At 42.4% G+C, this 60,948-nt stretch overlaps 2 long non-coding RNA genes across 2 annotated transcripts; one reads left to right on the plus strand and one right to left on the minus strand.

The window, feature by feature from the left end:
• Positions 1-1,391: 1,391 nt before the first annotated feature.
• Positions 1,392-58,579, minus strand: LOC131490290 (uncharacterized). Its single transcript, XR_009251023.1, has 3 exons — positions 58,366-58,579; positions 58,097-58,244; positions 1,392-1,987 (listed from the first exon to the last, which is right to left on the minus strand). It is a non-coding gene; the product is annotated as an uncharacterized LOC131490290 (long non-coding RNA).
• A 65-nt stretch (positions 58,580-58,644) lies between these two features.
• LOC131490291 (uncharacterized) lies at positions 58,645-60,130 on the plus strand. The gene is made up of 2 exons (XR_009251024.1): positions 58,645-59,197; positions 59,999-60,130. It is a non-coding gene; the product is annotated as an uncharacterized LOC131490291 (long non-coding RNA).
• Positions 60,131-60,948: the final 818 nt, after the last annotated feature.

Raw genomic sequence — 60,948 nt, forward strand, 5'->3', positions numbered from 1 at the left:
GACAGCTCAGAGCCTGGAGCCTGCTTCGGATTCTGTGTCTCCCTCTCTCTCTTTGCCCCTCCCCTGCTCACGCTCTGTCTCTCTCTCTCTCTCTCTCTCTCACACACACACACACACATAAATAAATAAACATTAAAGAAATTTAAAAAAAAAAAAAGAAAGAAAGAGATTATAATGTTCTATTTGGCACCAAGAAGCATCAGGCACGTCTACCCTGATAGGATGGAACAAAGACCATCTCCTCAGTCAGACCTCTGCACACAGCATCGTCCACAAAACCCTACAAAGAAGCTATTGTTCCTTTCCCCGTTTCACAAAAGAGGAACAGAAGGTAAGAAAGTCACTTGCCCAAGGTCACCCAATGGATAAGTGGCAGAGGGGGTACACATAATCACCATGTGATATAACAATACTGAACAGCGGCAGTAACAGCAATAACAGTTAGTGGTTATTGAGCACTTACCATGTGCCAGGCACAGTTACTAGGAGCTGTGTGTGGATTATTTCATTTAGTCCTCATACCAACTCTGTGAGGTAGATAGTCTTACTAAGCTTGTTTTACAAATGTGTAGATTGAGGGGAAAGAGTGTTAAGTGACTTGCTGAAGGTCATGTGGTTGGTAAGTTGACAGAGCCAGACTTGGAACTGGTGTTCCAAATTCAGCACTAGAACCTCTCCTACGTTGTATCTTTAAAAATGAAATAATTGGGGCACCTGGGTGGCTCATGGGCACCTGGGTGGCTTAGTCGGTTAAGCGTTCGAGTCTTGATTTTGGCTCAGGTCATGATCTCTTCATCATGAGATCGAGCCCCACATTGGGCTCTGCACTGAGCATGGAGTCTGCTTAAGATTCTCTCTCTCCCTCTGCCTCTACCCCTCCCCATCTCACGCTCTCTCAAAAAAAAAAAAAAAAAATTAAATATGCATAAAACCAGCCCAGTGCCTGGTATGCAAACAAATTAAATATGCATAAAACCAGCCCAGTGCCTGGTATGCAAACATGCATACACACACACACACACACACACACGCATATATTTTTGTCATTGTTATCACTAGTAAAATGATAGTCAATATTTAATATTCTTCTGCTTTTCCAGGCATCTCCACTCATCTGTGAGATGTGAATGTCCAACATGAATCTGAGTGGACGGGAGCCCATATTTTCTGATTCATTTGATCTTTGGTCACCTTAACTGCCTTCTGCACATGTCAACAGCAAGACCCCCTTCCTAACCCAGGTTTGATATCACCCTGAGTTTTCTTTTCCAGAAGCCCTTCTACTAAACTGATTCTGAAAATCACTTTTCTTTCTGCCACAGCTTTGCATTAATTTTTCATTGCTGTAAAACAAAACAAAACAAAAACAAAAACAAAAAAATTACACCAAATTTAGTAGCTTGAAACAACACATGTTTATTATCTCACAGTTTCTGGGTCCTGTGCTCAGGATCCCTCTAGGCTGCAGCCAAGCTGTTAGCAGAGCTGTGTCCCTTCTGGATCTCAGGGTCTTCTTCGGAGCTCAGGTGGTTGTGGGGGGATTTCAGGTCATCATGGAGACGGGACAGAGGGCTCCTGGTTTCTTCCTGGTTAGAGGCTCTCCCTGCGGTTCCCCGCTTTGCGGCTTTCTACACGGGAAGCCCATGTCCCAGCAGCTTGCTTCTTCAAGGCTGGCAGGAGCGCCTCTCACCCTGGTCTGCGAATGTGGAGTCTTAGAGAACGGAACATAATGGTGTACCATCACCTTTACCATATTCTACTGGTTAGAGGAAGGTCACAGGTGTCACCCACATTCCGGAGAAGAGAATTCTACAAGTCAGGTCATTAAGGATCACCTTAGGGTGTGTCCACCACAAGCTTCTTGCCTGCTTGCCTCAGTTCCCTTTTTATTCCCAAAGAGGATTATTTTGTCTTCATTTTCACCTCCACACAAAAATACTTTCTGTGTCTGTAAAATTCTAAGATCTGCTCTTTCTTTTTTCCTCACCTGTAAAAAGGTAGAGCCCAAGTCAAGATCTCTCCTTTTCTCTCCATTTCACCCAAAACCATAGTCTCTTCCTTTCCAAAACCTTTATTGGCATGTAACTTACATACCATAACATTAAAGTGTACCACCCAGTGTATATTTATAGACTTAATGAATCATCATCGTAATATCAATGTTAGAACATTTTTCATCACCCCAAAAGGAAACTTCCAATCACGACACCCCTTCCCCTCCTGTCTCAGCCCTGTGTAACAGCTAATCTATTTTCTGTCTCTATAGATTTTCCTGTTCTGGACATTTCATACAAATGGAATTATCCAATATGTGGTCTTCTAGGACTGGCTGCTTTCAGTGAGCATCAGTTTGTAAGTTTCTGAGGCTCATCTGTGTTGTAGCATAAACAGTATTATGATGGCCATATAGGATGTTTAGAGTGCTATAGACAAAACAGCGAGGAAATGAAGGATGTTTACTCCCAAAAGTAGGGTGAGGAATAAGTATCTTTATTCATTTTCCACCTCACAAGTTTTGATAGGCATTTACTCTACATAGGGCCCTGGAGGGAAGAAAAGGTACGTAAGATTCAGCCACTGTCCTTAAGGAACTTGGGCTGTAAAGACAAAAGGCATAGTTCTGATTTATTCCTAAGCATCAAGGAGGGGAAATGCACAGTGAAATTTCAACTCACTGGGACAAAACAGAAGCTAAAACTAGTCTCTCAAACATATGAATTGTTTTTTAAGGGGAAAAAAATGTTAACCAGTATTCCTTGCTTTTAGTTACATGGAGCTGAATGATTTTTAAAAATGGGCCAGGGGGTGTTCTGAGAGCAATCTCAGGTCAAGCACAAGGGAACAGACTGGCTCACGAGTCTATTAGGAGAACTCCGAGGGAGGGGCAGGACTGTGCCCCAGGCTGGTGTTCCCTGTCTTGACATCAGCCCCAGGGATCCCATTCTGCAGCCATGCGCTCATCAGCATATGCTCCAAGCCTGGAGGAATTTCCCTGCAATGTAACGATTTTTCATTTGCCCAAAGGTCAGCATGTGAATATCAAAAACACTTCTGATTTAGACAAGCTGAGGAATGATGAAACTAACCGGTTTCTATCAGCAGGAGCGAACCTCTACGTGGGAACTTTGGATATTTCACAAAAAGGCAAGTTCAAGCAAGAATCCTTAAAACTGAGAGGTGTCTATGGCATCAGCTGAAGAGAACAGTAAGATGGTGAAACACTTACCACCAATGTAATATTATTAGTGTTTCCAAACATTCCTCTGGGATAAGCAAGGCTGTTGCTCAAGATTTGCAGACAGGGCCCCACGACTTCAAACTCCAATCATGGAGCAAGGCCAGAGTCTCAGCGATGGGACCAGTCCCTCCCACGGCCAGCAGCCTGGGCCTCCCATCACCAGCTGCTGGCTACCTTGGAGCAGGGCTGTCTTCAGGAGCAGGCCTAGGGTGGCCGCAGGAAGATTCCTCACTCCTAAAGCCCTCTTCCACCTGGCTTGCTGATCTGAAATTCCACCCTTCAAAATTTATGTCTTTGCTCCAATGCAAATACTCCTGGGAGAAGAAACACATCTTTTATCAGCCATTTACACCTCAGTGCAAATGTGTTTATCAGAGCCTTTGCCAAAAAGTCTGTTTTAGAGGAGAGGAGGCAAAAGGAACTAAGAACAAAAAATGCCTGAGGATGAAGAGAAAGTAATCAAAAGTCGCAAGAAGACAGAAAAGGACCACAAGGTTGCACCAAAGGCAAATAAACCTAGGTTCTTCCTGGGAGGGCTTCCTGAGAGGATTGACAGCTTACCCAGACTTGTTGGGAACGAATGGGGGAAGAGTGGTACACAGGAATTGCTGAGACTCAACACTGAGCCTCAGTAGGGATTAGGGCCTGGCCCCTGACTTTTCTGTTGTGCTTGTCTTCTCTCAGAGGGACACTCTCACAAGGAGCAGCAATGCCCAAACAAAGGAGGAGGAAGCCAACACCTGTCTCACCCATCATGGATAGTGCTTTGTTCCGCTTTACTACACCACCAAGAGCCTCGAATCTGCTTAATTACACACAGACTTTTTGCACCAAAAGAAAGTGAGTAGTGTTTGTCTAAAAGAATGTGATCTTGCACCCTGTGGGGGTGGGGAGCCCTGCCCCAGCACTCACACTGAGCTACTGTCTCAGACCTGTCAACAAGGTGAGCCCCAAACCTGGCGAGATGATTGCTTGCTTATATAACACGATGATTTCACAACACTCACAAGAGATTAAAACTCAGAGCTGTCCAATTCCACTGGATGTCAGGGAACTCTGTGAGAAGTCGTTTCAGAATTAATTAACTGCATTCAGAAAAAATCCTCTTGGCTTCCTATAGCTGGTATTAGTCCAGAGAACCACAATCCTTAGCCAGGCCTCTCTGAAAAGCTCAAATTTCCCAAAGGTATAGTCAGTTTAGGTGACTGGTGACAAAGTCAAGCACAGTTGGACTGTGTGTGCATGTAGACCAAACCTGGGGTATTGATCAATAAAGGTGAATCAGGGGCACCTGGGTGGCTCAGACGGTTAAGCATCTCACTCTTGGTTTCTGCTCAGGTCGTGATCTCACGGTTCATGGGTTCAAGCCCTGCATCAGGCTCTGTGCTGACAGCACAGAGCCCACTTGGGATTCTCTCTCTCTCCCTCCCTCTGCTCCTCCTCCACCCGTACTCTGTCTCTCTCTCTCTCTCTCTCAAAATAAATTAAAAAGAAAACCATGGTGAGTCAAGGGGGACATTTACTATCAGCCCTAAATATGTATATATCCACACCTTAATCTTTTTTTAATTTTTTTTAATATTTATTTTTGAGAGAGACAGAGATAGAATGTGAGTGGGTTAGGGGCAGAGAGACAGGGAGACACAGAATCCGAAGCAGGCTCCAGGCTCCGAGCTGTCAGCACAGAGCCCGACGCGGGGCTCGAACTCACCAGCCGTGAGATCATGACCTGAGCTGAAGTCAGACACTTAACTGACTGAACCACCCAGTCGCCCCAACCACACCTTAATTTTTAAGATTTAGATGTTTAGATGGTTCTTTTCAAAAAAGATGTGAAGGGCTGTGCTCAGTGCATGGGGGTGAAGGATTTTATTTTACTTAAAAAAATTTATTCTCTTACTTTCATTTAATCAAAATTACAAAATGTTTTACAAACAATTTTTCACATAATTTTTGCTCTTTTGACATTGATTAATTAGATAAGCATTCTTTTTTTTTTTTAAGGGTTTAAATATAATTTATTGTCAAGTTAGCTAACATACAGAGTATACAGTGTACTCTTGGCTTCGGGAGTAGATTCCCATGATTCATCACTTACATACAACACCCAGACTCTTAAATACAGAGAACAAACTGAGGGTTGATGGGGAAGGAGGCAGGGGGGAAGGGAAAATGGGTGATGGGCATTGAGGAGGGCACTTATTGGGACGAGCACTGAGAGTGAAGGATTTACACAGGATGCTCCCCAAGTAATTTCACCCACCAAAAACACAAAGAACCTGCAAGAGGAAACTCCAGCTCTCTTTAATTTGCCTGGCATCTGATTCTCATTCTAGAGCCTGCAGCCTTCTGGACTTTGAGGAGGAAAATGCCTACCTTAAGAATTACGGTGTTAAAAGATCCTCCTTGTAAGTGAATATTTAATGAACTGCAACACCCATCACAAAACACTTCATATGGCTTTAGTTACTCCACGAGCCAAACTATGCCTCCAGCATACAAAATGAGACCTTGCTCATCTTTTCAAATGCCATGAGAAGCCTATATCAACAGTACTCCCTCCTTTTTTTCCCATGCTAGTGCCTTTTTTTTTTTTTTTACCGTATTTATTTATTTATTTGGTTAAAAAGATTGGAGAATTTAATTGTCTTTCTCTTCCTAGAGAAGATTGGTTCTGAAATGCTTTTTAGAGTGTGTTTTGTGGCATCTGAAAGTTCCCTACCTCCCACACTCAAGTTCTAAAGTTTGAAAGAATACATCATTGCTAGTTTGATGTATGGCCAAGACCGAGAACACAATGCAGGGAGTGTAGGCATATTTCACTCCACAGTGGACTCACAGTCTTTCCTTAGACATGGTTTTAGCATAAAGTAAATTGTATTTCCAGGATTCCTGCCAAACGCAACAATACAAATAACGATGACCAAAAACAGCAAAATGCGGGTGAACCAGAAGTGATGATATTTCATAAGGAAATCCCATAAATGTTCTTAATATGCTTTGGATTGATTTGAAGATTAATTAATTAAACCAGGTTGGCGAAGTCCCAACATATAAAACTGTACTAGAAGAGAATTCTATAGAAACTCAACAGGGATACAAATAGTGATTTAATACTTCTTAATGCAAATGATGAGATATATTTCAACAATCAATGGTTCTGAAAATGAAATTAGAATAGTCTGATTTTTTTTTTTTTTTTTTGGCACTGGCTAAGTACTTAATAGTGACTATTTTCCAGACTCTCTACGTTACTCCAGGTTTGGATTATAAGGATTTCTAGCAAATCATCAACACATCAGTATCAAATCACTCATAGAGCATCCATATAAATTTGCCTCCCTACTATTCTTCAACTGAGTTGGGAGTAGGGAAAAGAATGAAGATTTGTCCCAGGGACTTTTCTAGGCTCTTCCATGAATTTCCCAGGTTCTCTTCACAGCAACACTGTAAGATGGATAGCATTATCTCTATTTCACAGATAAAGAAATTTAAGTTCCGAAAAGTAAATTATTCAAGTTCAAACATACTATAGTTTTCAGAAGTGGAAAGGAAATAAATAAATAAAAGAGTATTTCTCTATGTGTTACTTTCCATTATTCAAGAAATTCAAGTGAATGTACTGGCTTATTTTAAAACTGCTTTAGACTTCAGACTCCCAAGCTGTGCTCCTCAGACAGCAGAACTACTCTGAGACTGAACCATGAGGCTCTCAGCATTACAGCTTTCCTGGTGCAGTGTTTCACCAAAATGAGGGACAAACGATTTTAAGCGGTACTATAATAAGATATTATATCACTGAATTAAAATTATTCTATTTCTCTTCTGTTTTCTCAGTTGAGGTAAAATTCACCTGACATAGACTATTTTAACCATTTTATTTTGTTGTTTTTAATATGAAATTTATTGTCAAATTGGTTTCCATACAACACCCAGTGCTGCTCCCAACAGGTGCCCTCCTCAATACCCATCACCCACCCTCCCCTCCCTCCTACCCCCCCCGCCCCACTCCCCATCAACCCTCAGTTTATTCTCAGTTTTTAAGAGTCTCTTATGGTTTGGCTCTCTCCCTCTCTTTTTTTTTCCCCCTTCCCCTCCCCCATGGTCTTCTGTTAAGTTTCTCAGGATCCACATAAGAGTGAAAACATATGGTATCTTTCTCTGTATGACTTATTTCACTTAGCATCACACGCTCCAGTTCCATCCACGTTGCTACAAAAGGCCAGATTTCATTCTTTCTCATTGCCTAGTAGTATTCCATTGTATATATAAACAACTTCTTTATCCATTCATCAGTTGATGGACATTTAGGCTCTTTCCATAATTTGGCTATTGTTGAAAGTGCTGCTATAAACATTGGGGTACAAGTGCCCCTATGCATCAGCACTCCTGTATCCCTTGGGTAAATTCCTAGCAGTGCTATTGCTGGGTCATAGGGTAGATCTATTTTTAATTTTTTGAGGAACCTCCACACTGTTTTCTAGAGCGGCTGCACCAGTTTGCATCCCCACCAACAATGCAAGAGGGTTCCCGTTTCTCCACATCCTCTCCAGCATCTATAGTCTCCTGATTTATTCATTTTAGCCACTCTGGCATGAGGTGGTATCTCAGTGTGGTTTTGATTTGTATTTCCCTGATGAGGAGTGACGAGCATCTTTTCATGTGCCTGTTGGCCATCTGGATGTCTTCTTTAGAGAAGTGTCTAATATTTTAACCATTTTAATATGTACAGTTTGGTGGCTTCTAGTACATTCGCAGTGCTGTGTAAACAGCATTTCTCTTTCAATATGTCAGACTGTGTCAAGGAGAAAGTCTCAGCTTGGTGCTGTTATGTCTCTAATAACTCTAATATTTGATAATCTCCCTTCCAGGGAAAAAGACAAAGCAAGCTCATACCCCTTAGTAAATAAGCATACAACTAGAATTTGATAACATAGATTTGGTGTTTCATTTGCATTTATTTTTTATTTACCCTGAATTTCTACCTATGTAGTAACAAAATTTCCTTATCAAAAAATATTTAAATAAAATGATGAGTTGATTTAAAGAAAACTTTTAGGTAAATAATAGCATCGGTGGCACATACCTATGGCCAAAAAAATCACAAAGGAGGTACATGAATGGCTGAAGTTCTAGAACCACCCTCTGGAGGTCAGATGGAAAGTGACAACAAGGAAGGAGGACCAGGTCATGGGCGTTTAGAAGGAGAAGGCTGAGCAGACTGAAATAATTCATCAAAATGTCACAGGAATGAGGGGCTAGGACTTGGGAAGGACTCTAATGGTCAATTCTAGAATGTGACTCTTCTTTCCTGGTGAAAGTCCACTGGCCCGGCTTGCCTTCCACCGGGGGTCCTAGAGGTATCTCCACTCTCCGAGTTACAGAAAAATACCCCTTCTCAGAGCAGGGGCACATCCACTTACAGACTGGGCAGAGAAGGAAGGGCAGCACACTCTCTCCATAAAGGCCAAGATGAAAAGAAGCTCAGAGGCGGGCCAAGGGAGCTGAAAGAGGAGGCCACTGCTTCACCGCTGCACGGTGCCGTGCAAGGAAATGTTCAGCCTCCCAGAACGCTGCAGAGGAAGGAGGGAGAGAGGAGAGGTGGGGCAGAGACTTGGAAGGTGATCCCTAAATGGAGCGCTTGTCCTTTTGGCCTCAGGCTTTCTGATGAAGGCTTGTGGTTGGAGCAGCGGTGTGGGAGGGCACATGTGTAAAGAGTTGTCTCCCCTCCCATAGATCTGCTCCCAGGGCCCATTTGTGCAGGGAACTGACGGCATGCCTCAGAAGTGAGGCTCTGCTGCTGGAAGAGCCTTCTCCACCTACAAATCTGTTTCTAATGATTCACCATTTGTAAATGGAACTCCCATCCCTGGCTCTTCATTAGTAAAGGGTTATCAAAAAGAAAAATGGAGCACCCATCTGGAGATAAAAATCCCTGATGCCTAACAGATTGTCAGGAAGATTTCCAGCTCACCAGATTTGAAGACAATGCATGTACGCGCGCACACACACACACACACACACAGTCCAGAGCTAGTCGTAGCTAGAATATTCTTTCTAGTTACCCAACATATATCAGACTATCTACTGCATGAAATGTAAAGTTCCTCCTTTTAAAATGCAAATTATACAAAATAAATAGCACGTGAAGCCATCAGTCCGGTACAAATTAGTCTAGGTGATGCCTTCTCCTAGCACCTTTGAGAGATCAGAGGAAAAATCAGATCTTGACCCATAGAAATTGCATTTCCCTCCAGTTACTCTCACCTTTCTATGTTTTCCTTCCTGCAAAATTTGTCTTAAGAGTTGTTCATTATCCCGTGTCCACCTCATCTCCTGAGCTCATTCCTACCTGGCTAAGTCACCAGTGATGTCACATGGTCAAATCCAAGGGCCACATTTCGGTCTTCCTCCTCGACTCTTGGCAGCATCTGACACGGTTAAATTCTCTAATTTGAAACATTTTCTTATCTCGGCTTCTGTAACACTAAACTCTTCTGATTCTCATCCAACCTCACAGGCCACTCCTTCTCAATCTCCTTCCCATCTGCTACTTTCTACAAGGAGGAGAGCCCCAGGGCCACACCTCGGCTCTTTTCTCCAACTGGGTGAGTGCCTCTAGTCCTGAGACACCAGACACCATGCCGAGGCTGACAGCTCCAAATTTCTATCTCAGATCCTGACCCTTCTCCTGAGTTCTGGACTCAATATCCACCTATTTACTTGATATCTCTAATTTTATGTCTGAGAGGCATTTCAAAGTTAACCCATCCTCAACAGCACTTTGATTTCCCCTCCCATATTTCTTCCTCTGTCTTCTCCTTCTCAATAATGGCACCAACATCCAATCAGTGGCTAAAATAAAACCACCATATCTTGCTAAGGCTATTGTCTTCTAGCTGGTCTTCCTACTTCTCTTCCTCTATTCAAAATTCTCCGATGGCTTTCCGCCTCAAAATCATCGTGTCAAAGTCCTGATCTTAGCCTGTGATTTGCCCACCCACCGACTTCTCCATGACCTCATCTCCTCCCACTTCCTCCCTGTCCACACCCCTCCCACCACAGTGCCTAAGAGCTGCCCTCCAGCATGCCCCTCACATGGTTTGTGAGTTCCACCCCACGGCCTCTACACTCACTGTTTTCTCTTCCTGGGGCACCCTTGCCTCAGATATCTGCGTGGCTTACTTCCTCACTTCTTTGCTCAAATGTCATCCCATCAAAGAAAACTCCCTGATTATCTTATCTAAAACTAGCCATCCAAGTCCCTCTTTATCCCTTCACAATGCTTTGCTTTTCTTCACTATCCCCACCTAAATAAATATGTGGTTTATTACTATCTGTTTCTCTCCACTAGAGTGTAAGATCTGGGAGAGCAGGGACTTGATCTATTTTGTGCACTACTCTGTCGCCAGAGCCTAGAAGAGCACCTGGCACATAGCTGGTGTTAAATCAATATTTGTTGAATTCTCTAATAAATCTTCATTTCTCTTTTCCCGGCCTCCTCGTGTTCAATCCATCTGAAAAGTCATCCTTTCATCTCAATCCCAAATACATCCAATTCTATCCTAGTTTAAACCACCATCATATCTCACTGGGGCTCCTGCTTCATGGCCTGAGAGGCATCCCTGTTTTTTCTCTAGAATCCATTCTCCAAACTGCAGCCAGTGATTTAAAAAAAAAACCAGAAACAAAAAACACACAAATCAGGCCCATTAATGTTAAAACCCCATTAATGTTCTTGGAATAAAGTATAAACCTTTAACCCATGGCAAAAGGCCACACATGACCTGGCACCATGACCCCTTCCTTGCTCACTAAGCCTCCATCACACTAATCATTGCCTCGAACACACCAAGTGTGTTCCTGCCTCAGGGATTTTGCACATGCTATGCCTTCTGTGCAGATAGCTCTTCCCTGGATAGCCACATGACTGGTGCCTTCTCTCTATCCAAGTCTCAAGTGTCACCTTCTCAAAGCAAGGCTCCACCCACTCTCTTTCAGTTTGCTATTGTGCTTTATTTTCTTCCTAGCACTCATAAACATATTGTTTATTCACTTGTATATTTTTATCTGCCTTCCCCAGCAAAATATTCTGCCCTGTCCAGCATTTATTCCCAGTATGCTATATACATCTCAGTATTATTATTATTATTGTTATTTGCACATAGGTAGTTATTCATCAACTATTTGTTAAACTGGATTAAATTTGGTAGCTCTAAGAATTTTTTCTTGGAGGGGCGCCTAGGTGGCTCAGTTGGTTAAGCATCCAACTTCAGCTCTGGTCATGATCTCACGGTCCTTGAGTTCAAGCCCCATGTCGGGCTCTGTGCTGACAGCTCAGAGTCTGGAGCCTGCCTCATATTCTGTCTCCCTCTCTCTCTCTGCAACGCCCCCCCCCCCCCATACACACACTCTGTCTTTCTCTGTCTCTCAAAAGTAAATAAGAACATTTTAAAAAATTTACGAATTTTTTCTTGGGGCATCTGGGTGGCTCAGTCAGTTACATCCAACTTTGGCTCAGGTCATGATCTCATGATTTGTGACTTTGAGCCCCTCATCAGGCTCTCTGCTGTCAGCACAGAGGTCTCTTCAGATCCTCTGTCTCATTCTCTCTCTCCCCGCCCCCTCTTCCTCTCAAAAATAAATAAACATTAAAATTTTTTTTAATTACCTGAAAAACTTTAAAGAAAAAAAATATTTTTTTTCTTAAACAGGGGCACCTGGGTGGCTCAGTCAGTTAAGCCTCCGACTCTTGATTTTGGCTCAGGTCATGGGTTTGTGAGTTCAAGTCCCACATTGGGCTCTGTGCTGACAGTGCAGAGCCTGGCTGGGATTCTCTCTCTCTCCCCCTTCGGCTTTTCCCTCACTCTCTCACTCTCAAAATAAATAAAAATGATTTTTTAAAGAAAATTTTTTTTAAAAGAATTTTTTCTTAAACAGGAATTTTTTTTAAGTATAATCGTTCTAAATCTTGAGATGAGTAAAGACATCATTATTTAGTCAAGCTAATAATATTAACAAACAACACTAAAACCTCAGGGGCTTAAATCAATCAAAGTAGATTTTGCATTCATTTCGCTGCTTAATAAAGGTGTTATGTGGGCAGCAATCTAGACAATTACTCCAGGCCCAGGTCTCTTCTATCTTGTGGCTACCATACTCTGCCTTCAAATCTTCTACTGGGTCTTCTTCATCTGACCAGCCAGCATGCAAAGAGAAAGAGCAAGCCAAGATCTCCTCAGGTGTTGGAGGCCAGGCCCGGGAATGGAAGACATCACTTTTACCCAAATTCCATTGACCAGAACTAATCAGACTGCTCTGACTTCACTGCGAGGAAGGCTAGGCCTGCCCAGGAAGACGATTCAGGATTGGCAAGCATCTACCCAGTCCCTGCTCCACATTTTTATGTTCTGCAGAGAGCACCATGACTTAGTTGTCTATCACATGAATGACTTTGGCTATCACCTTTTAGGCACTTGGGGTTCACAGGGCTGACAAATCATCATCCTCAGCAGACAAGGGAGACCAAAAGGTAGTGTGCTTCTTGGCCCTATCAGAGCAGAGGAACGTGAAACTCTGCCAAAACAAAGCTAACCCCTGCAGCATGTGACTTCACGTTTTTAGCATTCGTTCTTGGGAGGACCATATTTGGGGCTCAACGCCAGCCATCAAATCAGCCCAAACTTACAGTCTTCAACAGCTAACTTGAGTCTCTGAATTTCAAGGCCTAGTTTCTTGCTAAGACAAATAGATTTTGAGAGCCACAATTTTAAGGTAACTCATCTTTATGTAGTTTCTCCCTTTTAGCTTGTCTTAGACCTACCCTAACTATTTTTGTTTGGTTATACACAATATTTTATCATAGATCTTTAAGATAGATGACATTTTATCCAATATCATGGGAAACAGACTGCATGAATCAATTCTAAATAGCTCAGCCAGGGTGAGAACAAATTCCAACAGATAGCTACCCTTTGTAGCTTCGAAAGGAGTAATTTGAAAATATTCAAACTTTTTGTGAATTAAATCTCATAAGAGTAGATCTCAGTAAGGACATTTTTACTTTCTATGTTCCTTTCATTTAATATCATTCCCCTTGGGCTTAGTCTGTGATCTGCATGTCATAATTGTTTCATTTACGTATGGAAATTACAAGTCCATAAAGATAAGAAACGAAGGTATATTTAAGAACAATTGTCATATTTTGTGACTGAAATGAAAAGATTTAAACCTTAAACCCACTCCAAGAACAAGTAGGAGGGCATTACAGCAAAACATGTGAAATAAACGTGTTGAGTCTTCTATGTCTGAATTTGTTGATCTAATCACATTAAATACCAAATTGCATCCAGCTAGACCCATGTAGGAAGAGAAAACAAATAAAACAGACCAGTTGAGGAGAGATGAGGTATGTAAGTAAAACAAATATAGAACAACCTTAAAGCAATCTTCAATTCATTTGAAGCAATTGGATAAATACAGAGCATAATCAGAAATATTACATATAAAGGATAGGTCACTGTAGAATGGAGTGGTGGCGGGCAGTCTTTGGGATATTGAAGGAAAGACATCATGTGGAGGTGAGAAGAGGCTCTCCAGGGAGGGTAGAGCATAAGCAAAGACCTGAAGGTGGAGACATGTGGGTAAAAGAGAGACGAGGACATGAAGAAAAGCAGCTTGCTGAAGTAGGGCATGTGTAGTGGGTTGCTCTGTGGGAGAAAATGGAAAAATATGATTTATTGAGCAAGATTCATTGTTAACAAGCTAAGGAGTCCAGACTTGAAATAATCAGAAATAAGGCAATAGCGTAGGGTCTTAATCAGGGGGGAGATGATGAAAGCAATGATGAATCTGGCAACAGTCTGTGGGATAAATTGAAAGGGAAGAGACCAGTGAAGAGACGGCTGTAGTAATTTATATGGGACTTGATAGGGACTTGGCTCTGAGAGGTGGCACTGAAACTGAGACCTGGGTACAGATCCAAGAGACTCTGCAGAGGAAGGAAAGATGCTTTCAAATGACTGGATACAAGGAGTGATGGAGAGGGACGGAATGAAAAGCCGGAACCCAGGGCATGGCAGTGGCACCAGACAAGAGGAATTAATGAAGTATATGAAGCATCCTGCAGAATAAATTTTGCAATATTTATTACCGACTTAGTCATCGTGGAAATTTCTTTTTAATTTTTTATTCTAAGACACATGGTTAAAATTAAGGTTAATATTCTTGTTGGCTTAAGTTTCATAGAACTTTGAAATTCACCAAGTTGGGGGGATTTTGAGCATACGCATCAAAATAGTATAGAGTTGCCAGATCATGTTTTCATTTATAACAGAAGAGCAGAACAGCACTACATGTAATCAAAACATATTTTGCTAGGGGAGGCAATCAGGGCTTAAAATCACAATGGTTCTTGAATATGTGTAGCTGGTCTAAGATAGCTCACTGCTCTTTTAGATACCATGTACCCTTTTACCTGACATTTTCTGCTCTGTAGTTACTTCCATAGAAAGTAGAAAGAGGTGCAAACTGATGCCAAAATCCACAGAAAGAGACACTCCACCCAGAAGAAGGTAGACACCAGGAAAGATGTTAACAAACTTGGTGAAAAGCAAGGCATGCAAATATCAGAAAAAAGAAATGTCTGTATGTGAAATGAAGGTAAGCACGAAGATCTGCCAGGAGCAAATGGGAGGGAAAGGCAAAAGAACGAGCAAGCCCTCCCCAGCCGTGAGCGGAGGAGTTAGGAGACCGCTGTGGTAAACAGAAGTGAATTGGAGATACAAAAATTAGAAATGTATGCATTAACATGAAATAAAATAAAATATTTAGCAGAGGGATGTTAACCTTTACCATCAAAAGTAGAATCTTTTCTCAGATTCATGAACCTCCAGTTTACTAGAAAAGTGTTACCTTCCGTGTCTGAACAAAGGTGGCACGACTCACGGTGCTGTGGAGGGTGGGAGAGAGCCAGTGGAAAAACAGGTAAGTTCCTCACTAAAAGAATTATGTTCCCAAAGGCAAGACTTACAAGCAAGTAGTTCCAAACCAGCAATCCCACTTCTGGGTATATATCCAAAGGAGATAAAGACAGGACCTTGAGGAGTATCTGCCTTCCTATGGTCACTGCATCATTATTCACAACAGCCAAGACATGGAAACAACATAAGTGTCTGTCAAAGATGAATGCATAAAGAAGAAATGAGATGACTGATAGGTAGATGATAGGTAGATAGACAGACAGATAGAGATAAGAGTATCATTCAACCATGAGAAAGAAGGAAATCCTGCCATTTGCAACAACATGGATGGACCTTAAGGACATAAAGACAAGTGAAATAAATCAGACAGAAAAAGACAAATACTGTAACAGATCATTTATATGTGGAATCTAAAAACGCCAAACTCATAGAAACAGAAGTAGAGTGGTTTTTAACCAGAGGTGGAGTGGGGAGTGGGGGAAATGGAGAGGGTAGAAACTTCCAGTTATAAGATGAGTAAGTTCTGGGGCTTAGTTGGTTAAGTGTCCGACTTCGGCTCAGGTCATGATCTCACAGTTCATGAGTTCGAGCCCCGCGTCAGGCTCTGTGCTGATAGCTCAGAGCCTGGAGACTGCTTCGGATTCTGTGTCTCCCTCTCTGTCTGCCCCTTCCCTGTTTGTGCTCTGTCTCTCTTCGGTCTCTAAAAAAATAAATACACGTAAAAAAAAATTTTTTTTTTAAAGATGAGTAAGTTCTTAGGATCCATGGTGATTATAATTAATAGAACTGTATTTTATGCTTTAAAGTTGCTGAGAGAGTAAATCTCAAATGTTCCCACCACACCCAAAAAGAAAACACTGGTCCTGGGATGTGATGGAGGTGCTAGCCAACACTATGGTAGTAATCATTTTGCAACATATAAGTGTATCAGATCAATACACAGTACACCTTAAGCTTGCACAATATATATATTTTTAATTTGAAAGAGAGAGAGAACGAGCAGGGGAAAGAGCCAGAGGAAGAGAGACAGAGAGACAGAGAGAGAGAATCTTCAGCAGGCTCCACGCTCAGAGCAGAGCCCGCCCTGGGGCTCAATCCCACCACTCTGGGATCATGACCTGAGCTGAAATCAAGAGGCAGATGCTCAGCTGACTGAGCCACCCAGGCACCCCAACCTTAGGCAATATTATACGTCAGTTACATCTCAATAAGCCTAGTAAATAAACTGAATTAAATAGTTTCTAAAATTTGGTTGCTTAAAGGACATTATAGAAGGAAGAAGCTGGGAATTTCTTTGGAGTTATTGTACATGTCACGGATTTCTAACCGGGCTCTATTATCTAATCTCCCCTTCTTGCACAGTAACAGAACTTCCAAATGTTAGCAGGACACATGGTTGCCTAAAATAAAAACTATATTTCTTAGCATCCATTGCTACAGAGTCATATCCATCTGACTAAGTTTTGGTCAATGGATTAAAAGAGGAAATGGTATGCATAACTTCAGAATATGTCTTTAAAAGGAGGGAGTCCAGGGGCGCCTGGGTGGCTCAGTTGGTTAAACATCCAACTCTTGATTTCAATTCAGATCATGATCTCAGGGTTGTGAGATCGGGCCCCATGTCAGGCTCTGTGCTGAGTGTGGAGCCTGCTTGAGATTCTCTCTCTCTCTCTCTCTCTCTCTCTCTCTCTCTCTCACTTTCTTTCTCTCTCTCTCTCTCTCTCAAAAGAATGAGAAGAAGGAGAAAGAAGGAGAAGGGAGCTTGCCCTATTCTTCTGTCTTTTCTATTCCTGGTCACTGACATGTAAGTGTGATGGCTGAGATTAGAGAAGCCAACTCAGACCTCAGTGTGAAAGCCACATGTTGAGGATAGTGACACAAAAGTGTAGGAGCCTGGGTCTCTGATGATAACGGAGCCGCCATACCAGCCATAGATAATGTTTACTTAAAAGCAAGATAAACTTCTATCTTGGTACGTCCCTGATAATTACCTAATAAAAGTTATCTTTAGGATAACTAGAACTTATAAAGGCAGGACAGGCTGAATTCAAACCAAACTGGTATGAGGCTTCTAGCACTAGAAGCCGACCAGGTCTTTGCAAAGTAAATATTAGGGTACTTCTGATCAGTGTGAATAAACATGAGTTTTAGCTTGACATTGAGGGGAAAAAGAAGAAAATAAAGTAATGCAAGCACCTCGGTAGACAACTGACCCAGTGGGGCTTGGGGAAAGTGAAGCGAACATACATAGCACCTTCTGCTTTGCAACACACGAAACAGAAAAGGAGGATTCGGCCCTTGCGTTGAAAGTTGGAGGACTTTCCAAAGCAATTTTTAGGAGAAAGAAGGTCAGCAATGCACCGAGCGCTGCCCAGTAACAAGCATGGAAGAGGAGGGAACGCGTTGCCCAGAAGACACTGTATATGTGGCACAAAATCAACAGCAACCCTGGAAAATTCTTGCAGAAAGAAAGTACAGTCGGATTTTTCTAGGCAGGAATTTCATGGTTAAGTCATGACTATGTTGCTATGGGGCTTTACTATCAGCCAAAAATCTGTGAGATGAAACTAAAAATGTTAAGTGAAAGTGAAGAAACCACAAGATCAAGTTAGGCAGAAAAATGGCAGACCTCATTTTATCACACAAGGGGAGGCACAGTCTGGGGACCAAACAAAAGATTGCTCCTTAGAATTCACAAAGGAACCATCGTGGTCATGGCTTTGAGTGCTTTCACAGGAATCACTACATTAACAGTTGTTACAACACAATTTAGTTCCACATTCTGGAAGAAAACTTTAAAAATCCATCATGCAGTTACCCAACTCTAAAAAGGGAACTGTAACCAACCCACAAGCAGTACATTGGGCCGGGACGGAGCAGGGGGAGGGATGTTAAAAGGAGTCACATAAAGGGAAATTAATTGAGAAAGCTAGTTTATTGCTAAAACATTACTAGAAATCCAAAAAAAGTATTTGCCACGAATAAAAAAGATGTTTCTTAAAAAAAATTATATAATAACTGATTGTTAATAACAAACAAAAACCACCTCTATTTTAGGAGGAGTCTCTCTCTCTCTTTCTCTCTCTCTCTCTTTAATGTAAAGATTGACTCAGTAAGAGGAATAAGAAAACAGAGTTTGAAGGACAGGTGTAAACCAGAAATTGGGCAGCAGAAAGGTCTGCCAGGAAGCTTCAAACACAGGGGTAAGAGATGAGGGAAGTTCGGCTGGAAGCCTGCCCTTTTGATCATGGTGCAAAAGATTTGATTGAAGCTGAAAGTAAAAAGAGACTAAATGGAGTTTTTAGGGAAACTCTGTCTCCCAAATTCAGTTTGGAAGTATGCTAATGGGACATATTAAATGCCCAGAATGTTCTAGACAAGGTTGACAGAACAAAAGTCATCAGAGCCAGAGAGCAGCTACTCCAGAGTGCTGAAGGAACTGTTACCCAAAACGTGTAAGAAGCCGGCATCGATTCGTGACTGTCAGACTGCCAGCAAGAGTCTCGTCCACATGTGCACACGAAATGGTAGACTGACTTACAGTACAGGTGAACTAGTAGAAGATAAAATCAAGCAGAAACCCTATATATTTTTTAAATGTGGCAAAATGGGGGGGGGGGGTAGCAGGAATCTCACTAAATTAATCTATAATTTTAGAAGGGAAATATACGTAGGGGTGCCTGGGTTGCTCAGTCAGCTGTGCGTCAGACTCTTGATTTTGGCTCAGGTCAGGATCTCACAATACATGGGTTCAAGCCCCCCACTGGGCTCCACACTCACAACGTGGAGTCTGCTTGGGATTCTCTCTCTCCCTCTGCCCCTCCCCTGCTCTCTCTCTCCCTCTCTCTCTCAAAAATAAATAAACTTACAAAAAAAAAAAAAAAGGAAGACAGACATAACCAAAAAAGGGAATTGATGGACATAATTCATAATTTAGAGCCTCAAAATTCTTTACATGGATACCTGAAATATAATGGGGCTTGTTTTAAAAAACAAAAGAAAACAAAAGTCAGACCTCACTCGGTCCTTCCAAAATACAGTAAAACCTTGGATTGTAACTTGTTCTGCGAGTGTTCCACAAGACAAGCAAACATTTCTAATAAATTTTAACTTGATAAATGAGCAATGTCTTGCAATATGAGTAGTATGTGATGCGAATGTCACATGATCATAACTGAGCCAATGGTTCTTCAAATTTGCCTTGATATACAAGTGTTTTGGATTACAAGCATGTTTGGAACAAGTTATGCTCACAAACCAAGGTTTTACTGTAATGTCATTTTTCTTGATGGTTTCTCGAGGACCTGCGGGAAGATGTGATTTTCTTTCAGTCTCTCTCTTCTCCGTGAACCTTCTCCCTGAGACAGGCCTTTTCCCTCCTTCTCCACACCCCACTTCCCTCTGAGGGCTGCCCCTTTGCAGACCTTTCACCCTCTCGCCCTCCCCACAATCTGGGCCATTGTACACTCCCCACCTCACCCCCACCAGCCACCCACACGCCCCACAGAAGGCCAAAGCTATCTCAATGGCATTAGCATGAGAAAAGTCCCCCCCCCCCCCCCCCCCCCGTTCTTCCAATTCTGCTTCTAATTCTTTATACTCTTGGGAATACTCAATTCACACAGTCATAGGAGATAGAAAATGTGTCAGATAAAAAAATTCTATCTTTACACACATGGCAAAAATGATAACAACAGGTAACACCTTTATAGCATTTACTAATGCTTTATGTTGCTGAACTCCTTTCATCTCTCTATCATCCTCATCACCACCACCATCATCATCACCATTCCCTTTTTACATGTGAAGAAACTGAGGTCACACAACTTAATTAGCAAGACAGGTGTCTGAACCTTGCTCTTTAGTCTGGCTCCAGAACCCACATTCTTAACCACCACACCATACGGACTCACTCGCCTCTCTCCCCAGTAAGATTCTCTTGCTGAGTTTCCTGTCTCTGTGGACAGCACCCCTACATATGCACTAACCCCCTTGCCCTCAGTCCCATCCGCTAGGTGCCTGGGCCTGCATGAATCTCTGCAGCAGCCTCTCCCTGCCTGTGTGTCTGCACAAGCAGGTACATTCATGCTCACACACACACACACACACACACACCATATTTTCAGCACATGTAGCCAGAGTGGGGGGTGTCCAGCACTTTAGCTAACAAGATTAAACACACACATACACACACAGCAAAAACAAAAACAAAAACAAACAAAAACAAAAACAGCCCCCAAACCAAAAACAAGGAGCACATAGATCTACTTTTTAAATTATTAAAACAAAAATGTTGAATGTGTTGTGGGTGTTATGAAACTAGATCTCAACATTTCTGAATGCCTGAGGGTGAAATTAGGGACAAAAGGTATTGGAAATCTTCCAGAAACTTGCTTCCTGTGGCTCTAAAAGTGGAAGTAAGAATGTGTCTCCTGAGCAGGCTGTTCTTGGCTCTGGGAGGGAACAAGTTAATGACCTCAGAGTAGTGGCCACTCAGGGTCCACGTGGTAGTGGTTGCTGGAGCCTGTCCCAAGCCAGCCCTCTCAAGATCACTAGCACCCAAGAAACTGGCAGTGAAAATAGTGGATTTTAAAAGTAGAATGTTGGGAGTAGGCCAGTTCGGCGTGGGAGTTTGCACGTGTGTTAGGGGTGGGGGGGTCTCTGTTTGTGTCAGGGGAAGGGCGGGTCTGACAGGAGTTGAGCCTCTTTACCCTTCAAACAGTAACCATGTGCCGCAGCAGTGACCCAAAACAGAGACCCAGACACGGCTTGTGTTTTGGAATAAAACGAGCATCAATGAAGTGTTCTTGGAACTCAGCAAGGTGGTTCCTCCAGCCTGAAAGGTCACCTGCGTTCTGTGTCCAGCTTAAGATGAGAGATACAGACAAGACCCTGTAGATTACTGGCCACATAAGGGAGAGAGGGGAGCTTAGAGAAAGAGAGAGAGAGAGAGAGAGAGAGAGGACTTCCTGTTTATCTAGGCATGTGGAGAGTAGAGAAGGTCTTATCTTCAAAAAAAGATGAAATGTGATCTTATTGGTCCCTCTGTGTACATGAAATGGGTCCCAGCAATTATACTGGCTACTATGACAATTATTTCCCTCTTCTCCCCATTCCTTCTGTGTGACCATGGCTTGAGACTGGGGACTCCTTCGAACTTTCATGAGTCAACACTGTATATCACTGTGACCCTATTCTGCCATGACATCATTTCTTCATTAAAGGGAGCCGAGATGTTCATGGTCCAGTCAGGTCCTTAAATTTGCAGAATCACAAAAAACATTTTATCTATTCACTCTGTACAGTCTGGTGGTTGGGAAACCGATTCACACTAATTAAACCCACAAGAGGCTGATTTGTACACTTGGAGAACAACGTGGCAAATTACTCAGGAAGATAAAACTGACCCAAAAAGCAAGAACATACATTTAGACTGGACACTGTGTTTGAGATAAGTCCACCCCAGAAGCCAAACAACAAAGCAAAGAATATAAGATCAAAGCAAAGGTGTTTGTATTGTGTCACACGATAGTTATAGAAAGTCCTGGTAGACTGAGAAATTCGTCTTCCATCATAGCTATGCTTGAAAAACCAAGATGAGTATTTAGACTGAGATGATGTCCCTTTCCGTCGAGGGTGCCAGAATATCACTGATAAATTCTTATGGCCCAACCTTCATTTTCCCATTGTCAATGAGACTTACTCTCGTCCTATTTGTACTTGTCACTGTGCTTAGAATTGTTAAACTTACAGGTAATGTTTATCAATTATGTTTTAATGAGTAACTTAAATTGGGGCAAATAAGTCTAAGTAAGTATCATAGCATAGCACCTAGAGCTGAAAGGACACCAGCCATCATCTAGGTCTCTGGTTTTCCAATTGTGTCTCACGGATTCAAGGGGCTGCTGAATTGGACAGCTGGAGGTATGAGGAGTAGGGCAAAGAGACAGGTGGCAGCTGACCACCCCTTTGTAAGGAGTTCGGATTATTCCAAGTGCAGAAATCATTATATGTTTTAATATAAAGTGACAGGATGAAGTTTGTTTTTTATTTATTTTTTAAAATGTTTATTTATTTATTTTTGAGAGAGACAGAGCACAATCAGGGGAGGGACAGAGAAAGAGGGAGACACAGAATCTGAAGCAGGCTCCAGGCTCTGAGCTGTCAGCACAGAGCCCAACATGGGGCTCGAACCCATGAACTGTGAGATCATAACTTGAGCTGAAGTCGGATGACTAACCGACTGAGTCACCCAGGTGCCCCTGACGTTTGCTTTTTAAATAAGAAAGTGATTGGAGGAAGGCAAGAGTAGAAGTCAGGAGACCACCTGAGAAGGTAGAGCCTTTGTCCGGGGGAGAGCTGATGGTGTTGCGGATCAGGGTAATAGCAGTAGAGCCAGAGAGAAGAGGATGGATTTGAGATGTGGTTTAAAAGTAGAACAGATAGAGGGGTGCTTGCGTGGCTCAGTTAAGCACTGTCCAACTTCAGCTCAGGTCATGATCTCGCAGTTCACGAGTTCCAGCCCCACATGGGGCTCTGTGCTGACAGCTCAGAGCCTGGAGCCTGCTTCGGATTCTGTGTCTCCATCTCTCTCTGCTCCTCTGCTGCTTGTGCTCTGTCTCTCTCTGTCTCTCAAAAGTAAATAAACATTAAAAAAAAAAAAAAAAAAGAGGAGAATAGACAGAACTTGGCTAGTGAGGGAGCAGATGTTACCAAGGATTCACTCATTTATCTATCCCGTCCAGAAAGTTTATTGAGTGCTTACAATGGGTTAGGAATTGGGCTAGGTGCTCAGCTAGACAGCCAATGCCCTGCCCTTCCTGGAGTTCATATTCTAGCAAAGGGAGACAAACAATCCATGGGCACACAAATAGGTAAAATATTAACATGCTTGATAAATCAATTGTAGGGCTCACATTGTTTCCCTCCTCCCAGGGACTATTGTCCTGCACCACCTCTTGTCCAATCAACCAGCTGTCCAATCCCTTGAAAATCATTTCAAATATTTTGCCCAGTTTTTTAGCCTGTAAGATAAAAGGGTGAATCTACTCCCTGTTACTCCATCATGGCCAGAAGTGGAAGTTACTTTTTCTTGCATGAATTTGATATAAGCGATAAAGGAAAGGGAGGAGTCAAAACTCACCACCAGGTTCTGACTTTAATGGTTCAGTGGATGGTCATGAAGCAGAAACAGAAGGCTCTGGATTTATTTTTGCACTTCCTTTCTTCCAGTTTCCCTTCCTCCCTCCCTCCCTCCTTCCCTCCTTCTCTTCCTTCCTTCCTTCCTTCCTTCCTTCCTTCCTTCCTTCTTTCCTTATATCCTTCCTTCCTGGGTATGTCTGTTTAAAAATATGTTTTGTTTTGAAGATGCTTGAGAACAGAACAATAGCAGAAAAGATGGAAATCAAGAAGCTAGTTTGGGGCATGTTGAGTCTGCAATGCCTGTAAGACATGTGATACCAGAGTTCAAAGAGCAGAAATAGACCAGAGACGCCCTGTAGAAGCTGGGTACACAGAGATACAGTTCCCCGGGAAGAATCTGGTGGCAGGAGCAGATTTGTGGAGGGCCATCTGCACTCGGATTTTCTGATGCCATTTGAAATGTCTATGAGACATTCAAATAACAGTACCAATTAGTCAGTTCAGTATTGGCATCTGGAGCTCAGAAAACAGAGCTGGGCTGCAGTTATAAATGTGGGGCTCTTCAGCATATAGGTATCATTTAAATCATAAGGACAAGGTTACCCCAAAAAGGGGAGAGAAGAGAGGGAGAAGAGAAAAGGTGAAGAAAGAACAGAGCAGAAGAGAAAAGAGAAGATGAAAAGGCCCAAGAACAAGTCATGGGGAATACCGGTCATTAAAGGCAGCACAGCATAAGAGAAACCATCAGAGGATAACAGAAGGGACTGGCCATTGAAGAAGGAAACCAGACACTGGATTTTCAAAGGAGAAGAGTATTTCAAGAGGGAATATCAATTGGTTCAAATGCTGCTAAGAGTCAAGTAAGATAAGAATTTGGAAAGATCCATTGGATTAATTTGGAAGTCATTTGTGAGCTTATCAAGAGCAGTTTCAGTGGGATCATAGAGGGGAAGGTGGACCAGACTCCAATGAAGAATGAATGGGAGGTAAAGAGCAGGTAGCATATGCAAACAGCTCTTCCATGGAGAATGGGAAAGTGGGGTAATCCTGGAGGGACTGATGAGTTAGCAGAGGTTAGTTGTTTATTTTTAAGACACAGAGCATATTGGGATGATAAAACCAAGAGGTTAAGAATGCAGAGAGAGGGATTAACCAAAGAGCAAGGCTCCTGAAAAAGCTCCTGAAAAGTCCAGGATCCAGAGCTCACTTTCTTTTTATTATTATTATATGAGAGAGAGAGAGAGAGAGAGAGAGAGCACATGCGAGCACACACAGCAGGGCAGAGGGGTAGAGGGAGAAAGAGAGAGAGAAAACCTTAAACAGGCTCCACCCTCAGTGCAGAGCCCAACATGTGGCCACATGGGACTTGATCCCACGACCCTGGGATCATGACCTGAGCTGAAATCAAGAGGCAGACACTCAACCAACTGAGCCTCCCAGGCACCCCTAGAACTCACTTCCTAATGGTCCTTACCACAGTCTCTCCGTCAGCCTTTGCTAACAGATCACCACCCCCCCCCAACCAGTTGAGACCTCTCTAAATACAGGGATCACGTCCTCAATTCTTTTCTGAGCCCATGTGTGACATGGCATATAACAAGTGTTTGAAATATTTCTTCACTAAATTAATGTATACACAGTTGGAAGTGCATACACAAACGGATGAAGGAAGTTTATCTGGTAAAATCTGCCCTGAAAAGTGAAGCAAAGATATCTATGTATTTAATTACCTCAAGATCAGAAAATACTTTCTGTAGGGGCCCCTGGGTAGCTCAGTCAGTTAAGCATCCAACTTTAGCTCAGGTCATGATCTCGCAGTTTGTGAGTTCGAGCCCACATCCAGCTCTGTGCTGACAGCTCAGAGCCTGGAGCCTGCTTCGGATTCTGTGTCTCCCTCTCTCTCTGTCTCCCTCCACCTGCCCGCCCCCCCCCCCCCCCGCTTGTGCTCTGTCTCTCTCTTTTTCAAAAATAAATAAAGATTAAAAAAATTTTTAATTAAAAAAAATTAAAAAAAGAAGATACTTTCTGTAGATTCTGGTTAGTGTTCCCAGAGTGGAAAATAAGCACAATAAAAACAAAATTCTTATTAATTTTTTAGAGACATGCAATGTGGTTTTTTTTCCCCCAAATTAATCACAACTGATGAATAGCTACTTCCTGTGTAGATCCAAAGGCTTCTTTCAGCATTCTAGGGCAAAGAGTAATTGCCATATTTTACATCTGAAATCCAATCTCATTTATCAAAAAACACTTCAGTTTGGTAAGTGCTATATAATTATTTCCATTATTTCTATAACATCTCTATATGTTGACTTAGTATTATTATGTCATCAATTCTCAATCATTAGATTAGTGACAGAATCAAATTCTGGAGGACCCAAAACAGTGAATAATAAATAGAGTAGGGACAGCAAGTTTGTCATCCCAATTTGGGCTCATTTGGGCAAATAGCCCATGTCAACACACAGATGACAGAGTTTCAGCTCAGAAGCACTCTGTGTGGTGAGCGATCTGCTTAGGACGTTTTTCATTAATGAGACTGATTCACCAAGCGGATCAAGAACTGACGGAAAGGATAGAGCCCCCCATAAACAGAAGGTTATACAATTCAAAAACATAGCAAAGGCAAAATTGGACTCAGAATTTAGAACTAAGAACTAGAACTGAGAAATTGCCCAGTCCTTCTCCCTCATTTTACACATGAATATAAAATCCAGAGAGATTGCATAACTTGCTCTGAGTCACACGAAAAATTAGTGAAACGCCCTCCCAACGAATGACGACGTCTCACGTAACGAATGACGTCTTACATCACTCCCAGGCCAGTGTGCTACACCATCTTGCATCCCCAAGATGCAATTCTTCGGCATCTTTGCATTCTTCTGCAAAAGAAAGAAAGAAAGAAAGAAAGAAAGAAAGAAAGAAAGGGAAAGAAAGAAATAAAAAGAAAGAAAGAAAGAAAGAAAGAAAGAAAGAAAGAAAGAAAGAAAAAGAAAAATCTTCAAATTCTAACGGACAGTTAAAAATGTAAAGAATAAGTTGAAATCCAAGACACATAAGGCATTAAGAGAAAATTCAGATTGTTAAAGCTTATGATACACTACACACTTTCCCAGCTGTTAACTCACAAAATTCTTTCAAGTCTCTGTCAGGTTTTATTCCCTCTTACAAATGAGGACACAGAGGCTAAGTAATTTACCCCAGGTCAAAAGCAACTAGATGAGAATTTAGGTCTACAACGCTGGGTACACTTCTCTTTCCATTATATAACATTTCAAGCTAGGTCACATCTTCCAGCCCAGACAGATCATAACCTGAAGCAATAAAAGACTCAAAGATGTTATTGTGCAACTACTGTTGGCAATCTTGGTGGGGTGTGAGGTAGGGGGAGACATGAACAAAAGAGGCCAGAAAACTAGAAAATAGCTTTTGATTGTGAAATTTGAGAAAACCTAGATTCTGGGAACTACAATTCGGTCAAAGCAAATTCCTGATGTCAACCTGTCAACCTTTGGCAAAAATCGAGAATGAAATTACTAAATATATGGTTTGTGAACCACTTAGAAAAGAATGCTGTGATCACAGGGAGCCAACATGGATTCACTAAATCAGGATGCCAAAACATCAAACATATCCACTAGGAATTAAGGTTAAGTCTATTGGGATGTCACTGTGGTCAAAGTGAAAATATGCGATTAAGATAACAGGGCAGTTGGATATATTCACAATTGGTTAAAGTTGCCAGTGACCTGTCATATAACCCTGCCTGATATAATTCTATTAAAAATTTTAGCAATGTTTTTTTCAACTTTGAAAATCCTCAGATTTGTGGATAATTTGAAGTTTGAAGGCAGATGTCATATGATAAACACCAATAATCATTTTGACAGACTGAAATGGTCAACCCCTCCATTTCAGATTTAATAGGAAAAGTATAGCTATACATTGAAGTAAAAACAAATAGGGGCATCTGGGTGGCTCAGTCAGTTAAGTGTCCAACTTTGGCTCAGGTCACGATCTCATGGTTCATGGGTTCGAGCCCCACATCAAGCTCTGTGCTGACAGCTCAGAGCCTGGAACCTGCTTTGGATTCTGTGTCTCTGTCTCTCTCTGCCCCTCCTCAGCTCATACTCCATCTCTCTCTGTGTCTCTCAAAAATGAATAAACGTTAGAAAAAAATTTTAAATAAATAGATGGGTACATGACAGATGATAGACAGACGATAGATGATAGATAGATAGATAGATAGGGAATCACATAAATTCCAAATGGTGAAAATCTGACTTGATCAAAATTTGTTAGAGAGAGAAGACTGAAGTTTAGTAAAAGACACAAGTTCAGTACATGCCAATAGCACACAGATGCCCTACGACGTAATGAATAAGAGCTTGAGCTTGAGCATCAACAAAGCTGGGCTCACAGTCAAGTGCACCACTTAATATCTGTGTGACCTTTCCTTAATTTTAAAGCCTCAGCTTCCTATTCTATAAAATGAGTATTATACAATGTCACACTGCTAGTAATAGAACTTGGATCATAATTCAAGTCTTCTGATTCCTCTGCTGTTTTTCCATGGAGGGCTACTTTCAAATAGTTCAAAAAGATGTTTTAGAAAAAAGAATTGAATCATTCTTTTATCCTTAGAGGAACAACCAACACCAGATTAACAGAGGAATGCTATCAAAGGCCAAGTTCAGCCCTCTTCGTGGGAGAATATTGGACCTGATGGGCTAACATGGAATAGACCTCCCCATGAAGCAGAGAAATCATGGAGCACTGAGCAAACCGGCAGCAGGTGTCTGATCAACGGTCAGGAATTCTGCTGCAGTGATTCCAATGAGGATGAAAACTACCACCAACGATCCCTGAGGTCTCTTCAGCTCTCAGATTCAGAGATTTCTCCAATGCTTGGTTACTATGATTTTGCAACTGATGTGAAGAAAGGTTTTTGTGAAATAATTTATTGTCATTGATTTTGCTTTATGGAAAGTCAAATTTACCCGTGTTGGAAGTGACCAGGGAAATAGATCCCTTTTCTCAGCATTCACCTGAGGGCTAACATAATAGAAAGCACAAATGATTCTGAAGTCTCCCACAATTCCAAATGGCTCATGAACAATGGAGACTTGCACCCCTATATTCTGACAATTACTTTTCCATCTTTTGGCAAGTTTGTGAAATATCACTGGCACACGCTCCCTTGTGAGTTTATCTGCTGCACTGTGCTGTCCCCTGCTGCAGATGCCCAGCTTCCTGATACTGTCTCCTGTCCCATCCAAAGCAGAAATGGGCAGCTTCATTTTCCCTAAATCATTAGCTTATTTATTCACTCCCTCAACAAATAAAAATGACATGCTACTTATAAATAGTTCCCATTTAATGAACACAGGCCACATGCCTGCAGCTTTATACATTTTAGCTCAACTAATTGCCTAAATAACTCTGGGAGATTTATACCACCTGAAGATAAAAAAAAAAAAAATCAAAATTCACAGAATCAAATTAATCTGCTCAAGATTGCACAACTAAAAAGTGGTGAGGCTGTGGTGTTCTCATTCTACTGCATTATTATAAGTAAGGCACTGTGCTGTGAGCAAGAGGGGAGTAGGAGAAAATCTCTTCTATCCAATCACTTACTCCTGAATAGTGCATATTACATGCACACAGGTAACTATATTAGGAATGGGTACGTGGTAATTACATAATATACTCTGGACAGAAACATGATTAGAATAGCCCTCTGCGGAGCACCTTGGTAATATACATCCAAGGTCTTTAGAAGGTGTAACGGTTTGTTTTATGTGTCACCTTGACTGGGCTAAGCGATACCCAGAGAACAGGTAAAACATTATTTTGGGTGTGTCTGTGAGGGTATTTCTGGAAGAGATTAGCATTTGAATCCATAGACTAAGATACCAGCCCTCATCTGGCATCACCCAACCACCGAGGGGCCCGAACAGGGAGAAGAAGGGCGATTTTATCTCTTTCACTTCTTGAGCTAGGACGTGGGATATCCATCTTCTGCCTTTCTGCATCAGAGCTCTTGCTCTTCGGGCACTGAGCCCTGGGACTTACACCAGCGTCCCCACCACCACCCTCCCCACTCTCAGGCCCTTGGCCTCAGACTGGGATTCACACCATCAGCTACTCTGGTGTCAGGGTTTCGGATGCAACGCCACCCACTCTCCTCATTCTCCAGCTTACAGACAGCAGATGCAGACACATCTCAGCCTGTATAATTGCATAAGCCAATTCCCATAATAAATCTCCTCCTATATATCTATACTGACTCTGTTTCTCTGGGGAACAGTGACTAATACAGAAGTCCATATTATTTGACATTAAATGGTCACTTCTGGTAACTTAACTTTGTGGCTATGATGTAGTAGATTGTAGCAGACTGGTACTCCCACCGAAAACAGCCAGAAAAGCTGAATATAATATAAAAGTGTAAGTGTTTGAGGTGGTGAAAGAGCTGCTTGGGCTGCCAGGACATGAGGACTCAAGATTCTAGAAAGAAGAGGTCTCTGAGGTAATCCCAACATTTTGCATGCAACCTCTGTTTCCCAGTGACATTTGTTCATTCCGGGTGCAGGGGTAGAAGGGGCTGAAAAACTAGATAAAGGACCACTGCTAAGAAGCAGGAACTCAACCAACCTTTCAAGCAATCCCAGGGGATTGGGGAGACAAATTAAAACTGGAGGAGTATGCAAAAGGGAGAAGCTTCCAGTTATAAAATAAAGAAGTCAGGGATGTAATGTGCAGCACGGTGACCATGCTGAACAGCACTGTATTATATATTTTTTGGAAGTTCTCATCACCAGAAAAAAATTATCACATGCATGGTGATGGGTGGAAACTGGACGTATCATGGAGATTATTTCACAATAAATATATACAAATATCAAATCATTATATTGTGGCCCTGAAACCCATATAATGTTATATGGCAATTATACCTCAGTTAAAACAAAACAAAGTTCCCCCCTCTCTTACGTCACTGGGGCTGCTATAACTGAATACCATAGACTGGGTGGCCTATAAACAACCGACACTGATTTCTGAAGGTTCCAAAGGCTGGGAAGTCCAAGTTCAAGAACCAGCAGATCTGATGTCTGGTGGGAGCCTACTCCTCACTGACAGCCATCTTATCACTGTGACCTGGCATGAGGGATCTCTCTGGGTTCTCTGCTATAAGGACGCTAATCCCATCCACGAGGCCTCCTCCATCATGACCTAATTACCTCTCAAAGGCTCCACCTCCAAACACCAGCACATTAGGCTTCATATGAATTTGGCATTGGAGGTGGGGGAGGGAGGGGACACATTAAAAAAATAATAAAAATTTTAAAATATGGGGTGCCTGGGTGGTTCAGTTAGTTAAGCCTCCGACTTCAGTTTAGGTCATGATCTCACGATTTGTGAGTTCAAGCCCTGTGTCTGTCTCTGCGGTGACAGCTCAGAGCCTGGAGCCTGCTCTGGATTCTGTGTCTCCCTTGCTGCCCCTCCCTTGCTCACATTCTCTCTCTCTCTCTCTCTCTCCCTCTCTCTCAAAAATAAATAAGCACTAATTGTTTTTAATAAGTAAATAAATATTTTAAAATACAATAAAATTGGGGAAGTATGGTTCTCAGGCAGCTAGGACGGAAACAACAGTGTCCCTGAGAGAATGGAGGCACAGAAAAATGAGCCCAACATTTGACAATTACATTTTGAGGCACTTTCCAAATTCTTAAGCTACACAGAGAAAGAGACAGTAGTTTCACTGTACTGAAAATTAAAGAAAAAATAAAACAAAAACTGAAGTTTAAGGCCTGCCAGGAAGGAACTGCCGTTGTAAACGCTCCAGGTCTTAGTTGGGACATCTGCAAGTGTCCGCCACAGAGATGAAGAACAAACCAAAGACAGACGATCCTCACAGAGGCCACAGCTCAGTCTCAAGACAGCCCTGCTTTAACTGCCAATTAGAAGAGAGTGTGAATCCTTTCTGGAAGAAGATCATTTCATCCAGAGTTTCTTACATTTTTTTATACAAAATGTCTGGCCTTTAATCAATAGTTACCAGTCATGAGAAGAAACAAGACTAAAAAAATCGGCCATAGAAACAGACAAGTAACCCAGACGTTGGCATTATCAGAGACTGGAATTTGCATGTTCAGAAAAATAGATAGCAAGGTGGAAATTAACACCAAAAGGGAAGAAAGAGGACACAAAATAGGGCAGAAGCAGTATATGAAGAAATAACATCTTAGATGTTTCAAAAACTCACAAAAGTCATCAAGGAAAAATCTAAACTGTTCTAGAACCTAAGGAGGATAAACAAAGAAAACCACACCTGGTACAGCTTCCTAAAACTGCCTAAAAACAGAGACAAAGACAAAAGTCTTAAAAACAGCCAGGGAAAACAGACACATTACTTTCAGAGGAGACAGAATAAGACCCCAAACGAACAAAGAAACAAAGAAATGCCATCTTTAAAGTGCAAGAAAATAAATGCCCACCTAAAATTCTGTATCACCAACTGAAAATAGCCTTCAAAAATGAAGATAAATTAGAAACAAATTTTCAGGCATATAAAAAACAATCAGATAATTCCTTGTCAGCAGACTTCCGTTAAAGGAAATATTACGTGGTGGTGGATGTTAACGAGGCTTATTGTGCTGATCACTGCATAATTTATACAAATACCAAATCATTATGTTGTACACCTGAGACTAATATAAGGTTATATGTCAATTACATCTCAGGAAAAAAAGTGGCGGAGGGGAGAAAATACTGATGAAAATTCTTATATAAGGAAGACAATACCAGATAGAAACATAGAAATGCAGGAATAAAAAAGGTGAATTTGTAACATTTAATCTTGATTGCATCAAGGAGCAGTCAAAATGTCTTGTAGAGTCTGCAATGTATGTAGAATTAAAATGTGTGCCAACAATAACAAAAAGAGGCAAGAAGGGGAAATTAGTTAAATTATTACTCAAGAAGCATTGTTTAACAGGCAATGGTGAGACTACAGATTATCTGATAAGCAAATAAATCAAGGAATGATATTTTAATCTCTACACCAATAACTAAAAGCATACATAACAAGCTCATAAAAAGAAATGTGGAATAATAAAAAAAAACTTGATTAAAAGAAAATAAGGCAGAAAAGGAGAGAAAAGGAATCATAAAACGCGTGAACATAAAGAAAGCAAACATAAGATAGATATACACCAATTATCTCAGTAATTACATTAAATGTAAGCAGAATAAAAGCTCCAACTGAAAAGTTCATAGTCAGTCTGTGTAACAACCACGAAAACAACAGCAGAACCCAGACAACTCTGCAGCTTAGAAGATACACATCCTAAATATGAGGGCGTGACTCCAAGTCCTCAATCACGGAGAGATTGAAAGTAAAACAGGGAAAAAGATTAGCCATGAGAACGTTAACAAAAAAGTACTATAACTACATTAATACCAAGCAAAGAAAACTTCAAGGCAAGAAACATTACTAAAGATAAAAGACATTCATAATGATAAAAATGTAAATCCATCTAATTCTAAATAACATAGCTTCAAAAATTGAAGAACTGAAGGAAGAAATGCACTGTGAGAGAAGGAGACTTTAACAAGCCTCTTGTAGCAGATGTGGTAAAAACAGGCAAAAATAAATCAATAAATTGGTAAGAACACAGGAGATATGAATGGCAAAATCAACAAATCTGATTCATTTGACAAATGCAGAATACTCCACCCAACAGTAAAAAGTCCTCAATCATTCCAAGTACACATGGAACATCTACAAAAGTGGCCTTATGCTGTCGATAAATAAATTCTTAACAAATTTCAAGTTTTAAAAATCTTTCAGAGTGTATTTGCTGACCACAGTGAAATGCCCAAATGTTTGGAAATTAAGCAACTCACCTTTAAAAATAAATTAATATTTAAAAAAACTCACCCTGAGTCAAAGAGTAAGTCACAATAAAAACTGGAAAACACGTTGAACTGGGGCGCCTGGGTGGCTCAGTTGGTTGAGCATCCGACTTCGACTTAGGTCATGATTTCACGGTTCGTGGGTTCGAGCCCCGCATCGGGCTCTGTGCTGACAGCTCAGAGCCTGGAGCCTACTTCAGATTCTGTGTCCCCCTCTCTCTCTCTGTCCCACCCCTGCTTGTGCTCTGTCTCTCTCTTTCAAAAATGAATAAACATTAAAAAAAATTAAAAAAAAAAAAAAGAAAACATGTTGAACTATATACTATAATGAAAATATGACCTCGACCTGTGGAATGTGGCTAAAATTCTGGTTAAGGAAAATATGTAGTATTAAGCCAAAAGAAAGAGCTGAAAATAAAACAAGAAGTTAGTGCAAAAAGTGGCAAATTAAATACAAATAAGTAAGAAAAATAAAAAATAACATGAATTAAGGAAATAGAAAACAAATGTACGAGAGAGAAAATCAATAAAGTTGGTTCCTTAAAAAGATAATATTTATAAACACCTAGCAAGACTAATCAAGAAAAAAGAATGCAAATATTGTCCAAATCCAAATGGAATGTAAAAGGAAACATCATGGCAGATCCTTGGATTTAAGGGATCCGATCAGAGGCTCCAGGTGGCTGGGTGGGGCCCACGGTGACAGGTGCGAAAGACGTCACTGTCTCTGCAGCATAGAGGCATGTCTGCAGGGCGCACTCACCATCACCAGGGCCTGGGTAAGGACTGCCAGCTGGCCCCCCTTTGCCCACAGACTCGGTGGCCTTGTTAACAGACCAGCTCAGGAATCTCCTTCTCCAGGCCTTCGCTCGCCCCACATCCTAAAGTCCCCACTGAGGGGCACTTGTTCATGTCCCTGCAGCCTGGGCCCCTATGTCCAGGCCAGTAAGATGCTCCTGGGTGGGTTCCCTATGTCTGTGTGTGATGGGGTATGGGAACGTTACAGGCGGAGGGACCACCATGTGTAAAAAGCCTTAGAGGTGAGACTGAGCCAGAAAGATTCAGGAAAGCTGGGGGCCTTCCTGTGTCTGCAGGGAACAAGGCACAGTCACATTGAGAATGGAGGGCTGGGGAGTTGTACTTCATTCTCAGGGCCCTGGCAGGTTGTGAACAGAAAGGGGATTCAATGAGTTAGAGTTGTAAGAGTTTTCCAAAAGCTGCGCAGAGGAAGAACAGCTAGAATGGGAATGGTGGAGACACTGAGGCACAGGAAGGTTGATCGCTTGTGAGAGATCACAGAGCTGGTAAGGGGTGGCACTGAGGACTGAAGCACCTAGGTCAGTCAGATAGCTTGAGGTCATCTGGCTCCAGGTTGGGCAGGGGTACAAGGGAGGCTCGAGCCCATGGAGCCCAGCCATGGTCACCTGCCACTTCCCCCAAGTTCAGATGGCTGAGGAAGCACTTGTGGAATGTGCACAGGGAAACAGAGGGTTTCCCAGTCCTTCCCTGATCCCAACCGCATTCATATGGTCTCTGGGATTATGGTGTCCTGAGACTCTCCGCCTGCTATTTTCCCAAGCCTTGGGTCTGGAGACTCTAGAGAGAGCCCAAGTCCAGGGTCCTGAGTCCAGGGGAAGGCTTCCCATTTTTGGCAACCAGTGCTAAGAGGTGCGGATGTTTATCCCAGGAACTGGTAGCCAGATGTGCACATTCTGAGAGGTAAACCTGAGCTAGGTCTGCTCAGGAAACCATAGGTCCCCTTTCTTTCAATAAAGAGAATAAGGCAAGAGTGAGGGCTGTAATAGCTGCCTGAGAAGTTGGGCATCTATTATAGAGATAATGGGAGGTTTGGATCAGAGGAAGGAGGAAGTCTTGCCCAAGTACAAACAAGCTCCATCTGGCTGCAGGGCTGGGAATAGACCGTGGGGGGAAGGGAAGAGGCCTGGAGTCCAGGAAGAGGCTACTGGAATAGTCCAAGTGAATGTTGGACCAGAATGGCCTTGGAACTGAGAGAAGTGCTTGGATTCTGACTCCATTTTTTAAAGAAAAGACAGCAGATTTTTGGATGTTGTAGGAGACAGAGATGAAGGGAGGAGTCAGAAATGACCTCAGAGATTTTGATCCCAGCAGCTGAAAGGATGAGAGCTCCATCAGCTGGGGTGGGTTTAATGGCCTGAATTGTGTCCTCCTAAAATTTGTATGTAGAAGTACATGTACCCCAAAATGTAACTGTATTTAGAAATAAGGTATTTGAAGAGGTGATGAAGTTAAAATGAAGCCTTTAAAGTGAGCTCTAATTCTATATAAATGATGTCCTTATAAGAAGAGGAAGAAACACAGGAATGTATGCTTGCAGAGTAACAACCTTGACAAGAAGCAGAACAGGATGCAATTCTTCAAGCCAAAGAGAGAAGCCTCAGGAGGAGAAACCAAATTTGTCCACACTTTGATCTTGGACTTTCAGCCACCAGAACTATGGAAAAAAAAAAAACAAAAAAACACAAAAACTTGTTACATTGTTTAAGCTTAATAATAATAATAATAATGATAATAGAGGATGCCAAGATGATTCAAAGGACAGACTTTTAAACAAATGATGCTTGGAAAATTGGATATCCACATACAAAAGAATAAAGTTGAACTCTTACATAAACCATATACAAAAATGAACCCCAAATCAATCAAAGACCTACACATAATAGTTAAAACTATAAAACTCTTAGAAGAAAACAGAGGGAAAAGCTACATGACACTGGATTTGGTAATGACTTCCTATATATGACACCAAAAGAACAGGCAACAAAAGACAAAATAGATCATTTGTACTTCATCAAAGTTTAAAAGTTCTGTGCTTTAAAAGACACTATCAAGAGAATGAGAAAACAATCCACAGAATGAGAGAAAATATTTGCAAATCATATTTCTGACAATGGGTTAATATCCAGAATGCATAAAGAATGCCTACAATTCAACAAGAAAACAAATAACCAAATTCAAAAATGGGCAAAGGGCTTGAATAGACATTTCTCAAAAAAAAAAAAAATGTACAAGCAGTCAATAGGCACATAAAAGATGCCCAACATCACTAATGTTGATCAAACCCATGAGATATCAACTTCATACTTATTAAGATAACTATTATAAAAAAGAAACAGATGATAACAAGTGTTGGGGTGCCTGGGTGGCTCAGTCAGTTAAGCATCTGACTCTTGGTTTCGGCTCACATCATGATCTCACAGCTTGTGAGTTCGAGCCCCACATTGGGCTCTGTGCTGACTATGCAGAGCCTGGTTGGGATTCTCTCTCTCCCTCTCTCTCTGCCCCTTCCCCACTCATTCTCTCTCTCTCTCTCTCTCTCTCTCTCTCTCTCTCTCTCAAAAATAAATATTTAAAAAAAAAAATAAAAGAACAAGTGTTGACAGGATGTGGCAAAATTGAGACTCTTGTACATTGCTGATGGGAATGTAAAATGGTGCAGCCACCATACAAAACTATTTGAAGGTTCTTTGGAAAGTTGAATATAGAATTACCATATGATTCAGCAATTCTATTTCTAGGTACATACCCCAAAGAATTGAAAGTGGGGACTCAAACAGGTTCTTGTAAACCCATGTTCATAGCAGCATTATTCACAATAGTCAAAACACGTAAACAACCCCAGTGTCCATCAACAGATGAGTGGATAAACGAAATGTAATATATACATACAAAGGAATATTATTCAACCTGAAGAAGGAATGAAATTCTGGGATACACTACAACGTAGATAACTTTGAGGACATTATGCTAAGTGAAATAAGCACAATACAAAAGGACAAATATTGGATTATTTCATTTACATGAGATACCTACAATAGTCAAATTCATAAAAGACAATGGAATAGAGGTTACCAGGGGCTAAGGGGAGACGGGAAAGATAATTTATTATTTAATGGCTACAGAAATTTCTGTTTGAGATAATAAAAATGATCTGGAATTGAATAATGCTAATGGTTGCACAACATAGGGACTATACTTAATGTCACAGAATGTATACCTAAAAATTGTTTAAATGATTAGCTTCATGTGAGACATATGATACTGCAGTTTTTTAAAAGTTATACAAAAAAATTCAATCAAAATAATTCACTATATTTACAGAATAAAGAAGAGAATTCATAATCATTTCAATAGATGAAGAAAAACCATTTGATAAAATTCAACACCCATTTGTGATTTTTAAAAAAGTTTTAGCTTACAAGGGATGAAAGGGTACTTAACTAAATATCTTAATTATCTAAAACTACAACAAATGTAATACCTAGCAAATATTGAAAGCCTCCCCCTAAGATTGAGAATAAAATAAGAATGTTCACTATCACTACTTCAAGTCAACATTATTCTGGAATGCCTATAAATGAAGAAAAGGAAATAAAAGTTTTAGAAATTAGAAAAGAGAGATAAACTTGTCATTATTTTAGATAACATGATAATATGCATAGGAAATCTAGAAACATTCTATAATTGAAATTACTAAGTGAACCGCAAGGTCTCTACTTACAAGATGAATATACAAAAATCCTATATACCACCACAAACAATTAGCAAATGAAAGTTTTTAGGTGATAGCATTTATAATATGATTTTAAAAACTGAATACCTAAAAATAAATTTAACAAAATGTGAATGAGACCTGTACACAGAAAACTATATAACATTATTGAGAGAAATTAACAAAAACCTAAGTAAACTGAGGTATATACCATGTACATGGACCCGACATAGATGTTAATTCTTCCCAAATCCATCTATAGACTCAATGTAATCTCAATAAAAATCCTAGCATGAATGTGTGTGTGTGTGTGTGTGTGTGTGTGTGTGTGTTGGCAAAATGATTCTAAAATTTTTATGGAAATACAAAGGGCCAAGAACAGTCAAGGCATGTTAAAAACTGAAGGAAAAAGTTAAAAGACTTGCCTTTCTAGATCATGACATATCAGGCTATAGAAATTAAGACAATGTCATTTTGGCACAAAGATAAATAGAGCAATAGAAGAGCATAGAGACTCCCAAACCTACTCACATCTGTAAGGTGACCAGACTTATGACAAAGGTGATACTACCACATACTAGAAAAAGAGTGGTCTTTTTCCATAAATGATGTACTTTCAATTGGGAACCCAAAAGGTGAAAATCAATTTTGACCCCATACCAGACACAAAATGCTATTCCTAGTAGTTGTAGATTTAAATGTACAATAAAACAGTAGGGCTTCTAGAAGAAAGCATGGGAGAATAACCTTGTAGGTAGAAACAAGCTTAAATGGGACACAAAGAGCAATGTAGTCTAGAGGTAAGAGTGTATATTCCAGACTCAAACCGCTTAAGTTTGAAATCTGATTCTACCCTTGGACAAGTTTTTTGTTTGTTTGTTTATTTTTTAATTCCAGTATAATTAACATACAGCATTATATTAGTTTCAGGTATACAATATAGTGATCCAACAATTCTATATATTATTCAGTGCTCATCATGATAAGTGTACTCTTAATCCCTTTCACCTATTTCCTCCATCCCCCCACCCACCTCCCCTCTGGTAACCACCAGCTTGTTCTCTATAGTTAAGAGTCTATTTTTTGCTTTGTCTCTTTATTTTCTTTGTTCACTTATTTTGTTTCTTAAGTTCCACATGAATGAAATCATATGGTATTTGTCTTTCTCTGATTGACATATTTCATTTAGCATTATACCCTCTAGATCTACCCATGCTGTTGCAAATGGCAAAATTTCATTCTTTTTATGGCTGAGTAATATTTCGTTATGTGTGTGTGTGTGTGTGTACGTAGACATATATATATGTCTATATATATGTCTATATATATATGTCTATATATATGTCTATATATATATGTCTATATATATAGTCTCTCTCTCTCTCTCTCTATATATATATATATGTATATATATATATATATATATATATATATATATATATATAAACACACATACATATACACATACATACCACATTTTCTTTATTCATTCATCTATGGATGGATGCTTGGGCTGCTTCCATACCTTGGCTATTGTAAATAATGCTGCAATAAACGTAGGGGTGCGTATATCTTTTTGACTTAGTGTTTTCATTTTGAGGGGGCAACTACCCAGTAGTGGAATTACTGGGTCATATGGTAATTCTATTTTTAATTTTTTTTCCATACTGTTTTCCACAGTAGCTGTTCCAGTTTGCATTTCCATCAAAAGTGCATAAGGATTCCCCTTTCTCCACATCCTTGCCAACACCTGTTGTTTCTTGTGTTGTTGATTTTAGCCATTCTGACAGGTGTGAGGTGATATCTCATTGTGGTTTTGATTTGCATTTCTCTGATGATTAGTTATGTTGAGCATCTTTTCATGTGTCTGTTGATCATCTGTATGTCTTCTTTGGCGAAATGTCTGTTCATGTCTTTTGCCCATTTTTAATTGAATTGGTTTTTTGGTGTTGAGTTGTAGAAGTTCATTATATGTTTTTGATATTAACCCTTATCAGATATACCATTTGCAAATGTCTTCTCCCATTTGTGGGCTATCTTTCCTTTTAGTGGATGGCTTCCTTTGCTGTGAAAAACCTTTTTATTTTGTTGTAGTCCCAATAGTTTAATTTTGGCTTTGTTTCTCTTGCCAAAGAAGACATCTAGAAAAATGTTTCTACAGCTGATGTCAAAAAAATTACTGCCTATGTTTTCTTGTAGGAGTTTTATGGTTTCAGGCCTCACATTTATGTCTTTAATCCACTTTGAGTTTATTTGAGTGTAAGGTATAAGAAAGTCCGGTTTCATTCTTTTGCATGTAGCTGTCCAATTTTCCCAGTACCATTTGTTCAAGAAACTATCCTTTTCCCATTGCATAGTTTTGACTCTTGGGCAAACTTTTAGCCTTTCCGTGCCGTGGTTTCCTCATTTTTAAAATGAGGATAGCAATAGGCAGAAGACTCGTGTGAAGATCAAATACAGTGATACATGTAAATTGCCCTAGAACAGCGCCTGACACATAGCAAGTGCGTAACAAGAGTTACTATTTTTATCCTTTACATGAATACTAAAAGTACCTCCTCTGAGGGGCAGGTACTTGTTTTTATTTTGTGTAGACACCTTATATACAGCACTCTGATACACAGCACAACTTCACTTGGAGATAACATTTTGGTGGCACTGCTTCACAATCCACAAGCATTTGCTGAACACCTGCCTGCTGTGTACTAGAATCAGGTTGGGGCAGGAGGAGGAAGGTGGGGAAGATGCTTATGCAGGAAGCAGCTGACACATTTCTTCCCAGTTGCAGAAAGCTTCCCATGTATTGGGGCAGGAAGATATAAGCCTGAGAAACTACTGGAGAATGTGACAGCACATAAATGAGGAAGTGCTCGACTTCACAAAGTAGATTAGGAAACATGACAGCATGTTATTGGTGTTAACTACACATACAGATGTGAATGCAGTGAGGAGTTGGGGGAGGGAGAAATCAGAGTCACAGATGAGGCAGTGACACTGAGTCATGAAAAACAGTCATGAATAGTTGCCCTGGAATACAATCTATAAAAGGTGACAACCCCTAATACTGGCGTGATTTGCTCTATTTGCTTAAGAAACACCCAGACCTGGAATTGCTCAGGCAGGGATTACAGGTTTGGACAAGGGAGCTCTGGCAGGGAGAGGAGAGAGGAAGTCATCCTGGGGACACCCACCCACGGCCCTCTCCCCACTGACATCAGCCCTCTCCCAGGGCACTTTGTCAAATGATAACTCTAAGAAGCCCTTTGTATACTGCTATGGCACTGCTGATCCATTTTCAGCAAATAAAAATGTATGCATCTTCTTCTTCCCACTCCTAGCTTCTTATTTAACCAACTTTGGGGGTGAAACCAAATGCTGCTTCTCGCTACTATCCAGAACCCTCCAAAATAAGATGACTAAATCAAAAAGAAATGAATTTTGAGTCCACACTCTGGCTAACCTTGGGAACACAACCCCACATTCATTCTTAACTTCTCCCAGGCTTGCCTGCTTGGTATTCTGACCTCTACCTGATTTAAGCAGTTCAAGTATCAGGTTGTGGATTATCCAAGCCCCATCTCTCTCTCCTTCTCTTGTTTTCATTTTTTGCTCTTCACCACTTATTCTAGAATATCCATTAGAGGATAATGGGTGGGGGGGGGGAGGGGAATGGCAGATTGAAATGCAATTAATTAAATGTCAGGGAGAAGGTAGAAAATATCTGAAGTCAGGGTTTTTACTTTTTTTAATTAGTATTATATTATATGTGGTTGTCCTTTATCCAGCCTCTCTCTTTCCCGATCTTTCTTTAAGTTTTCCTCCTGCCTATCTTAAACCATGAAGGTCATTTGGGCTCAGATGTTGCTTGGTCCTGGATGAGAATAATGGACTATGCAACATCCCGGTTAGACATGCTTTGTGAGAATTTGTTATTGCAGATAATTTCTTTGATTACTGAATTCCAGATGTAATGAAAGAAAAGCACATTTGAACCATTATGTTCCTAGACTGTGAGATCTATACAACTAAAACTTCTTTCAAAAGGAGCAAAATCATCTTCTACCCTCCAAACATGTTCTTCCTCCTTTATTCTAAAAATGTCTCCATTGGTAGCACCAGGCCCTCAGTTGCCTAAACTAGACAACTGGGAATCACCCTTAACTTGTCCCTTCCCCCCCCCCTTCCACCCCAGCCATTACAAGTCCCGTTACATTCACTTGCTGTTCATTTCTGGGTGTCCCTGCCTCCCCTCCTTCTTTAGAGGATCCACCCACATCCTCCTCACCAGTCTTCACCCAATGGCTCCTGTAGTCTGGTACCCTGACCCTTGCCTGTGGTCTCCCCCTCCAATCTGTCTTCTGCACAGAATCATCTATCTCAAATGAGAATATATATTCAATCAACAGCTCGGACAGCCTTAAGGATGAAGGTCAAAGGCCCTAGTGGAGCATGGAAGGGCTCCAGAAAAGCCCCTCTCTCCAGGCTCTTTGCCTACCTTCCCAGATTTGTACTTTCTTTGTAGTTGCCCCTGAGCCCCTTCTGTTTCTCATCTCCACACCTTTCTCACATCAGAAGTCCTCCTTGACCCATTCTCTGCTGTTTGTACCTAAGTCCTTTCTGGTACCCCAGTAACTCCCTTCTCTATGCTAGCTTATAACTACCAGTTTATGTGGCTGTGGCTTCCCACTCTTCAGGGACTGTCTTGCCTCTGCATCACCAACACCTAGCTTGGCACATAGCAGGTACTCAACAAATATTGACTGGATTCATTGGATGGATAGATGCATAGCTAACAGGTATATTTAAATACTTTAGAAGTTAGGTATATAAAACATAACATATGAAAGAATAAAAACAAATATGTTTTTGAAGCTTTTGCATTGCTTTGGATCCAGAGCACAGAACCAGTCCTTTGTTCTTCCCACAAATCAGTGGCATTCAGCCAATGCATTGGATTGCTTTTGCTTCCTGAATAATCAGAGTAAACATCTATTGCATTACTTGTTAAATGCAGGTGCTGAATGCTTTGCCTTTAATCTGCAGAACTATCTTATAAGGTAAGAACTACTGTTATACCTGAGGAAATGGAGGCTTAGTAAAATTAACATGTTAGCTGGTTGATATTGGAAGAACTGGGATTTGGAATCTGACCCCAAAGTTCATGCTCTCCACTACTGTAATTTCTACAGGAGCTAGGGTCAGAAGACCATATATTGGTGAAAAACATGTAGAGTTGAAATTATTCCTGGAAATTCCTTTTCATTAGAAGCCTATACCTCTTTGGCAGGAAGGTCAAGCATGTGTTAAAATTCATAGGCACACGCTCATAATCCAGTTCCTCCAGGAACAAGTCAGGTGCCAGGTCAGTCTTCACTAAAGTCTTATACATATTTGACTTGTCTCCTGGATGATCATTGTAGTACTGGACGCCACGGCTTGATGATTTTTTTCTCCCTCAAATCTTCATGATCCCTGCTATACTGAGCAAGGCCATAATTGTGAACCATGTTGGAGATGGACAGCCCATCTCCCAGGAAGCTCAGTATAGCCAGCTCTTGCCCTAGAGTTGAAACTAACAACCACCAGGCATTCAATGAGGATAATGACTTGTGTGTGGAAGCCATGCTGTATGGGAATAAAAACCACTAGAATCACACTCAGCAAGATGAGTTGTTTTCACTGACGGCAAGGAAGAAAATCCAGTTGTGAGGTATAAATTCCTGTAACCCCATACTGTCTTCCTGTGGGACCTTGGGTTGAATGATAGACCAAACTGTCAGCTCTATTTAAATGTGTGCATATTTGAGTTCATGTAAATTAAATACACAGATGGAATGATTCCATTACATCTGGAACCTCCCATTACCCTGAGGGTCAGAGCATCTGATATGGGCAATGATATCCATCTTTTTGAAGTTTATTTATCTATTTTGACAGAGAGCACAACTGGGGGAGGGGCATTGCAGAGCCTAATGTGGGGCTCAAACTCATGAACCATGAGATCATGACCTGAGCCAAGGTCGAATGCTTAACCAGCTGAGCCACCCAGGTGCCCCAATGATATCCACTTTTATTTTGAGATCTCAGTCTAACTGACCTGCAGTTTTTCCTTTCCTCTGGCCTAAATCTCTTAAGCATGCATCTTAAAATGGTCTCTACTTGCCTTATTCTTCTCAGAGGTGGAGAACTGAAACCTCATCCCCAGAGGATCGAAAGAGGTACCTGCAACTCCTAAAATTTACTCGTGCAGTCTGTATTTCTTTCCTTTGCAATCAGATTAAATCAGATCAGATGTTTACAGTTTCCTTGAACCATAGATGATAGATAAGTAGACAGATAGATAGGTGGTAGATAGATAGATAGATAGAGGCAGAACTGAAAGTATGGGCCAATAAATGCTTTTTAAATTCCTTTGAGAAATTTTAAGGAAGACTTCTGTTTTCTCATAGGAAATTATGATTCAAGCCTTTTTTTTTTTTTTTCTGTTTACACCCAATAAACTATGGCCAAACTCTAACTAAAGTTAAAGGAGGTCAAAAACAAAAGGGGTGAATTAGCATAAAGGAATCATCAACTCTCACAGAACACAAAGACTACAATGTAATCTACTCTATGATATTTTGGGGGAGGTAGACATAGTAGCTTAGCAACACATATTTACTTCCTGTTATAAAAAAAAAAAAATGGGTCCTATAAAGTGAAGAGTTCCTGCATGGTGAATCATATACGCAGCTACAGTATTCCTTACAAAATTATGTGTAGAGCCCTAGGAAATAGGAGAAGGAAAAATGAATGTCAGTAACAGCAACGAGTCCAAAGTTCCTAGCAGAGCCATCCCAGCGCAAATCGAGGTGCTCCTGGTGCTGGTTTTCAATGCCATGGCTCAGCACAGCTCAGGGAGCCTACCCAGTGGCAGAAAGAACTGGCTCCCAGAGGCTCATTTCGTCAGGCCACAGGGCACCAAAGCTAGCAGATAAGCCTCGACCTCCCATCCCACGTACCCTCCAGCTGCATGCTGCATTCTTCAGCCTCCACAGTTTTAAACTCCTGTTTATTTGTTTGCTTTAATTTTGGTAATATGCATTTACATCACATTTACTATCCTAGCCTTTTTTAGTGTGGAGTTCAATAGTGTTCACTACGTTCACAGCGTTGTGCAGCCATCACCACCATCTGTCTGCAGTTGCAGAGCTCTCAAGTTGCAAAACTAAAACCATGACCATAAACGCTCATTCCCCATTCTCTCCCCGCAGCCCCCAGCAACCACCATTCTACTTTCTATGCTATGGATCTGACTTCTCTAGGTACCTCCTAGAAGTAGAACCAGATAGTGTCTGTCCTTTCGTGACTGGCTTATTTCACTTAGCATAATGTCCTCAAGGTTGATCCATGTTGTAGCCTGTGTTGGAATTTCCTTCCTTTTTATGGCTGGTTAATAGTCCACGTGTCATATTGCAGAATATTTGTGTGGAGGAAGGGGTGTAAGAGCCTGGTTAGTAATTTGCCTGCTCCTCTCACCCACCATGGGAATGATGAACTTGATCCCAGGAATATCACTTTGTGTCTATCACTAATGGGGCCACAGAGCATCCAGAAAAAAATCCCCCATCCAATATGTTATGAGACCATGTTAGACTAGGAATTCCAAACTAGGGTCCATAGACCCTTAATGAATCCAGGGATGGACAAGAAGTTTGTGAGCTTCCTGGAACTTGAACCAAAATTGTAGGTCTTTGTTCTTTTTCTGGGTAAAGAGTCCGTAGTTTTCATTTTCTTTTCAAAGGGGTATTTGACCCCCAAATGCTAAGCATCACTGGTCTCAACTGCATTCCATTAAACTGAGAGCTGGAGGAATTGTTATGGTCCCTTCCATCTCGGTGCACAGGTCCACGAGGATGGCGCGTGGTCTTCTCCAATACCTCCAACAATGGAAACTCTCCACTGTACCCTGAACCCCTGGAGCACCTGCTTGTGCAGCCAGCTGTGCTTGGTCTAATTATTCTTCAGAGTATGTAAGAAATTATTTCTGCAATCACAGGAAAAATTTAATGCTCAAAATACTTTCACTAGATTCAATTTCCAACGAATGTGACATGGGAAGTAGAAAAGGCATACGAAGAATGGTCCCTGATCTCAAGGAACATGAACTCAATCATGTGAGAGAGGCAGAGCTTGAACACCACTGGTGAACACTATTCTTGAACTCAGCACCACTTGTGAACAGCACAGAAGCCGGGGGTGCAGTACTGACCTCAATTTGCTAGAGGAAATTTAAGAGAATCACAGTCTGCTCAAAATCATGCTGCCCCAATGGAGGAAACTCCTATCCACGCTACGGTCTAGAAAGAGTCTAGGTTCTGATACAAATAAGCATGTTTTCACTTTCTTCCACAAGTAAAACCACATAACTGACCTCATCATCCTTTAAAATTTGGCCACCAGGAAACTCAGAGTCCTATGGCAGTCTCCACAATGGCAGCTCTGGAAATCCAAACGATGGCCACATATTTGTTTTGTTATCCAGCTTTCTCTCTTTCCCCATACTTGACCTTGAATTTGCGTTTTCTGTGGTCTGGATTCTACTTTTAAATATATATTTCTTCCTTTGTGGTGTGTTTTTGCTGTGCACTGGCCCAGCGCTTTGAATGAGATTTGTTGTCTGTGATACAGGCAATAAATAGGAGCTGGGGTAGAACTAGGAGACATGATTGATGTCTGCCATGCTGGCTATTTTCTGCTTCCCTCCAGGTAGACTCCTCATCCTTCACCCTGCTCTTTTTTTTTTTTTTTTTTTTAATGTTTATTTATTTTTAAGAGAGAGAGAGAGACAGAGTGCAAGCAGAGTGGGGACAGAGAGAGAGGGAGACACAGAATCCAAAGCAGGCTCCAGGCCCTGACCTGTCAGCACAGAGCCCGACACGGGGCTCGAACTCGTGAACCACGACATCGTGACCTGAGCTGCAGTCAGACACTTAACAGACTGAGCCACCTAGGCGCCCATTCAGCATCTTTCTGCCAGGCTGTGGACTGGCAGTGGCTATGTCTTTTACCAAAGTCCCCCGCTCTTATCCGACAGCCTTCTTCTATGCTCATAGCTGTAGCTTTCTTGGGATTTTAATCACTGGTCCCTCCACTTGCTGCTTCAGTGCTAGGAGTGGTAACAGTTCCTCCTTTCTTCTTCTACTGGCCCCAGGGTGTGCCCCACTCCTCACTGGTTCCTTCGAACACTCCCATATCTATGTGGGTACTGCCCCTGCAATCTCCTCAGTTACTCCATTTGAGTGAGAGCTGGGAAGGTGGCTAACTAGTCTAGCAGAATGAGTTGGGGTTCTTGGCATTTCTCCACACACAGTATGTTCCAGTCACATTGATTTCTGTGTATTTCTGTGAAATCCCCAGCTCCTCCTCACCTCTGGATCTTTATACATTCTTTTTTTTTTTTTTTAAGTTTATTTATTTATTTCGAGAGAGAGAGGGAAAGTACAGTGTGGGGAGGGGCAAGAGAGAGAAAGAATCCCAAGCAGACTTTGCACTGTCAGCTCAGAGCCCAATGTGGGGCTTGAACGCACGAACAGAACCATGAGATCATGACCTGAGCCGAAATCAGATGCTTAACCTAAGCCTGAGTCACCCAGACGCCCCTATATCTTTACATATTCTTTTTCTTCCACCTGAAACTCCCTTGTTCCATCTCAGCCTCCTCAATTCTCTTCTATACACTCATGGGGTCTAGATGTTACCATGCAGACTTATCTACTGAGCCATCATTCTTTGTTTCTGAGTCTGTCCCCTCCACTGAGCTGTAAGGGAAGTCTTGTGCCTGAATATCTGTTGTGTTCTAACAGCTGGTGTTTAACAAAAAATGGCTGAATGGATGAATGAATACAAGAGTGAATACAAGGGTTTGGCTTTTCCATTGTGCAGTGCTGCCTCTGGGCTGCATCTTAGGTACTTGCCTGTCTAGGGGCTAGAGCCCAGAGCTGGCCTGGTGCCGCCTAGAGAAGGCAGGAGGTGGGATGGGCTGTGTCCATGAAGGGCACCCAGGGGGGCGTGGTTGAGAGTGACTGAGGGAAGATAAAAGATGAGGAGGGAAGGGAAGGTCACTGTCGGCACCTTACTGAGACTCTTGGGCTTGACCTTAAAATAACTGAAGTCATGGGGCGCCTGGGTGCCTCAGTCAGTTGAGCGTCCAACTTCAGCTCAGCTGCTCTCTCAGCTGCAAAGTGGGGACAGCAATGGTACCCACTGCCTAAGGTCTTTTGAGTATTGTTTCTACATGTAGAATGACAGCCCCACTACCTGGCACATGATACAAGTTTTACTGGTTTCATTTTATTGCTGTGATTTTATACTTAATTTCTAAAGTAACCCACCACAGGGAAATCAGCTAAGATCATAAACAAAATACAGAAGTTCTACTAAATCTGTCCATCATACTCCATTTAAGAAGGGGGGAAAAATCAGACAGGACTTTAAAATGGTACATCACAAACACCATGGGTACTGTTTTACTTTTTTTTTTTTTTTTTAATGTTTATTTTTGAGAGAGTGCAAACAGGGGAGGGGCAGAGAGAGTAGGGCAGAGGATCCGAAGCAAACTCTATGCTGACAGCAGAGAGCCTGATGTGAGACTTGAACTCACAAACCCCAAGATCATGACCTGAGCCAAAGTCAGATGCTCAACTGACTGACCCACCCAGGTGCCCCCTGTTTTATTTTTTTAACAACAAAAGATTATAGGTTTTGAATTCCTACCAGCGTTGGACCTGGGTTCAGCTCTTTTCACACATTATCTTAACTCCTCACAACAAGCCCCAAGTTCAACATAATTTCCCCCACTTTGAAGAAGAAGAAACCAAAGGGAGGCTTATTGGGTTTGCTGAAGGCCCAAAATGACAGAAAAGAGGGTCGGCGCAAAGGTCTGTGCCTGTCCTACAGGGTCACTGTGCCTTCTCAAAGTGACATCTCCAGTGTTTCCAACATTATTTAGATGCAGTTGCTATCAAACACGTGAAACTCAACGGCTCTGTCTGTTAGAAAACGCTTGTGTGTTTATGAAAAGGAATTTGCTGGTTGGTGTAAGTGATGAGCTCCGAAATGCCGACCTACGACATCCATTGCCCTGTCCAGAAACGTATTTTTAATTCTTCCCTGAAAGTTGAACATCTGTCACGTTGGCCTCCTTTACCTGCATAAGCCAGGACTCTGCTGCATGTGGGGCACATTTCAGCCCCCCACTGTTGCTGGCATTGGGTGATCAGCTTGCTGGGGGGCCTCGGGGCCCGAGCCTGTCCCCTGGAACATCTCAAAATTCTTGCCTCCATGTGTAATGTTTGGACCATTCCTGACCACCGTCACCCGGCCTGCACCACATCCTTGACACGTCTGCAGATACTCTGGGCGAGGTGGGGTTGAGCGAAAGAAGTAAAGCCCAGAAGCAATTGAGCAGTAATAGTTTCAGCCGTACACAAGTGCTATTTTGGTAGCTTGGCTTGTACCTGACAAACGAGTAGGAATTCTGAGTGGAAACATAGATGTCTATTAGTATGAGAAGTCAAGAGAGGAGTGGGCCCCTCATAATGCCCACTTCGTTCTCAGCCAGAGTAGGCCATGTCCAAACCCAACTGCCACTTTCATTTAGCTTGTCCTTAAAATGCCCTACAGGAAAATAAAAGACTCATTATGATAACACACAATATAAGGCCTACAACATACACCCGTGGACTGTGATTCATAGCAAACCAGAGAGGTCAACAGAGCTGATATTACTCCGGATGAGGAAACTGAGGCACAGGAGTTAAGTCAATTAGCCAGGGTCATGGAACTAGTGAAATCAAAACTCAAATCCAAGATCTAGTTGGTCTGAACCCAAGTCCAGTGTGTTTTTTCCTTTATCTATCTACTTATCTATCGATCAATAAATACATAAGTAGATAGATGATAGATAGATGGATATAGAGATATAGATATAGATACAGATATTTTGTTAAATTTTTTAAATGTTTACTTATTTTTGATGGAAAGAAAGACAGAGAATGAACAGGAGAGGGGCAGAGAGAGAGGGAGACACAGAATCCAAAGCAGGCTCCAGGCTCTGAGCCGTCAGCACAGAGCCCGACGTGGGGCTTGAATTCACCAACTGCAAGTTCATGACCTGAGCCGAAGTTGGACACTTAACCAAGCCACCAAGGTGCCCCTAGATCTAGATATTTTTGTTACCACAGCCACCAGTGCCAGAAGCAAAGCTTCCCAGAGAAAATTTGGGAAAGTACTAGGACAGGGTGCTAGAGTGAGACAGACTCAAAGACCCCAAGTAGCAACCCTATAAATGGCTGTTTCCATCTGCTTCACTGAGCCTGCCCACCCTGCCTGATGCTGTGGCCTTTGCCTTTTTCTGCTCTGGCAGCCACTGTCCTCGACAGACCCACTGGTGTCAGGGGCCACAGGGCTGCAGGTTGTATTGCCCCAATTCGAGGATGGCTCATCCTCAACACCATAATTGGCCACTTCCTGCTCCTGCCCAGCTTCTCACACGAGGAAGCAAATATCTTTTTCCCCAGTTGACCCAAGAACAAACTGAGGCTCAGAGACAGGAATACTGATTGAGCCCAAGGTCACACGGCTGGTTCATGGCATAGCTGGGAACTATGACCCAACAAAGGCAGCTCTTTGCTTATCTCCAGGTATCACATGAGCACACCCCAGGCCCAGTGCAGGGTAAGGGAGGCCTCGAGGCAGCACAGAGGCGTGGTGCACCGACCTGGGAAAGGGGCCCAGCTTTCCTGGCTTCCAGTCTGGGACTCCTGCCAGGGGGACCATGCCACTCTCCCTCAATAAAACAATCTGGAAGTGGACAGCGGATCTCACTAACACCAGGCAGTCAGGTGTAGGGGTATTTTCCAGATGAATATTAGGGGAAAGGGAGAAAAGAAAAAAAAAAAAAAAAAAAAGAGTTCGGGTTAATGCAGAGATCTATGGCCCAAAATACCAAAAGGGAAAGTACGGTAATTTACAGAGAGCTTAAAAAGAAAACAAAGGAGGGAAAATTGAAACAAAAGCTATCTCACTGACAATCTGCCATTTCCTTTTTTCCAGTTGCTTTTTTTCCCTCTTGGGAAACTGGCATCTGTCTCTCCCATCACCCAGCACATAACATGTAAAGACAGGGCTTGAATCACTAGGTCTAATGAAGCATTAATAGAATGTGACTGTGGAGCCCAGACATCTTCCATCCCCCGAAGTTCACCAGACTGGCTCAACCCACGGCCAGGCGAGGGGAGTCCCACCTGCTTTGGAAGCAATTTATCGACACTCAGTGATTTACACAAGGCCACAAGTTTCCAAACAGTCCCCTTTCCTGAATTTTATTGCCTGGCTCCATATTGTTTGACTAAAAATAATTTACTTTCCACAATATGCCTTTCACTGAGCTCTCGTTTAGCAACAGCAAGGTTAAAATGAGAGCCGAGAGCTTCGCATAAAACAAACAAATAAATAAATGATCCAAAAAGAAGAAAAATCTACCGTAGGTCATTCACCTTTTTTAAAGTTCGAAAGAGAACGACAAAGGTTTCTTGAACTTGCTAAACTGAGCGAGCACTTGAAAGAGGTCTTGTGACAAGGCAGATGGCTTCCACTCTGCCACCAAATGGATGCGTGATTCTCAGTTTTCCTTCTCAATGGCTGTCGATAAAATGGACACACCCTCAGGCAGCATTGGCTATCACACCAACAGCTGGTGTGGTAGGCAGGATTTCTAAGAATGGCTCCTAAGATTCTTCCCCCTGATGCCAGAACGTGCGAACATGACGAAATATCGTATCATGTTATGTTATGTGGCACAGTTGACCTTAAAAAGGGGAGATTATCCAAGTTAGTCAGCATGGTCACATGGGCCCATAAACTCAGAGAATGTTCTGTAGCTAGAGGCAAAGGGGAAGGTAAAAGGACACAGAGGGACTGATGCCCAAGAGGGACCCGATACACCGTCGCTGGCTTGAAGATGCCGGAGACCATATGAGAAGGAAAGTGGGAGACCCTAGTTGCAGAGAGTGGCTGGGCTGACAGTCAGCAAGGAAACAGGACCTCAGTCCTACAACCATAGGGAACTGGATCCTGCCAACAAACTGAAAGGGCTTAGAAGCAGAATCTTCTGGGGTGCCTGGGTGGCTTAGTCGGTTAAGCATGCGACTTTGACTCAGGTTATGATCTCCTGGTTTGTGAGTTGGATCCCTACGTCAGGCTCTCAGCTGACAGCTCAAAGCCTGAAGCCTACTTCGGATTCTGTGTCTCCCTCTCTCTCTCTGCTCCCTCCCCTGCTCACACTCTGTCTCTCTCTCTTTCTCTCTCTCAAAAATAAAAGTAAACATTAAAGAACATTAAAGAAACATAAAAGTAACATTAAAGAAATAAAGAAGCAGAATCTTCTGCAGAGCCTGCAGGCAGGAGCCCAGCCAGCTGACATCTCGACCTGAGCCAATGAGCAAAGCCCAGTTATAAGGAGCCCACTTACACTCCTGACCTACAGGACTTTGGCATAATAAATAGGTTTTGTTTTAAGCCATTACGTTTGTGTTAATTTGTGACGGCAGCAATAGAAAACCTATGCAGTTGGCACCAAAGAATCATGACAACACCCAAAGATTGGGGTGGAAACAAAGAAAAAGAAAAAAAATCAGGGCAGGACTATGGAAAGGAAAGAGCAAAGACGAGATTTTAGGCTAGGACTCTCTGAACGGCCCCTTACTGCCATTTCAAGTTCTGATCTGGTCAACGCAGATCCTCAGAGGACTAACAGGTAACTAGAGAAGTCTCTTCTGATCCCTAAGAAGAGGGTTTTTTCTTTCCAAACAGTGACTTTTTCTGCTCCTAACCAACGAGTACCAGATTTTTATCAGCCAGGAAGCTCTGCCAGGTGTTACATGAAGACAGGAAGGGCTGCAGGGAAATGCCCCCACAGCCGGGCCTTCAGGCAGAGATAGAGTGCCCCGGGCAAAGACAGGAGCCCCACACCTCCAAAATCCTCTCCCCTGGCTCCCTGTCCCTCCAGCCACTAGCTCCTCTCAGTTTAGTCCACAAATGCTTCCTTTTTCTATCAGCTTTCTTCCTTGTCACAATCTTGGCCAGATTCAATTTATTTTCTTAGAGGCAGTCACAATAGTTACAAAATAAATATTATTTGGGGGAAAGGTCATTATTTTAAGTTTATTTCTTTATTTTGAGAGCGGGGGGGGGGGGGGGGGTGGGGAGGGAAAGAGAGAGAAGGAGAAAATCCCAAGCCGGCTCCGGCTGCCAGTGCGGAGCCCCTCGCAGGGCTCGATCCCACCTACCGTCAGATCATGACCTGAACCAAAATCAAGAGTCAGACACCTAAATGACTGAGCCACCGAGGTGCCCCGGAAAAGTCATTTCTGAATTGTACACTCTTCCTATTCAAATCCCATCTTTTCCTTGATGTAGAATCAATCTGAAGTAAAATGAAAGCAAAGGAGGAGGATGGGTGGTTTCAAGAGCCTCATGAAATCTAGAATTTCAGATTCTCTTTCCTATAGTTCATCTAAGGGCTTTTACCTGCTGAGGTCAGCCAAGGACTTACCTTACTCTTCACGTTTATTCAAGCTTTCATTTCACTCCAACAAATATTTATTGAGGGTCTCCTACCTGTGCTAGGCCCAGGTACTAATGGGATTCGCTCACAGCATCGAATCTTGGCACAAATAATTCAAACACAATCGCCAGAGTTGGGACTTTGGGAAGAGTATTACAGAGATCTATAGCCTCAGCATCACTTGCCCCAGGGCAATGGAGGAGTAAAGCCACTAAGAATGCAGGCCACAGGGGATCCCAGCAAACTGCAGAGCACACGTCCCAAACATTAAAGTCATGGCACCACCACTCACTCCACAAACCCTGCTTGCACCTTTTCTCTATGCGCCACTAGCCTATTGGGCCATAAGAGTAACATCGTCCAGAAGTTCACAAGCTGGTAGTGGGCAGTGCGGCTCCACAAAGGTGGCCTTGGAAAAGGAAAGCTGCCTGTGGGGTGCCTGGGTGGCTCAGTCAATTAAGTGTCTGACACTTGATTTCGGTTCAGGTCATGATCTCATGGCTCTTGGCTTTGAGCCCCCATATTGGGCTCTGCACTGACAGCATAGAGCCTGCTTGGGATTCTCTCTCTCCCTCTCTCTCTCTCCCTGCCTTCCCCTCCTCCTCTCTCTTTCTCTCTTTTTCTCTCTCAAAATAAATAAACATTAAAAAAAAAAAACAAAGGGATATTCTCTTTTGAGTAGACTTCACTTGTTTAGAGTAGTTTTAGGTTTTACAGTGGATAACCTTCTAAGTAAGGTAGGGTGTGTATGGTTGCATGTATTTTCAAGTAAGGAAAAGAAGAGTTTTGGCAACAAGCCAGGAAGGCAGTGGCAAGGTAGGAAGACAATAATCTCAAACCGAACTAATATTAAATAAGAGGCCTCAGCAGCACCTTCCATGCGCATATGGCTTCCCTCGTCTTTCACAAGATCATCTCATGTAACGACATGAGGCCGGCAGGAAAGGAGGCTATGAAAATGAAGTAAGGTCAGTGCCCGCTCCGCAGCAGACCCCTGGGAAACCAAGGCTGCTCCTGCCTGCAGTGGAGGATGCTGAGCCCTGCCCTAAGTCACGCAGCAGAAAGGAGCCAAGCCCGCCAGGATCCCAGATCTTCTCTCCCCACACCCACCGCTCTCCTTCAGTCATGCCAGCTCCCACGTCAGTTTCAAGACCCACATGATTCTGGGGCACCTCGGTAGCTCAGTTGGTTAAGTGTCCAACTCTTGAATTCAGCTCAGGTCACGATCTCACCGTTCGTGAGTTCGAGCCTCACATTGGGCTCCACACTGACAACGTGGAGCCCGCTTGGGATTCTTTCTCGCCCCCTCTGTCCCCCTCCCTCGCTAAAGCTCTCTAAATAAATAAATAAACTTAAAAAAAAATAAACAAGACCCACATTATTCTAATCCCATATATTTCATCCCCTGAGGGACATGGGGCACCATCACCTGCAGGAAGCCGCTGCAGACCACACCTCCTTGATGTCCACACAGAAAGCCAGCAGGATGGTCTGTCTAGAGCTAGAGACTGAAGGGCTGTCTCCAGACACTGAAGACAAGCACCAGTGGCCAGAAGGGCATCTCTCTGGATTCTCCTGTTGAATCATCTGGACGAATCATAAACATTCCCAAGGGCTTGTATCTAGAATGGCCTAGAGTTCACCTCTGTGGAGATGTTTTATCCTCTTTCGAGGATGCATTAGAAATGCCCAAGCACATTCAGGGAAGAGAGTGGGAACCTGGCTGCGCTATTCAGAGCCCCCTACAGGCCGCCCAGGACTCTGAGAGCCTCCCCACCCCCTGACCCTGTGTGTCCCGAGCACAGGATGACGCTGCCTCGCTGGACACCTTCCGTCACCCCCGAAGTTCAGGAGGTTCCTGGTGACAGCTCAGGATGCACAGGCCCTAAAATAACTGATTAAGAGGTGGGTGCTATTTCTAAAAAGTACAGCCTGTTCTGTTTCGAATGCCAGGGGAATATGTCATGTTATCTGTTTCCATCGCAAAAGGATGCTTCTCTGGCCTTCAGAGGACCGACTCCCAATGCCTACTTCACTAAGTGGTTCCTGCATAAGTTGAGGCCAGGAATACCAACCAGGTGAAAGGTAGGAGTTTCCCCTTAGATCCCAAGTGAAGGAGATTTGAAAACATTCAATCAAGAGAACAGACATTCCAGGTTGACAGGTTTGCTGTGTGGGAGAAGGGACCGAAACCCTGAAACTCATAGAGCTCCCAAGTGGCCTGAAAGGGTGGAGGACAGAGATTCATTCCCAGGCAAGGAGAGCAGCTCCTTTGCCCTGAAGCATATGACAGGTGCCATCAAGGGAGGGAAAAGTGGCAAAGCCCTTTTGCCACTGGGCCAGAAGTAAGGGTGCAGTGTCCAACCTCAGCCTCGCATGAAGGGGGAAGAACGTGTGTGACCCAAGACCGCCAACCACAGGCTGGAAGTGGTTAAGAACCAACTCGAAGCTCAGGCTGCCTGGGTTTGGATTCTAATTCTGCCACTTGCTAACAGCGGGCCTTGGGCAGGACACCCAAACCGTCCTGCCTCTGCAGAAAGAGGTCAATGTTAATATCTAGTGTGTAGAATTGTTACAGGGACAGGGGCGCCTGGGTGGTGCAGTCGGTTAAGCGTCCGACTTCAGCCAGGTCACGATCTCGCGGTCCGTGAGTTCAAGCCCCGCGTCAGGCTCTGGGCTGATGGCTCGGAGCCTGGAGCCTGTTTCCGATTCTGTGTCTCCCTCTCTCTCTGCCCCTCCCCCGTTCATGCTCTGTCTCTCTCTGTCCCAAAAATAAATAAAAAACGTTGAAAAAAAAAATTTTAAAAAAAAAGAATTGTTACAGGGACAAAATGAGTCAATGTTAACATTTTAAACCTTTTTTAAAGGGCTGACACATTAAAAGTACATGTGTTTTAACATAAATGTAAAAGTTAGACTGCTATCCTGACTCCAGAAGGATTTTCATCTAACCACCACATACTGCTGCATTTCTGTGTCCATAAATCCCCAGCATCAGAAATCTATTCACGAACCGACTCTTCTAAGCCCCGGGGACTAACAATACAGTGAGTGATGCAGATTTTTAGACGTTTTTTTAAAAATGTAAATAGGGGCGGGGCCCCTGAGTGGCTCAGTTGGTTGAGCATCCAACTTCGGCTCAAGTCATGATCTCACGGTTTGTGAGTTCGAGCCCCACATCGGGCTTGCTGCTGTCAGCTTAGAGCCCGCTTTGGATCCTCTGTCCTGATCTCTCTGCCTCTCCCCTGCTCTCTCACTCTCTCTCTCAAAGATAAATAAACATTTAAAAAAAATTTTTAATGTAAATAGGGGTACCTGGGTGGCTCAGTCCAATAAGCGTCAATTCTTGATTTCAGCTCAGGTCATGATCTCATAGTTCGTGAGATCAAGCCCCAGGTCAGGCTCTGAGCTGACAGCAATCCTCTCTCTCTCTCCCTCTCTCTCTGCCCCTCCCCTGCTCATGCTCTCTCTCTCTCTCTCTCTCAAAATAAATAAATAAACTTAAAAAAAACCTTTTTTTTAATGTAAATAAAACAATGGCAGAGGCTGACCTGTCAATAGAGCTTAGGTCATTTATTCAGAGCCTTCCTATCTATCAAAAGGCAAAAGAATGCCTGTAGTTTGGGGAACTCTCCTAAAAATAAGTTGGATGGGGGAGGGGAGAAAAAGAGTCTTTTTTCTCAATCCCCAAATATTTCAAGCTACATAATAGATTTCAGAAATTATTATAATTGTCAGTCTGCATCTGGAGCAGAAAGAAACTTTCCCTGTGACAATGAAAGGCAGGAACATCCTTGGGTCGAAAAATGTCAAAGGCTCTGCGACCTGTTTCAGTGTTGCAGGGGAAGAATCTTCATTCACGGCAGAATAAAAATGGAGCTTCTCTATGCAGGGACACATTATGAGCCAAATTTCAACTCTGGGCTGTGGGAGGCACCTGTGAAAACAGACTCTCCCACCTGGACCTGCCAAAGCCCGGAGTGTGTGCGGCTGTTGCCATCTCTGGAGAGCGGGAGGGGTGGGGGGAGGTCGCAGGCAGGCCTGGGGGTGAGACTCTGTTCACAAGCTGGGACTGAGAGCGGCTTCACTGGCACTTAGAAACGAGCCCCAAACACAGCGCTGGTTCTGACTACAAAAGTTCCCATCCCCCCACCTTTATTTAGTATTTTGTTTAACTAAATGTTTACAGCTACAAGGATCCCCACCGCAGGAATGCTATCTGCCACCTGCAATGGGGAACTTTTCTAGGATTTGAACGTTATCTGTGCTGGGACACAGTTGTTACCACTTGAAGATATTTAATGACAGAAACAGGAATATGTGTTTTTCTCAAGAGGAACATCTCAGGAACATAAAACCAAACACATATGCGGAGGAAATGCCTGTTGGGCTTCAAGAGGTAAAAATGAATAAGAATTTTTTAAAATCGTGAAGAAGAAAATAACCTTAGGTTTAAAGTAGGTGTGACAAGGCTTTCTTTCCTCATCAGTGAGAACAAAGTAAACAGTAAATAATATTCTTTATCCTGTTTTACACACACTCTTGTGAACACATACACAATGGGAGGCGATTCGTTCCCTCGTTTAGCAAATATCTAGTTGGCACGGGCCATGTTCTAAGTGTTGAGGATCCGTCAATGAACTCCAGGGATATATGGCTGCTCTCCTGGCACTTACCTCTCATGGAGAAAGACAACAAGCAAGTGAAGCCTGTGGAATTTTGGACAGTGCTCAGTGCTCCCGAGGAGATGAAACAGAGAAGTGGGAGAGAACCTTCACCAGCAACCGTACCCTGCTGGAACCCTCAGCTTGGACATCCCAGAGTCTAGAATTGTGAAAAAAAAAAATTCTATTGCTTAAGGCACCTAGTTTGTGGTATTTTGTTATGACAGCCCAAGCAGACTGGAGTTGGACATCAAGGAGGGGGATACTACTCTAACGAATACCTAAAAATGCGGAAGCAGCTTTGGAACTGGGTAATGGGTAGAGGTTAGAGTTTGATGGTGCTTGCCAGAGAAAGCCTAAATTGCCACCAAAGGACTGTTGTGGAAATGTGGATGTTAAAGGCAGTTCTGGTGAGGTCTCAGAAAGAACAGAGGGGAGCTGTAGAGAGAGTCTCCATCTTCTTAGAGAATACAGGAACAGAATGTTGGTAGAAATGACATCACAAGCCTTTCTGGTGAGGTCTCAGGCAGAAGTGAGGCACAGGTTATTGGAAAATAGATCTTTGCCATATGGTGAGAAAGAGCCAGGCTGAATTGTGATTTAGCATTCTATAGAACGTAGAACTTGCCAACAATGAAGTTGGGTATTTAGCTGAGGATATTTCTAAGCAAAGTGCTGAAGGTATGGTGTGGTTTTCTCTTACCACTGAAAGAAAATGAGAACAGAGAAATAAATTGAAGGAATTTTTTTTTTAAGCAAAAAAGAACCAGAACTTGAAGATTTGGAAAATTCTCTGCCTATCCGTACTGAAAAAAAAAAAAAAAAAAAAAATGAGAAGAAAGTGTTCTGAAGAGAACACAAGGGTGTGGTTGAAACATCATTTGATAAGGAGATCAATATGGGTGTGAACCATGAATTTAATCAGCCACCTTGGAAGAAGCCAGAAAGAGATGGGATTATACCAGCAGAAATACTGCCAGGACAAGGGAAAGAAATGAAAGATAAATGAAGGAAGACTGTCAGACTTCTTGGATTCCACAGAACTGGACAAAACTGCTGTTTGGCTTGCAAATGCTCACTATTCTTAAAGAAAAGGGAACAAGGACCCCAAAGGTGATTCAGAGATCATTAGGGCCACCTCCATCTCAGTTTCAAAGGGTGGGGCCACCAACGTGGTTTCAACAGGCTGAGCAGCCACCAGCCAGAGCCGTGGGGATAGGACCCCCACCCAGCAGTGCGACACAAGCAGGGACCCCTCTCTAGGGCCACAGGATGGGCTGGAAGGCACAGTGATGAGCCAAAGAAGAGGATTATTGTGTCTCAAAATCTAATGGAATTTGCCTTGCTGGGTTTTGGTCTTACTTGGGATCTGTCACCTCTTTCTTTCAGATCCCTCCCTTTTGGAAAGGGAATACCTATCCTGTGCTGCCCCACCACTGTATTTTGGAAGCACTTAACTTGTCTGGTTTTGCAGGTGCACAGCTGGAGAGGAATTTGGCCTCAGGATGAATTGTATCTCCAGTCACACCCATACCTGATTGACATGATATTTAGCTGATAGAGACTTTGGGGTTTATAGGTGACGTTGGGATGAGTTAAAAATTAGGGGGTTGTTGGGATGGAAAGAATGTATTTTGCATATAATAAGGGCATGAATTTGGGAGGGGGGGCAGGGGTGGAATGCCATGGCCTGAACTGTGTTCTCCTCAAATTCATGTTGAAACCCTAACCCTCAGCGTAGCCAAATGTGGAGATGGGCCTTTAGGTGGTAATTGAGGTTAAAGGAGTTCGTAAGGGTGGGGTCTTCATCTGATAGGATTAGTGTCCTTATAAGAAGAAATACCAGCGTGCTCTCTCCTTCTGTTTCGTCCTCCCCTTCCCCACTTCTTCCCCTCCTTCTCCCCTTGCTCAAAGGAAAGGCCATGTAAGGCCAAAGCTACCGTCTGCAAGCCAAGAAGGAAAGCGTCACCAAAAACCAAACCCTGCTGGGAACTTGATCTTCCCTTTCAGCCTCTGGAATAAAGAAACTTAATTTCTGTTGTTGAATCCATGCTTTGCTATTTTGTTATGGCAGCCCGAGCCGATTAAGACAGGCCTGCACACAGGAGCATACCTACTAAGTTTGTGGAAAAGCAACATGATCAGTGGGACTCAGAGTGAGAGAGAGGGAAAGTGGTAGAAATGAGGTCAGAGAGGAAACAGGGGTCAGACCATGTGGGGCTTGGAGGGCTCATTTGTCATTCATGAATCTGTAGGGAGTTGTTATAATCCATACGTGATGCTGGGGATATAACAGTGAACAAAATCCTCAGGTAGTAACAAATAATCCCATAAATAAATGTGAATAACATACCAATAAATAAGCTATTTAAAGAAAAATTAGAAGGCCCCTGAAGGTTTATAATAAGGTCACCCAAGCTGGGGGAATCATGGGCGTTGGAGATGTCTCCTTGAGGACAAGACATCCCTGCTGAGATCTGGGGGTTACTAGGATTTAATCAGGGAGGCAGGGATGTAAAGGGGGGAGGAGGATTTCAGGCAGAGGGGAAAGCTTGTGTAAAGGCCTGAAGTATGTGGGACACCAGGGTTTCCAGGAGCTGAAAGGGAGCCAACATGACTACAGAGAGGAGATTAGTGATCCAGGGGCGAGTGGCATAAATAAATCTGGAAGAAAGGCTGAAGAAGATCTAACAGGGCCTTGTAAATTATGCTGAAAGATTTTAAACTTGAGAGCAAGGGGATACCAGGAGGATTTTCAGTTAAAGAGGGACATCATTTTTCCATGTACATTTTCAATGGCAAATGGATTGTGGGAGCAAACATGAAGAAGAGAGCCCTGTTGGGAAGCTCCTGCAGAAGATCCA

Source organism: Neofelis nebulosa, chromosome 11 (assembly GCF_028018385.1).
Source record: "Neofelis nebulosa isolate mNeoNeb1 chromosome 11, mNeoNeb1.pri, whole genome shotgun sequence".
Taxonomy (NCBI): Eukaryota; Metazoa; Chordata; class Mammalia; order Carnivora; family Felidae; genus Neofelis; species Neofelis nebulosa.